At 35.8% G+C, this 65,000-nt stretch overlaps 2 protein-coding genes across 2 annotated transcripts in view; both read left to right on the top strand.

Annotated features, from left to right (window-relative positions):
• The first annotated feature begins 12,860 nt into the window (after positions 1-12,860).
• Positions 12,861-29,998, top strand: LOC144965620 (GTP-binding protein Rit2-like). Its single transcript, XM_078901163.1, has 5 exons — positions 12,861-13,110; positions 18,618-18,674; positions 21,125-21,198; positions 22,612-22,803; positions 25,714-29,998. The coding sequence occupies exons 1-5, from the start codon at positions 13,041-13,043 to the stop codon at positions 25,957-25,959; spliced, it is 639 nt and encodes a 212-aa protein (XP_078757289.1). The 5' UTR covers positions 12,861-13,040; the 3' UTR covers positions 25,960-29,998.
• A 28,713-nt stretch (positions 29,999-58,711) lies between these two features.
• The window catches only part of LOC144965621 (citrate synthase, mitochondrial-like), a 21,796-nt gene continuing 15,507 nt past the window's right edge, over positions 58,712-65,000 (top strand). The window contains 1 exon segment of the mRNA XM_078901164.1: positions 58,712-58,879. Coding sequence (XP_078757290.1) covers positions 58,826-58,879 — 54 coding nt within the window. The 5' untranslated portion in view covers positions 58,712-58,825.

A 65,000-nucleotide genomic window follows, 5' to 3' on the forward strand; every position in this document is an offset into this window, starting at 1 on the left:
CCTCTCTCACTATCCCACCCCTTCCACCAACCCCCATCCCTAATCCTGTTAATCCCCCCCCCCCCCCACCCTAACCTCACCCAACACAGCCCCTCCGCATCATTCACCCGTCAAGGAAGCATTTTTCTGTATTTTCCATTATCAATGAGTCATCTAATTTATTTATTCAACCCCCATGAACACATTTGTTATTAACGTGCGTCGGAACTGCCTTTCGCATTCGATGTGTTTCAAGGTTTAAACCAGTTAACTGCCGTAGTCTGGAATGACACGTATTTTTTAAAATTGGTCAGAAAACGTATCCTTCAAATACCGATCGATTTAAATGACCCTTATCTTGGCAAAAACTCTCAAACCTGGGACATCGCGAAGTCTTTCTCTCAAGAGATTGGCAGTTAACAGGTTAAATTAAATTTTCTTTTCAGTGTATTAACTTTCAATAAAATGTGCCACATTGTTGACACTTCTTACAGCTGCAAGAGAAAGTATAGGATTTGAGGCAAACCTCATAAACCCTATGGATCAATATTTTTCTTTCTTCTAATCACTTAAACCCTATTTCTCTTGCTGGGGTCCAAATAGACCCCAGCACGAGGTTTTTTCGCCCTAAAATTGTCATTTTTTAAGTCACGAAACTGAAATTTCATGACTTTTCCTAAAATTACCCATTCTATAATGCATTGTTTACTCACCACGAAACACCACCCCTGGAATTTGAGATTCCCTGTTTATGGGGTCCGGTTGGACCCCTGACAGTTATAGAGATAAAAACTGGAAACCTCCTATTTTAGGCTTTGGGGTCCAAATGCTATGGCTTTATTTATACACAAATTACCGTTCTTTGTATACTGTACCAATATCTAATGTTGTAGCTGTAATTCTAGTGATGATGATGTGGTGGTGGTTGTAGTGGTAGTGAAGATGATGTGGTGGTGGTGGTTGTAGTAGTGGTTTTAGATGATGTGGTGGTGGTGGTGTAGTAGTAGCGGTAGTGATAATGATATGGTGTCGGTGGTTGTAGTAGTAAAGGTAGTGATGATGATGTGGTGGTGGTGGATGTAGTAGTAGTAGTAGTAGTAGTAGTAGTAGTAGTAGTAGTAGTAGTAGTAGTTCAGCGGCGTAGCCTGGTCATTTAGGAGCATGGGGCTGGATTTGAGATGGGTTGTCGCATATATATATATATATATATATATATATATATATATATATATATATATATATATATATATATATATATAGAGAGAGAGAGAGAGAGAGAGAGAGAGAGAGAGAGAGAGAGAGAGAGAGAGAGAATTTGATGCACTCAATTATTTTACCAAAATTTGTATGTTCTTTGTAACCTGTTCATAATGCCTGGCTAAGGATAAGCGATAGCCACTGTCAATCTGTGCACCTATGTGAAGAGTACCAACGGTTTTCAATCTAGTGGTGATATTTAAATGTAAGTTAGACTTCTGATGGTTCAATGCTCTCTGTGTTAAATTTTTCAAACAGGTAAATCCACTTCTTGTCCAAGACAATTCTGTATTGCTGTTATCGCCAAACAAAATACAATTAAAAGAAAATAAACTCTTATTTTCTATTCTCACCGATAGCCAAGGAAAACGACTATACCAATCTTTATCAAATTAAATGACCGATTCTGTTTCCCGTCTTTAATAGTGAGTACAAAATCGTTTGGTTGATGGGGACCGAGACTTTTAATCAAAAGTTTATTCTCCCTATTCAAAGAACTGATATTGATAGTCAACAGGTAATCAACGTGATTCATCACACTTAATAGCAATTAATTAAAATTTAAAAAACAAACACTGCACACATCAGATTAACACACTCAAGTTAAAAGGGGCAATGGGGAATTCAATATCACATGCCTGACACGCCTCGAAGAGGGATGGGTAACAGGTACAACAACACGATTGCCATCAATGGAACAATTAGGTCATGGTGTGTGGCTGCGAGTAAGAAAGCCACAATGACTCAGTTCAACGTCAAGATGCCTCTCGATGCCCATAGTCAACAAGATATGAAGTGAATAGAAAAGTGCCAGAAGACAATAGAGAATAAAAATTATTCGCGGCGGTGGTGGGGTTTGAACCTGCGACCTTATTGGTACGACAACTCCGCCTGGCAGGTGAGAGCGTGGCTCTACCGTGTGAGCTATCCACGAACACAAAAATATTCGTTTCAAACTCAAAGTCATTACTAGATCCCTCTCTCACCCACTTCTTGAGACCGCCGATTCGTTCGTACACCACCATCGCGAATAATTTTGACCAGCAGTTAAGCTTAATAGCCAATATTCTCAACACAAACATATAACATAGAAACGATTGAGACATTGAGTATGCTCCGGTGTATGGGGTGAATTTTTAATTCAGAAAAGTGAGTGGAGCAGGCACTTATGTTGGTAACAACAAGATATGAAGTGAATAGAAAAGTGCCAGAAGACAATAGAGAATAAATTTTTTTTTTTTAATTTTTATTCTCTATTGTCTTCTGGCACTTTTCTATTCACTTCATATCTTGTTGTTACCAACATAAGTGCCTGCTCCACTCACTTTTCTGAATTAAAAATGATGCCCATAGTCATAGCACACGGCAAGCGTGAAATGCATCGCCTGGTTGTACCGTGGGAATATGGCTGGAAGCCTTCTCAACCTTTAAAGCCACACGCTGTACTGATTGGTCAGGGCACGAGTACGACTCGAGCTGTAGTAAATTCAAAGCTGTGTGATTGGTTCAAGTTTTGAGGCTCTGTAAGGGATTTTTAAACACCGGGTCAACAATGAATTTAATTGTTTGTGAAACAGAAAATTAAAAGTGTGACTTTTTATTGTTAAATTCTTACATATTTTCAAGACAATGACGACCTATGGCTTAGCCTTAATAGCCATTAAGGCCCTACGCCACTGGTAGTAGTAGTAGTAGTAGTAGTAGTAGTAGTAGTAGTAGTAGTAGTAGTAGTAGTAGTAGTAGTAGTAGTAGTAGTAGTAGCAGTAGTAGTAGTGATGGTGATGTGGTGGGGGTGGTTGTAGTAGTAGTAGTGATGATGATGTGTTGTGGTAGCAGTAGTAATGAGGTGGTGGTTGTAGTAGTAGTGGTGGTAGTGATGATGATGTGGTACTTATGGTTGTAGTGATGATGATGTGGTTGATGTAGTGTTAGTTCAGATGATGTGGCAGTATTGGATGTAGTAGTGGGAGTGGTGGTAGTGATGATTATGTGGTGGTGGTGGTTGTAGTAGTAGTGATAGTGATGATGATGTGGTGGTGGTTGTTGCTGTAGATGTAGTGATGATGATGAGGTGGTGGTGGTTGTAGTAGTGTTAGTTCAGATTATGTGGCAGTATTGGATGTAGTAGTGGTAGTGGTGGTAGTGATGGTTATGTAGTTCTGGTGGTGGTTGTTAGTGATAATGATGTGGTGGTGGTGGTTGTAATAGTAGTGGTAGTGATAATGATGTGGTGTTGGTGGTTGTAGTAGTAGAGATAGTGATGATGGTGTGGTGGTGGTAGTGGTGGTGGTGTAGTAATAGTAGTGGTAATGATAATAATGTGGTGTTGGTGGTTGTAGTAGTAGAGATAGTGATGATGATGTGGTGGTGGTGGTGGTTGCAGTAGTAGTGGTTGATGATGTGATGGTTGGAGGGGGGGGGGGGGATATCCTTGGCACAAATTGACCTCACCGGAATTTGACGGAAGTTGCCTGGAACCCGGGATTTTCTGCTCCAGGCCGGAGTTTTTTTCCGGTGAAACCGAAGTTTTGGCATCACTGTTAAAAAAGATTAGAGCCAAACAATAGAATAATTTATTTTCCAATGAAAAATACATGGGGTCCAAATGGACCCCAAACCAATATAAAGGAAATTTCCGTAAATTCCTTCTCTGGAGTTAGGGAGTCCGCTCGGACCCCATAAACTAGAAATAGGGTGTTTCCATAAATTCCTTCTTTGGCATTAGGGAGATGTCAGAAATAGGATGATTCTTCAGCCCTGGAAATAGGGTTATATGCCTTCACCTAGATTCGAACTTGTAAACGCCTGAGGTGAAGAAAAAAGGCTTGATTAATGATATTGTATTATTGTTTCAACTGTTTAGGTGGTACTTTGCCTCGTCTTGAAACGAAGTCAAGGTAGGTGTGTGTGATAAGGGATTGGGTAGGTGACAAGGTGATTACGTACTCTGGCCTCGACTTGTCCTAGTTCAATAAATTTACGCATATTTTTTTTTTAATTTTTAATATTTAAATAATGACAAATAATCTAATTGCGATAAAGTTGAAAACCACATTACTGGAATCATCTTGAAAATGGAGAAAATTTGTCTTTGTCTCATAAAATTACTACACGATCTAGATGAGTCGTCACATAATATTGAGATACCCCTACAGTGTTCCTTCCAGAATAGAGCCAATACACATTTTTAATATCTCCGATCCTAGCTGAAACCTTATTAATACTCGCGTGTAAAGTTGCAAAAGTAACTATTGTTGACTCAAAATAAACGATCTTCTGTGCAGAACCTTCTCGAATTATTATTAAATCCATTAGCCTCGATCATTATCTTCTATAAAGTCGGTGGTCTATCCACTCCCGATTCATTGGATGAAAAAAAAAACAGGTTATTCGTCTAAACATTAAAAGCGTTAAATGAATGGCCTGACATCTGACAGGTATTATACAGATCTATGCAGGTTTTGAATAAAGTCTTCATACCTCCTTGAGATGCAACTTATGAGACATTATATTATTATATCATTAGTATATATATTATTATTATCATTATCGTCATCATCATCATCATCATCATCATCATCATCATCATCATCATCATCATCATCCTCATTATTATTATTATTATTATTATTATTATTTTTATAATTATCATCATCATCATCATCATCATCATCATCACCATCATCATCATCATCATCATCATCATCATCATCATATTATCATTATTCAATTTCTATTGACAACGCCTATAATAAACCTGCTTCAACTCTGATCATAATCATAAAAGATGCCAATACTAATACACTTACATACTTGAAAATATTACCCAACCTAAGATAAATCCCATGTTTAAAAACCAACCAGAAGGTGATACAATATAAAAACATTAATCTCAATAATAGGGAGCCGTAGGCGTACGCACGATCGGTGAGCGAATAAGTATCTAGTGACATGATTCTCTGTCACTATCATAAACGCCTAATTTAACCAGTAAATTATTGACCAATCATAATGCGAGATTAGTGGCACACCCTCCGCCCGCTCGGAGAAACATTGCTTATCTATTTAAAAACAATAGAATGAAGGAACTTCCTCTTGTTATTGTTTTAGACCGCTTGTTGTATGATTAAGCTTAAAACATATTTTTAAAAATTGATAAAACTAATAAATATCAGAGCGACTAGATCATATAGTAACTGTAGAATACCTATCAATTATATATGCAAACGTAATATAGATGGGAAACGGTAATGCTGGTATAATCATAGTAAAGGGTATTAAATTAGGCAACTTACTCTCCTTCTTCAACATGATTTTGCATACAAAATTAAACCAATGTAACAAATGATTTAAAACAGGATAAACAATAATCCATCGGAATAAACTCAAGCCACAAACACATCAATAACTTAATAATAAACAAAGAAAGAAGTATGAACTTCCCAACAATAGCTGGGTAGTATTTTAATTCCGCGTCACCAAACCGAGAGAGACCAAAATGCTCGTGACCAGTTAGACTGAAATGGTCCAAAGCGATCGGTGAAAGTTCATCACTCATATGATTTCACATTGCGACCAATTGTGTTGAAGAATAATATTTATTGACGTGGCTGAGAGAGGCGAGTACCTAGTAATGTACCTGTTTTCTTTAAAAAAAATTAATTTAAGATATTTAAACTTCGCTCTTTCAACTACAGCCCAGATGACACCGCTGCACCATTATATTATTTCAATTATTTTATTTAGATTCATTATTGATCAAGTCCAGTTCTTAACAGACTTTCAAGGGACATAATTGTATTCATTCTTAACACCATTAATATTTTAATAAATTTACCTCCCTTTGATCAAATATGAATAAATTGTGGCCTACGAGGGGGCATAAAGTTAGAATTTTTTTTTTTACTTTGGTTTATTTATTTATTTATTCATTTCTTTTGTTTATTGTTTTTAGTTCGTTACACAAACGTTATAAAAGCTAATAATCGTATGATATGTGAAGCGTCTCTCCAAGCGTCGAGCATCGCTGTCCGTTCAATGAACGATGCACAACATGCAATGAACGTGATGATAAGGCGACCTAAATTACGATATGAACTGTGAAAACATATCAAAAACTCTATGTGATACATGTGACGTTTTTAACTTAGTAAATATTGTATGTAAACCAACATCCTTTCTTTAAAAAATATAGCTTTGTGGAGAACATTGTGCTTATTTGAGTCAATAAAAAAATGATACGGCGCACAACTCTACTGAAAGATTTTAAAATTATAAATGTATTTTTTACAGATAGATAAACAGATAACTTCATTTCCTTTTATAATCTAAAGTCAGTTTGAAAGTTCGTTGAGTCAAACAGATATCATAAAATACGTACCGACGACACTAACACTCTCAAAAATAACCAATTTCGACACTGTAAAAAGTTGTCAGTTGTCGTTTTTACGCAAATCGTTGCCTTCGAAATAATGTATTCACTGTAAATGTTGCTGCTCAAAGCTCGAAGAAATAAATAATAATGTGAAATTTAATGTAAGCTTCAATTTAATTACAAAAACAGATCAAATGAACGTTCAGGGTTTCCCCTTTATCAACAAAACAGGATGAATGAAACACCACAGATGAATGAGATAATGTGGTAGTGGCGTAGTAAAGATGAATAAACAAAACATTGGTTGGCAGAAAATAGTATGCTCCTTTGTAAGGAAGCACGAATTAAAATAGAATACTAGATATTTATAAAAGGTGCGCAATTAATTAAGTGAAAAGAGGGGAGGAACTGTGTAATGCAGTTTAGAAAGTGAAATATAAAAACGTGTAACCTGTTGTTGTAAAATAAATACAATGGGATTGAAAATAAATACCAAAAAAAATAATAAATAAGGGATGTCGGTATAAGTATAAATCATTAGTGACAGCAGCAGGAAGTCATCTGTGATTTCCTTTTATAATTTAAAGTCAGTTTGAAAGTTCGTTGAGTCAAACAGATATCATAAAATATGTACCGACGACACTAACACTCTCAAAAACAATCAATTTCGACACTGTAAAAAGTTGTCAGTTTGGCGTTTTTGCGCAAATCGTTGCATTCGAAATAATGTATTCACTTAATTACTTTACGGATTTCAGATCTACTAAGTTTTCAACAGTTTTCATCTATTTATGACATCAAGTATTATTATTGCCCATTTGATGCTTTCACTGTGATGGTTTCGGGTGGATAATACTCAGGTTTAACTTCTTTGGTAATAAATTAATAAATAATAATAATAATCTTAAAAAAACGAAATTTAAAACCAGAAAAAAGAAGTTGCATTGAAGGTAAAATACGGTTTTAGAGAGACCTTATTAAAAGTTATGAGCAGTCAGCTGGCTCCGTAGGGCAGTGGATAAGCTGTCAGACTCTAACCTTAAAAGTACTTTGTTCGATCCCATTGTGGACCTTTTTTTAAAAGTTTACTTTATTGAGAGAGACATCATTTTCGTTGTTATAGTTACTGGACATACACATTTAAAACCTTAAATTAATCTATTATTATTATTATTTATTATTATATTTTTTTTAAAACAACATCTGTACCATTCAATGTTATCGACTTGCATTTATATGTAAACGTCGATTGTTATCATTTTATAATATTTTATCATTATCATCCGTGTATCGTTTACCGCGTCTTTGTCATTTTTATTGGGCTTTTTTTTCTTCTTCTTCTTTGTTGTTGTTGTTTTTCAAAAACTTCCTGTCCCATCATTGTTTATATCTATTTACCTTATCGACGCCATTCACAGTTCACATCTCTCATTCGTCCTTAGTGTCTTATTCGTCGTGTTTTGTTGATAAAGGGGAAATCAGAAACGTTCACAGTTTGTCTTCGTCTATTAAATTGAGGCTTACAATTCAACACTTATCGTTATTTTTTCCTTCGAGCTTCAAGCAGCAACATTTTCATTAATCAACCAGCACCGCCAACGGAGGTGTATGAAAACGGTGCATTTTTGTACACCTCCAGTGGATGTGCATTAAAACGCCACCAAACATGATCACCCTGTTCAAGAGTACTTTAATACTGTAAGGTAAGTTCTCGATCCCAGGATCGTCTTTCAGCTCTGCACACGTCTGCTACTTCATGTTTATTTTCGCAATTGATTTTCTTACCACAAACTGTTTTCACACACGGACAACTGTATGTTGCTGTGTCACGGGTCAGAGGCTATAATGGCTTACACTTCATGTTGGGCCAAACAGAAAAATCAACAGAGGATGTATCAAGTTACACGGACAACGTTGTTTACCAATCTGATCATTAAATGATGGTGGGTACAATATCGAATGAAAATAGTTCTTTCCCCGCGAAATTGCGGGCTTTTTACTAGTGTTTTAAAAAGAACTGCAAACCGTCTTCAATTGATGTTCTGCTCACCAACAATCCCCATTTAATTTCTAAACCTCTAAATTTTTCAACAGGCGTCAGTGACTGTCATAATATGATTTCAGCTTATATTAAACATAATGTTCCACAAATTAAGAAAAACAAAATATGTTATAGAAGCTTTAGGACCTTTTGCAAGAAAAGTTATCAGGAAGATTTGCATGTTTTAACCAAAACCAGTACTTCAGAAAACGACGTAAATACTGAATATGGAGAATGTATCAATAAAGTAATTTAATCTCAAATAAACATGCCCCTTTCAAAACTAGATACCCACTAAGGAAGCCAGTACCATACATGAACAATGAATTAAGAAAAGCTATATATAGAAAAGAATGCTTCATAACAAATACTTGAAAGAAAAAACAAAAATATCATGGGAAAGTTATAAAGAACAACGAAATTATGTGGTAAAGTTAAAAAGAAGTTCAATTAAACGTTACTTCTTAGAAAGGTGCACCGGAGGACAGAAGTCAAAAGATTTCTGGCCAACGGTCAAACCATTCTTATCGAAGAAGCACAACAAAGATCAACAAAAGATTGTACTTCAAGATGGTGATAAGATATTTAATAATGTTGGTGATATCTGTAAAAGTTTTAACTTTTCTTTGTAAATGTTGCAAATGACATTGGTAAAGACGTTGTTTTTTTATCAGGAAACTCGCCCAAACATCAAATCCATCAAATAAAACTTACCTGACCTTCCGAAATTTGAATTCAAAGAAACTGATTCACACACTGTCCAGAAAGTTATAAACAATATCAATATTAAGAATGCAACTGGTTTTGACAATTTTCCGGAAAGACTTCTTAAAGCTGGCTCCCCCGTGCTGGCTAAACCAATAACGAATCTAATTAACAAATCAATTTCTTTTGGTGTGTTTCCTGATCAATTGAAATTAGCACAAGTCACGCCTTTATATAAAAAACAAAATCCTCTAAATGTGAAAAACTATCGTCCCTCTACCTGTTGTTTCCAACGTATTTGAAAAAAATATATTTCAGCAATTATCAGTATATTTCGATGACATTTTTAATGACCTCTTTTGTGCTTTTCGTAAAGGCCGTGGTTGCCAAACAACACTTTTGCGTTTAATTGAAGATTGGAAAGAGGCATTAGATAATAACAAATATGTCGCTGCAATCCTCATGGACATTTCGAAGGCTTTTGACTGCTTACCTCACAACATTCTTATTGCTAAACTAGCTGCCTATGGGCTAGAACAAAAGGCTCTTTATGTAATTGAAAATTACTTGAGCAGAAGAAAACAACAAATAAAATTAGAGGATGCTGTGAGCGAGTGGGCAGGCATTAAAAAAGGCGTTCCACAGGGATCAATTCTTGGACCATTACTTTTTAACATTTTTATAAATGATATATTTTACTTTATCAAAGAGGGAAAATTATATAATTATGCTGACGATAATACCCTGTCATATGCTCATTCAAATTTCATATGCTTTTAAAAACTATTGAAAATGAAAGCGAAATTCTTATCAAGTGGTTCGAAATAAATTGTATGCAAGCAAATCCGGACAAATTCCAGGCAATTGCAGTAGGTACAAAAACACACACAAAGAAACCCACGTTCAATATTGGAACTGCAAGTACTACATGCGAAGAAGTTGTAAAATTACTAGGGATCGACATAGACTACCAACTAAAATTTGACTTACACATTAAAACCATCTGCCGTAAATCTTCTCAGCAATTAAATGTCTTAAAAAGGCTTGGAAAATACCTTTCAAAATTGAACGTTAACAATATTTCACTCTTTTGTATTGTCAAATTTCAATAATTTCTGTCCACTAGCTTGGCATTTCTGTTCTAAAACTAATTGTGATAAACTTGAAAAGACACAAGAAAGAGCACTGCGTTTTATTTATGAAGATGACAAAAAATCCTACCACCAATTACTTTCAAAGGCCAAAGTCCCCTCCCTACAAATAAGACGAATGAGAACAATTGCTTTGGAAACGTTTACAATTTTATACAAAATTTCTCCTCCTTGTCTACCTGTTATGGTCATTTTGAAAAATAACAGATACAAGTTTAGATATTCAAACCTCCTTGATATTCCAAGGGTCAGAACAACGTCTTATGGCGAAAGATCTTTCAGATATTCTACTGCTGTAATTCTGGAATGAACTTCCCGAGCACATAAGGAAAATTTCAAATCTTAATGTTTTCAAAAATCATATCCTCTCATGGAATGGCCAGCCATGCAAATGTAATATTTGTAATTAATCTAACCGCACACACACACACACACACACACACACACACACACACACACACACACATGCTGGCCTATGACTATAATGTGTTAAAACCTATGTCGGTCAAAGGCTTTTCTATTAGCCTGACTACATTATCTACGAAACATAATATTATTTTAAATGCCGACAATAAATAAATATTTGAATTGAATTGAATTGAAAATCATCTCAACATTATGATTCAAGTGATGAATACAATTTGAACTTGATTTCTGTTGTTGTTAATAGAGCTATCTATATGCTATCGCCCCCAACACATGACTGATTAGACCCTTAAGCATGTCATGCGGATCTAACCAAACCTTTGTTTATACATTGCTTAGCAGGAGACTGTCAATTATCAACGATGCTACAAGGGATTGAGTGGGATACTTTCGCTTTATAAAAATCTCCCTACCCCCATCCCCGCTCCTCTCATCCTTTCACCCGTTCCTTTACCTCTTATCCCCCCCCCCCCCCCCACCCCCTGCCTTAGTAAAAACAAAAACAAAAAGTCCCATCGCCTCTTTGCTATTTATACAAATGACTGTACCAGTGACCTGGTCCCAATTTTAAAATTTGCTGATGACGCTACCCTTCGAGGGTTAATATTTAAAGTTGATGAAACGTCGTAAAGGTCAAAGATCGACAGATTTGTTGGTTGTTGTGAAGTTCTCTGTAATTATATGTATAGAAAACCAAAGAAATGATTTTTATTTTATAAAGAACACAAATTCCATTAGTCCACTCAAAATTAGCAATCAAACTGTTGAGCAAGTTTACTAATATATTTGGGTATTTTAATTGACATCAAATTGTTGTGTTGCTGCTGCTGTTGTTGTTAATGTGGATCTAGCAGTAGTAGTAGTAGTAGTAGTAGTAGTAGTAGTAGTAGTAGTAGTAGTAGTAGTAGTAGTAGTAGTAGTAGTAGTAGTAGTAGTAGTAGTAGTAGTAGTAATAGTAGTAGTCGCAGCAGTAGTAGTAGTAGTAGTAGTAGTAGTAGTAGTAGTAGTAGTAGTAGTAGTAGTAGTAGTAGCAGCAGCAGCAGCAGTAGTAGCAGTAGCAGTAGTAGTAGTAGTAGTAGTAGTAGTAGTAGTAGTAGTAGTAGTAGTAGTAGTAGTAGTAGCAATAGTCGTGTAGTAGTAGTAGTAGTAGTAGTAGTAGTAGTAGTAGTAGTAGTAGTAGTAGTAGTAGTAGTAGTAGTAGTAGTAGTAGCAGTAGCAGTAGTAGTAGTAGGAGGAGGAGGAGGAGGAGGAGGAGGGAGGAGGAGGAGGAGGAGGAGGTGAAGGAGGAGGAGGAAGATAATATTAATATACGAATGCTCGTTTCACTAGCCATTTTTCTTTCATCATGATCTAAAAGTAGAAACTTCCTTGAAAACAACAAAAAAGAGAGGAAAAAAATATTTCGTACAAATAGAGCAGGAAAGTTAGGTGCCCCAAACGTAAACAAAGGTCGAGAAGCACGTGGCAAACCACATGTTCCTGTCTTGACAGCTCACGTTCCAATGTAAATAATAGAAAAAAATAACCTTTAAAATTTGGCTGTTAGGTGGCAAAAGAAACAAATATTCATAAATACTCGATCATGCATCAAATAATGTCTAGATATGGATATTTTATGGAACAAAAGGTAAAATTTTCTAAAATTTATCAAAAGTTACAGTCTATCTATTTTTAGACCAGAGCAAATTATTGCGCTGGTGTGAACAAAACGAGAATTATTCGGAGCCTGATTTTCAGAATAATTTAGCCTTATATTATTATTTCTGCAACTGTTAGATTTTATGTAAACATATTTTCAATACTGAAAGTGTATTGCCTACAACTCAAACTACAAAATTGGGAGACCTATATTGTGCGTAAATTATTCCGGTCCCTAACGGAAATCACTAGCAACTTGTTATTGTTTACGTTTGGGGCACCTAACTTTACTGCTCTATAAATCGATTTGATACTTGTTTGTTTTGTCGGTCAGCCGTAAACTTGCAGAGCTCTGCTAAGAAAATAAATGGCGTCCACTTTAATCGAGTTAACTTGTTTAAGTTTTTATTTCTAATGTTATTCTGATCTTGAATTTTTAAAAGACAAAACTATGGATTAGCACGTCAGAATGTCTGTTAACAGAGGGAGAAGGAAGTATAAACTTGTCATTTTAGGCGATGGGGGAGTTGGAAAAAGTGGTAAGTCAGTACCATCCACTCACCACTGCCTCTCTTCTCACTGACGTTCATCAACCCTCCATAAATAAACTTTTGCTTTTGTAAAAACTCAATTTTCGAAACGATGAACACCTAAGGTCTTTGAACATGAAAATATTAAACCAGCTCCATAAAGTTGAAATACTTCTAGCTTCTTGGTCTCCATCTCATCATAATCGCAGTAGATAGAAGTAGGGCAGGGTGGGGCTAACTTTGATTTTGACTTTATTTATAGGCCTATAGAGACCGTATTTGAATGCAGTCAAAATAAGAGGCAAAACCTGAGTAAGCATTCCAGTAAAAGCGCCGAATGGTGGGTTATTTTATATTTGAGTCATTTGACTTTGTTGACATTACATAAATCGGCATAAAATCAATCGCTGTGAGTGAGTGACCTTGACCTACCAGTCTGTCAATAACGATGAACAATTATTGCCGGACACTGCTATAGCAATAGATTATCTGGGAGGAAAAATCAGTGTCACTGTACTGTTAAGAAGGGTAAAATGGCACAAAACACACTCCTTTGATCTACGTCATCAGCCAACCCATTGTTTCTTTCACCTTCTCCCATGCCTCCCCCCCCCCCCCCCCCCCCCCCCCCCACTTCATAGTGTCATCCCTTCCCTTTCCCATCCCATGGTAAAATGAAAACAATCTGCTAAGTTTGCAAAAGTGCATGTAGAATTTGTCTCTCACAGGGCTAATCATTAGCCTAATGGATTGAAAACCAAGACACTGGGTAATCGGTGTCTAATGCTCTCTGTTTGGTTTTAATTTAGTACGCATGTAGCCGTCTGGCAGGCCAGATTATGCTTATGTTCTGCCTATTAAAGGGGGAGGGGGTGGGAAAGAAATCAAGGTCATAAGTTACTGTGCACCAAGCTCAAGGCCCCCTTCGTCTCTCCCTCCCAAAGCACGATACAAGGTTACCGTCTGGGGCTAGGTACCCAGTCAACGTGTACGCAGACACGCCAAAGTTAATAAATACCAATAAAAGTATAACCTGACAATAAATCAGTCGACGGATAGTAGGTTACTATGCATACACAAGATGATGCATCGACATTCATGTGGATGTTGTGGCCGAATGTGTGAGTCTTAGAAGGCTTGTTGCAGACCTGCCAACCGGTACGATTAATCATATTTTAGTACGATTTTTGGACTCAAATACGTGGATGCGTTTCCTTTAGTACGATTTATGTTGTAATATTTGGATTTATTTTTTTTCTCAAGCATGAATGATGTTCAAAATGACATGTCATAAATCAATTGTTGACTGGTTTCTGAATGATACATCACAGTTAGTACTGTTATCATTTCAGTTTGTTATATATGTTGCCGGTTTTCACCAATATTTTTCTCATAACTTTTTGAGGATTTGCATAGAATTATGCATTTAAGTTTAAGCTTATTTTATACTTTTAATGGCCTCAGGCCACATTTAAGCTTTTACTACTTGTTAAATAGAAAATTTAAAGTGAAAATTAAATTTAACTAACATCTTTGGCAATGAAGCTTTCAATTAAAAACTGTATTGCTCTGTCATCTGCATTTTATGCGGCCGCAAATATCAGGGCGATCCGCAAATTTTGGCAAATTTCCCAAAATTGGCAAATCGTGGCAAATTTTGGGAAAATTGGCAAATCGCGTGGCAAATTTTGGGAAAAAAGAGAAGTGAAAACAAAATAACGAAGAAAAAAAGTGCGAAACTTGAGAAATGTTGCAGCTTTGCCTGGCCCCAAACTAATGGAAGCTACTCTCTACGGATAATGATCCTTTAAAATCTTTGTAACAACTTTGTAATAAATGTAGCCTCCTTAAATGTAATAAATTGTCTTTTATATATTTTTTTTTTCTGTATTGCGTGTTAATTTGTACTGAAACGCTTAGTACTCCTCGGCAAATTTTTTGGCAAATTTTGGTCTTTTTGACAAATTTCTTGGCAAATTTTGGCAAATTTTAGGTCCCAATTTGGCAAAAAATGCAGATGACAGATTGCTGTTGAGCTTGAACATAAATGGATTATTTCCCTTTATAACTACTAAAATTACTCTATTTTGTTTTTTAAAATTTAATGATCTTTTTTTAAGATTTATTATTTTGTATGAGTGATTTTTTTTTTTCATTACCTACTGGGCAGCTTTAGGAACAAAATGGTTCAAAATGAATCCTCTAGAAGTATTTAACTTGTCTGTGATATGTGTGAATTTCCCATCATTTGACCAACAGTAATAGTATTAGTATAGTAGTAATAGTGGTAGGAGTAGAAATAGTAGTGGTAGTAGTAATAGTACTAGTCTAGTAGTGGTTGTAGGAATTGTTGAAGTTGTAGTAGGAGGAGGGGTAGTAAATGCTATAAAAAGGGAGAGAGAGAGAGACATGGATCATTTGATAACATAATGGAAATTATCTTGTCACTGCGACTGCAAATTGTCATCTCTATTAGATTGAAGACCACTCTCACAAATATTTTATCTCAAAACCTTCAACTGATTTACTGGGCTGGCTGATGTATATCACCATCACAACATTTGGGACATCAGCATCAGCATCTCATCATACCATCACCACGGTTACAACCACCATCACAGCATTGTCACTGCCACAACCACCACCACCACATCACTTCTTCCATCACCACCACCACTAGAGCACCATCGCTACAACCACCACTTCCTCTTCTTCAGGCACTAGTATCAATACTACCAACATATTTGGGGTCTTTTGGTCATTTCTTTGAGTGTTTCGAAAGCAATATCCTTAGATATTGCAATTTCTGAGCCTTATACTGATTTAAAATGGTCATTAAGCTTTAGTTTCTCGATAAACCGATAATTTTGTAATTACTAGTGATTGCTGCAAACAAATGTTTGAATGATGAAGATCTGAGTTTATTTTTGATTTGGGTTTAATATAGCTTTTATATAAATTTTTGTATTTTGCGCACTTTTATTTTCCACACATGCGGACAAAATACACTTTTTTGCTAAAAAATACACTTTTTAGGATCATGGAATACACTTTTCATTCTGGGAAGGTTGGCAGGTCTGTTGTCGAGATCAATGCTGTGTGTTGAATGCTGACTCCGCCACTTTTTTTTTTTTTAGTTGTCTTCTTTCAAGTTCTACAGAGCGTTGCAAATCAAATGATAAATGTTCCCCTAAAATAATCTTTTTCTCTCTCTTTTGGCCACGACTGCCCCAATCAGCCCGAGGAAAAGCTCCCAGAGGAGCCTGGAGGATCTTCAGAGGACAGCAGCTTATTTGGTTGAGAGTAAACTTACCAGCGAATGCGAAGAAGAATAAAAGCATCCCAGTGGTCCCTTTCCCCCCTCCACTCCTCTTTTTTAAAAACAAATTTTCTCACGCACACGCATGTTACTGCTTTGTAGTTGTGTCAGTCATCAGCTACAGCAGCACCAGTCAGTCATCTCTGTTGTATCAGAGATGTTATTGTATTGGGATGAATTATCATGAGAGTGAGCTAAGAAATATGTTGATGTACTATTGTATTACTTTAATAATCGTTAAAGGGGCAATTATTTGAATTTGTACCCAAAAAGCTTCATGATTATTTAGGCAGTTTGGCTCAAATACCCAAAATACTATTTTGACAGCGTTGGCAAATAATGTGCGATATCTAGTGTTATGTTGGATGTTGCTCAAATAAGGTGACACCCAGTCACTTCCGAACAAGATATCCAGATTATTGTCACAGGGAGTTGATGGACCGTTATTTCCCACTGCAACTTACTGTAATGCAGCCATAATGTATTCACTTTTGTTGGGAAGGGGGATGTACTTAATTAGTATTGCAGCATTTGATAGGCATAGCAATAAAAATGTGCCGTTTTCTTACTATGACACAGCTGTGTTTCTCAATAAAAGCTAATTTTTGGACATTGATGGATACAAGGTACTAGCAGTTGCAGTTCTTCATCTGTCCAAGTTAAATCAATCCCTCCCCAACCCCCACCCACACCATTCCACTACCACTATATGTCATCTCTCTCTCTCTCTCCTCCTCTCTCTCTCTCTCTCTCTCTCTCTCTCTCTCTCTCTCTCTCTCTCTCCTCTCTCCTCTCTCTCTCTCTCTCTCTCTCTCTCTCCTCTCTCTCTCTCTCTCTCTCTCTCTCTCTCTCTCTCTCTCTCCTCTCTCTCTCTCTCTCTCTCTCTCTCTCTCTCTCTCTCTCTCTCTCTCTCTCTCTCTCTCTCTCTCTCTCTCTCTCTCTCTCTCTCTCTCCTCTCCTCTCTCTCTCTCTCTCTCTCTCTCTCTCTCTCTCCTCTCTCTCTCTCTCTCTCTCTCTCTCTCTCTCTCTCTCTCTCTCTCTCTCTCTCTCTCTCTCTCTCTCTCTCTCTCTCTCTCTCTCTCTCTCTCTCTCTCTCTCTCTCTCTCTCTCTCTCTCTCTCTCTCTCTCTCTCTCTCTCTCTCTCTCTCTCTTTTTTTTTTATTTTTTTCTGCTGCTGCTGCTGCTGGAAATCTTGTCCAAAAGAAATTGTAATGCTTATCTCAAGGCAAAACAATCATGTGCAAAACATATTAACTCGACTTACCTTCTTCCCATCATTCCTGTTGGCATTGTCGGGCTGTGTTGTGCAAAATGGGTTTTGACAGAAAACATCAATACGTCAATTTTTACATCAAAACAGTTTTCAATTATTTTATTTTAAATCATTCTTTTTTAGTAATAAAAAGAAGAAAAAAACAACAAAAACAATCATGGATATATGCAAGATCAATATGTATATAATATTAGCTAGATATTTTTTCTTTTTATATTACAGAAAAAAAACATGTATGAAATTGATATTTTCAATTTGTGTATGTTCCAAATAAGGTTAATGTTCCAAAAAAAGGTTATTCTGGGATTTTTCATAGTTTTGTATTTGGGCCAATTCCATTTTTCTCATGGAAGTTTTGAAAAAAAAAGTGCTTATTTTTTGGAGGTAATTTTTTTTGTTTTTAGAAAAGTCAGGTGATTAAGCATTAACTTAATTTGATTGAGCTTTTATATAGTGCAATATCCACTAAACATGCTCAAAGCGCTTTACAAGGGGTCCCTGGCCAACAGCAACATTTATCATGTAGGATGGGACATGACATCTTTTGGGCGATAATACGAAAAAAAAATTTCCAGAGACAACGCTGTTAATGGCCAGGTACTCATTTTACACCTGAGTACGGTAAGAGAATGTGAGTAAAGAGCCTTCTCCAAGGACTCAACTATGCGCAGAGCGAGGCTCGAACCCAGGACCTTCCGATCTGAAAGCGAGTGTCATACCACAAGACCACATAGCCGCAACTTACAGGATCTAACTTGACAATAATTGCCTATTTGGACAATCTCAATTTTAATTCAACTGATTGTATCACTTACTTTGAAAGCATCTCACTCATCCCTTTTTCCCCAGATTATTTATCCAAATCTTTATGTCCTTGCAAGCCTGAGGAATATAAGTTGAATCTTTGTTTTCCTTTCTTTACAGCTCTAGTCATACAATTTGTGTATCACAGATTTCAAGAATATCATGATCCGACAATTGGTAAGTTAAGCTTTTTTTTTTTAATTGATAGAAATACAATAGTGCTTTAAGTTTAACGGCATCAGAAATAACGAGAGCTTGGCAATAACAATACTTTTTCAGTACCCGTTTTATTTCTCTCCACTTCTTCTAATGTAGATAGATGTGTTATAACAAGAAAGAGCAATTCGGAGACCCGGAATAACAAGATCTTGATCTAAAATAAAAAGCAAAAATGCACATTTCGCAATTACACACATGCAAAGCGAAGCAATCAGTATAGACTGCTACAATAGCAATCGGATAGCTACTACCAGACCTGTCTAGTACTTAGAAAACTTTGTAGAAATACAAATGTTTGGCTCCAGCCACAGAATTGTATTCGCCTCTTTTCACTCAATAAATCTTGTTGAAAAGGAATGTTTAGTTACTTAGAACCTATATTCAGGTCTTTGGAGCATTTTTGGATTATGCTGAGGACAAATTGTTTATTTTTAAACCTATTTAAAGTGAACTTTTCTTTTCTCCTTGGAAGCCATTACTTTTTTGAGATTTCAAGTTGGCAGCATTGTATTACTGTCAGTTCGGCTGATATTGGTGTAGAGTGTTGCTAGATAAGGGACTTTGATTATCTCCCCTCCAAATTAGATTACCCACCTTACCAATTGGGGGAGTTCAAGTGTCACATCCATACACCTACATCTTAGTGCATCGGTTCCTGCTGTCAACTTGTCTGTCTATTTCAATCAAAGTTTTTACCACACTTTTTGTCAAAATCATTTCATCAATCATCATCATACCTAATTCTAACTTTATAACATGGACAACATTATGGATTCTCAAAATCAAAAAAGAAAGAGACTATTGACACTAATGTTCCATTCCTAAAAGCGAAGAAGAATGAGACAATTGCCGAGATATGTTGTCGCTTTAATATGAAGTCCAGCACCGTGAACACTATTTTGAAGGATTATCGATGGATTTAAAGAGTCAAAATAAGATTATGTGGTTCTTTCCTCTGATAATCAGTTCTCACAAGGGCTCGGGAATAACAAGAATATGCTTGAAATGGAGGTTCTTGTTATAACCGAGCTCCACTGTATCAGAATGTTTTCATGGGAGTGGAGTAATAGGCTTTGAGGTTTATGTATTTTAATTCTCAAGCCCAATATATTATACAGCAATATAATGAAACACTTAGATAGATCTAACATATTGATTGACGCCCATGTTGGTTTCCATCACAAAAGGCAGGTCATCCAATCAAGCAGAAAGGTCTTTGACAAAGTCCTCCATATAAGTCTCCTGACAAAATTATTACATCTAGAATTTCAAAGAACGAACACTCATAGGGTAGCCTCATCATTGTCAAATATATATATATATATATATATATCTATATATATATCTGTCTCTCTCACTCACTCACTCAGTCTAAGTAGTCCTTCAGAGCCATTAGGCCCATGGAGCCCGAGTTTATCCCGATTTCTGTAACCTGAAACTGACAGTAGTAATTACTTGCTACTCTTTGGATAAGATGCCAGTCTATCACAAAGTATTTACCACAAGATCAAACAGACCTAGTTACCCAATCACTGCTGGGTAGACAGCCATCTCGGTCCCTTTGCTTTTTAAGTGTGTGCTCTACCATGTGAGCTAATTGGAATCCCTTCCTTATCAATCGCTCACAGAGAACTATGATTGAGAATGAGATGTCCACCTCTCTACCAGTCCTGTCAGGAATCGCAGTTTACCTTGGCCACTCGTGTTCCTAATATAGATGAATGACATGCTAGATCGAGCCTCAGAAGCTTTTTGTTGACAGAGTACACAGATAGATAAAGACATTAAAACATGCTGATATCCTACAAAATGACCTCAACAAACTGCAGGAATGGAAGGTGGAATTCCACCAAAAAAAATTCAAAGTCATCAGCATTACAAACAAACTGAGACAAGTTAAGTTTGATTAGCTGATTACTAACTCACTTGATTCTCATTGAGCCATGCAGCATATAAAGATCTACTAAAGACTTCCAGTTCTGTCTGTTGGTTGCATTGACACCGATGGTGTTCCAGATTAGGCCAGCCTCTTTGAACTCTTAATCCATGGATCTTCTCCAGGTTTCTTTGGGTCTGCTTCTTCGTCTTTTGCCATCACCTATCCAGCGGAATGCTATTCTTGGCAGAGCAGCTACCTCTTTTCTGGCAACATGTCCTAGCCATCTATATCTACGTCTCTTTATAGTTGTAGCTGTGCTCACTGTATCAGTCTTTTTTCTTAGAGTTTCATTTCTAATTTTGCGAGTCCATAATATTCCTAAAATTATTCAGGGGCATTATTTATCAACTAGCTGATTGCCTAGGAGTAACTTTAGACCTCGTGATGTCATTAAATCGCCATGTTCTTATTTCTTGAGAAGCCAGTGAAAGAAAAGTGTTACAATGTCTTTGTTATATTTATGTTCCAGAGGATTCCTTTGAGCAACAATGTCGTATTGATGATGAACCAGCACACTTGGATATTTTGGACACTGCAGGACAGGTAAATAATTATGATGGATAGGGAATTATTGGTCTCTTATGCAAAAGTTCCAGTTTGTCCTGGTTAAGTTACATAATATTGTCAAGACATCAAGATATTATGTTGTAATAAGAATCAAAGTTAAATGAGTGAATATGTTTAATGTCATATTTGAATTCCTAAATTTACCAACAGTTTGGCTCAAAATTTATCAATGGTAATACAGTTCACCTTGGATTCAACAATGTTTTCTCCTATTTGACACAACTAAAGCCACCTAGTATTCAACTAGTTCATAACCACATACCTCTGCTACAATGAAGTAATCAGTAATCAAATCTGTGAAGTGTGTTCCCAGTGAAGACAAGACTGGCATAGAAAGAAAAAATCTTCCATCGCTTTCCAAACTCAGTGATCTTTATTATGCTTGCCATTCTCTGGTTGACCACTTTCACATTATATAATATACTGACAATCAGAGTGTTTGGGCAGGGGGCATTGCATGTGTGTGTAATGCAAGCGTGGAGTTACTTAGTGTCAGTGGCAGCAACACTCACTGTCACATGGGATGATTTTGTTCCTCTTTGTGCGGCAGTTTGAGTGTGCTAGGTTCGGTGCCAAAACATACCATTGCGAATGGAGATATGTGGTGATGTGTTGAGAAGAATGGGACTCATGAGTGTGAGAAGATTACATTTCTGAGATGGTGGCCGTGAGGGGGGTGAGATGAGGTAAAGGTTGGAAGATGACTCACTAATCTTAACCCATTAATCCAGACAATCAGGCATAAGGGCTCAAGTCTACGAGTGTAATGGTGCTTGCAGGGGTGAGGGAGGGAGGTTAATCCATTTATTTCTACCAACTTAAAGTGCTTACAAGGTTTATATTCTTAATATATTGATATGTAAAGTGACACCACAGATTCGCTCAAACCTCGGTTATAACGAATATTGAGTCCATCAACTTCCATATTAACTGAGGTGCACTCGGTAATTTTATATAACACAATGATGTTAATGGAGAAATGGTCTTTATTGAGTCATTGTGATTTGTCAATGATAAATTGTAAGAAGCTTACAAGACATGCCATTGACATTGTATACAAATGGTCTCAGTGCCTTGACTCAGAAAATGAAGCAGCTGTTTATAATGCAATATCAATGGTTTCACAAATCGCCATAACCTTTCATTGTTGATGTTTTTTGTTTTGTTTTTTTCTCTCTCTCTATCTCTCTCTCTCTCTCTCTCTCTCTCTCTCTCTCTCTCTCTCTCTCTCTCTCTCTCTCTCTCTCTCTCTCTCTCTCTCTCTCTCTCTCTCTCTCTCATCTCATCTCATCTCATCTATTTTTGTTTTCCCCTAAGCATTTGCATCCATTTTTTTGGGAGCTTTTTGTTAAAACTACAATATGTTATTTCTCTATGATACAATTTCAGACTGAGTTCACTGCAATGAGAGAACAGTACATGAGGAATGGAGAAGGATTCATCTTATGCTTCTCAATAACAGATCGAAGGAGCTTTGAAGAACTTCTGACGTACAGAAAACTTATCAACAGAGTCCGAGCATGTGACGATATTCCAGTCATAATCGTTGGCAATAAATGTGATCTAGAACAGAAAAGAATGGTTAGCATATTGCTATAATAACAGTTGATCTATTACATACAGTGCAGCACGGAAATCTCCAACAAGTTGGGGCCGAGCCTATTTGTTCGTGTAGAGGGGTGGGGGGAAAGTAGGTGGTTTTGGCAAGTCTCATTATAACGATATGCAGTGTTTTTTGCATCTTGTTTCGTTACATGACAGGTAGAATAATGTTCCCCTTTTGCTGTCACATATAATATGAGGACAAGCCAGCACATCATATTGTTGATTACACACTAGGCACTCGACCTCTTTATGTATGAATCCAGTACCTAATCACTCACACTCCTTGCGCCTCTCTTCTGACTCCATCCCTATTCACTTTTTCAAATTTTAATATATAACAACCTATGTCTTCACTGCTTCGCTAGCCTTTCACTGGTACTGGTATACATTGATGAGGTGAAGCCTCCCATGCATAAGATACTGATCAAAAATACTTCACCACACAATCCCTCACCCCACTCACACATTCACACACATGCACACATATGCTTCACAAAAGCACCCGAAAACACATTAACTAACACAGTGAAGAGTGATGGTAGCTTTCGTCTTCGTTCATTAGAGACAGAGACAGAATAATTTTATCAAAGAACTCGAAAGTGAAGGTTCAATTTGTTCGAAATTTCTGTGTTTGTCTCCGATGGGGTTCAAGATTTTCATGTTGCCAGCACTAAGAAAATAGAGGGATTAAAACGAGTAATTGAGATTTGTTCGAGATTTGCGTCTGCAAGATTTTCTTGCTGCACTGTAGTCATATTTATTTGTCATTGTTATATAACAGGAGATTAACATTTCTTGGTTAATCACTACTGGTTTTATAGACACTTGGGAGCTATTATCTTCTTGCTTATCTGGTGTCTCTTTCTCTATGGCTTTCTTTTCTTGTTCTTGACGTGGTTTTGCCCATATCTGGATTCACTCACTGTGAGGGAGACAGTCAGATGTGAGAGTTTGTGAGATTATTCTTTTTCCTGGAAATCAAATTTCTGTAAATTTCCAAGATAAGAAACTGAGTGTCCCCTTTCTGATCAGGATCCTATGTCGATGTGAGTGTAAAATTTTAGGTGGCCCTAGGGTAATGTTCGTAAAACTCTATTCAACTCCTTCACAGTTAAATGGATGATTAATTCTAAAATGGAGGTGCTGCATCCTATATTAGTGGGCACATCATAAAACTCGTTTTTATACTTTTTTTTTTTAATATGATGGACATACAACAGCTAATGTTTCACACACAGACAGCTTGAGCAAGAATGTTCTTCATAGTAAAAAACAATCTTAATTTGAAATTAAGCGGAGAATTTGGGTTGGAAATCCAGAAACGAAAACCTGAGTCTAAGACTGATTTAATTTTTCATTCTCATATTTGGTCTTAAATGGTACTACTAATAGTTATTTATAACAGTTTTAAATTTGGCTGTTTCTTCGCATCATTACAATGAAGTGACTGAAAAATTGGTAACCTACATTACATGTTGTATCACAATATGGCTCATTGTATTATTTCTCAGAGTTTTTAAGTATAAATTATAAATCTTCTATAAATATTCAGTTGTGAAATAAACTACAGATTACATCATAAGGGTCTTATGTGAAGAAAATGTCACAAAGAATTTAGATGTCATAGTGAAAGAAAAATATGAGGCAACTAGTTTTAAGTCCTCATATTATATAATTTAAGATTTCACATTAGAAGCTCCATGATACCTCAGGTCTTATTCAAGGTGTGGTTTTAATGAAATGAATTATGATTAGTTGTGAGTTCTTGACCTTTAATTGTGATATAATGCCAATAAACACTTTAATTCTATCAGTAGCTGGGAAAATGAAATTTAACATATGTTTTAGTGTCACTGCATTAAGCAATGTATTCGTTAAGCTCTTGTTAATCTCCAGATGAGTTTTTGAAGACAAAATATAGAGTATTTATGTCAGTCATAGGATGTAAAATTTCAATGTGAGAAGCACCTTGACTTGAGCTCTCTGGACTCTTTAGCAGGTAAACTTATACAGATACAGTGTGAACAAATTTATGTATGCTCTCAAAGGTTTAAAACAAAAGTTGACAAAATTGCATGCTTCACTTGTTGTATAACTTGATTCTACAAATCCAGTTAGATGTTCATAATATTTATATATGCAAGGAATAAGTAAATTTTGTGTCAATTTGGAAAATATATTGCCTCTGTCAAGGACATTTGTTATATCCCGCTTAGGATCACTAACAGGTATTCTGCTGGCCAAATGTTTATTTCTCCCATAGGGAGGTACATACTGTGTCTCCTATCCCTTTATATCTGTTTTCCAACATGCTTTCTGTCTTTGTCTCGGAATGAGATTACTTGGTCTTGTCCTGGCACTGGCCGGAGTCCTAGCTGGGAGGGAAACAGTCAAATGCATAGTTATTGTTTTGGGAGATGATATGTTTTTCCTTGTAAATCATCTCTCTGTCATGTATTATTTTTATTTTGAATGTATAATGTAGGCATTTGAGTGTGTTCCTATTTGTTGGGATTTGTGCTTGTGTCTGGATGAGACTTGTAGTTGTAGGTGATTTCAAACTAAGTACATTGGTGGTGTGCTCTTGGAATCTACATCTGATCCCTATTTGTTCTCAGTTCCCCTTTGTCTTGCTTTTTCTTGGGTGCTTTAATTGTAATTCTATAACTTTTTACTATCCCATTTTCTTCCTTTTTACTGGCGCTGATATATCCTAAATGTGTTGCAAGCGCCGTAAAATCCTTAAAAACAAACAAAAACAAATGTTTATTGTGCAAGATTTTATGATAATCAAAGGATCTTGCTTCAAATTCATTAGATCTGTGGGATGACTCTTTTGCCTGGATTGAATCATTTTTGTTTTGTTTTTAAAAATTTATCTTGCAGGTCAAGTACGAGGAAGGACAGTCAATGGCTCGTCAGCTAGGATGTCGATATTATGAGACATCATCTTATTTGAGAAAGTGTATTGATGATGTCTTTCATGGAATGGTACGAGCAATCAAAGAGAGAGAGAAGGAGAGATTTGATCAGGAAATGCAACCAAAGAAAAAAGGAGGAAAAGTAAAGAGGTTATTATCCAACCTTCAACCAAGTCATTTGTTTAAACGTGGTTCTAAGGGTGACTCTTAAACTGAACCATTCTTAATACTTAAGTGCAAGTCGACCATTTGGTACAGCATTGGTACACCTCTTTGTTTCAATTATTCAGTGCTCTGTGTAATCTTAAATAATTTCAACAGCAATCAGTAGATAAGAGGCCATAGCAAATGATAGTTTTATGTCAAATGTGATAGCTAGGGTATTCTTTCCACACAATCAAATAGAGCTTTCGTCTATTTGCTAAATTTAGCCCTTGATGGTTTTGTGTATTGTGATATATCCAGACCTGCTAACTTGAACATTTAAACATTTGTATATTTTAGGAGAGAGAAATTTTAGTCGCTGTAGTTAACTTTGAAAATTTTACCATCACAAGAAGAGTTAAATTACACTTCAAAATCCTTAAAATTATGTAGTCTGGCATCAACTTTCATTTTCAATAAGTTTTAATGATAATTAAATATGGTTTTTTTTTTTTTTTGTATAGCACTTTACAGTAACGTGACAACTTTCACTCAAACATACAAACATGCAGTATGAAACAAAGCAATATAATTCTACAGTATTACATATTAAAAACAAACGTTTTAAGATGTTTTTTAAAGAATTCTGCATCATTACTGTCTCTGATATATCTTGAAGGGAGTTCCAGATAGGGGGTGCTGAATATTCAAACACATGCTCGCCAATTTTTCAAGTCATTTTTGGCTTCACAGGAATGTGATTATCAGACTTTGATCTCAGGTTTCTGGCTGGGAAGTAGAATTTAAACGTGTCATTTATGTATCCAGGACTTTCCAGGACAATCAGAGTGCAGTGATTTAAAAACAATAGTACAGCTCTTATATTCTTTATGTTTCTCAACGGGAAGCCAGTGGAATTCTCTTAGCAAACCCAATGCAGATTGATTTCTCCTCTTTCTATAAATGAGCCTTGCAGCATCATTATGGGCTACCTGAAAGGATTTTATTTTTACTATGTACATTATGATATGATTTACTTAGCTGGTAAAAGACAATTCTGAATCAATAAATACACCCAAATTTCGAACAACCTTAGCAGTTTCAATTACACTATTTCCTAATTCGATTGATTCACACTCTACATTTTAACATTGCTACTATTTCAGTTTTACTACTATTAATTTTTAGTCTGTTCAGTTCCATCCAAGTTTTCGATTTCTTTTAATGACTTAGAGATGCTCATGAAGTTGTGAAATTGGAGCCAAAAATTTCGTAATTCTACAAATTTTTCATAATAGTATGCAGGTCTGTATATCCCATCACATTAAGAGACTCTTGGCTTCTCTAATGTCAGATTCTTTAAACTATTTGATTGGGTTTTGTACAAATGCAATTTAACTCTTTTGTTTGTGTGTGTCCAGTATTCATGACATGATGTTGGATTGTAGGTTTTTAGTCAAGTCCTCAGCCTTCCTGTTGCAGTCTAAGTTGCGCACGTTCTATGCAAACAAATAAATTATTCATAAAAAAACTATGCTTCTCAATGATCTTTCAAATTGTCGGTTTGCACTTTTTATAATGTTTTAATTGAACTTAACTCAATGCAATTTTTATTAAATTTTGGAACATATCTATTTATATGAATGAAGAATCATTCATAAATGAATTACTATTTTTATAGTTTATATTTATTACTTTTATAGTTTTATTAATGTCCGTGATTACAAACATTTATTGATGATGTTAATACACATTATTTGTTTGCCAAATTTAAATCTTGATAAAAATTTAAGATGCAGCACAGGCAATCCATAAATTAAGGACAGTGGTCACTGCCCAATAAAACGCCTCACTGGTGACAGCATAACATGTTTAATTGCTGGAATTTGTTATTAAATGAATCAGTGAGTTGTGCAAGACTGAGAAAGTTATGACCATTAATTTCTGGATAAGATATCCCAGCTACATTTTAACAGTGTGTTGTAAAATAAGAAGCAGGATCTTAGTGGGGTGCTTTTAATCATAAAAATGCTGTCAAACCCCAAGTGGAATGTTACCATTCTAATAAGATATGAGTGTTATTAAAGCCTATTTATAAATGGCATATATTTCAAATTTTCGACGCTTTTTGCTTATTTAAAATGAGTGCAAATTTCTTTTTATTTTAGATTTTTACTATAGTAAAAAATGTGCATCTTTGCATGATTTTCCCATGCTGTATCATTTTCATGAAATATATCTAGTGTCTTTGTTTCTCAAACAAGCAGATAGGTCGCCCATACAGCTTGTTAATCTAGAAGGTCAGTACTGTCGGTAGTTAAATAATAATTTATATCATTCAAGCACAGCCTGCGTTATTCATTTCTGAAGTAAAGGTTTTCAGCACATTGGTTGAAAAATCGGTTGGAACGATCAACTGTTTATGATTAATGTGTGTATATATATATATAATATATCACAGCCGTTTGAATAGGGCCCAAACTTTCAGTTTAGTTACTTCTTCCCTCACTGGCTACGGTCAAGTAATGTAAACAATCCACCGTCAGCCACAGTGATAACAGCTGTCAAGACGGGGTGCACTGGCAATAAATTATGTCTGCAGGTAAATCTCATCGCTTTGAATTTCTCTCAGGCAGAGAGTAGTAGAAATTTCATCAAAATACTCAATTTTCTCAGCCCGTTGTGGACGCAGCATCTTTTTCATAATTTTCAATCATATATGGATACAAAGGCCAGCTTTTCCTCTACAAGACGCAATTATTTTTGTTTACATCATTAAATCATAAGTTTGTGTTTTGCTCTTTTGAATAATCAGAGTTTTTTATGAAATAAATATTAAAATTAAAAATTTTTAGAAATATTTAAAAATTCAAAATATCAAACCAACACTTTTTACCATCAAGTGTGAGGGATCAGAGAAAAGTAGATAAAATTATCTTTCATATGATATATACTTTATTATGTAGATTCAGGGATTTAAGCGGGTGATTGGATGGGAGCATCACCCTTGAATCATATACCTATGATGTTCGCATGGGTGTACGATCCGATAGTGATGTCGTTTCTTTTTCTCTTTACTAGCCTATCCTGCTTCTTTGGTTTGTGATTGTATTTTTGACAGGGGATATTTTTTTCCTGTAAATCCTCTGCCTGTTTGTTCTTGGTTATTTATAATTTAGCTTATGATATCTTTAGGTTATGATTTTGATTGACATTTGTACTATTTTTGTTAGATTGCTTGTTTTTTTGTTTCAGCGGTCTCTCATATAACCTCAATTGTGTTGGAAGAGACCTAAAGCAACAAACAAACAAAAAAGGGATTTAAGAATAGAGGGTGTGGAAAGGAATCTCAATAATTATTTTTGTTACCAACAAAGAGGAGAATATTTCATGATATTTTAAAAACCCAATAATAAAACTAGATAGTGATGATAAGAGACATTTATTTAATTTGATTTCATTGAATTTAAGCGGAAATTTTAGATATTTCTTAAATTTACTTATTTAAGTTCGGTTCAGGTCATGGAGAGACACACTGAAGACGGTCATCACACCAGTACAAATGAAATATGTCGAATTTGTTGTGAAAGAGTACAGAGCCGTGCTGAGAGGATTAAAAAACTCGAGACGTTATCAACAATTGACTATAAATATAAATGAGAAATTCTGACATATTTAAATATTTCAATTTGCGAGAAATGTATCTCACTGATACATAATTTAAAGAAATGCGATGCAGGTATTGATACCTTTGGTTCAATGAGAAAACTCTGAACAAGAAACACAACTTAATGAGGTGAATATGATCCTAATCTTTCACCAGTGATGTGCTATAATATGCAGTCTATATGGCACACAAATTAAAAGAGGTGCAAGTCAAGTACACGAAAAAAAAGTAATGGGCATGGATATCTCAAAAATAAGGTTATGAAAATTATAAGAACTCTTTAAGGTTTCCTTAGTGGTTTTGATTGTCTTTAAATGAATGTCCTTATATAACAATTTTTAATGGAATTATTATAATTCGTTGATTCTGGGATAAATATAAGTGAATCACATTTGACTATGTTTCTGGTTTATTAAAAAATTTCTATTAAGACAATGCTGTGATTGGATTTCAGTTTTACTTTACTCAAAATCCTTACTTTTACGGACAGGTGAACTGATATCTCAAAAACGCCTCAATCTACTGGTATAAAATTCATATGTCTACATTCTACAGATATTCAACATCATTTCCATTACTTTTGTTTAAAAATCTAAAGTGTTGAACATGTTTAAATATTAAAAATTTCAATTCACTTAAATTTATGTATCAATTTCATGGGTTATCCCTCTTGCTTTTTAACACCATCATAATTATGATTATATAATCAATGAAAACTCTGTTAATAAGCTGTTTGGTAGTATAAAAATATTTTTGCTACACTTAATAACGGTAATACTACATTAGTTTGAAATTCCGAAAAAATCGATCAAAACGGCGAAAAAATGGTCTCCCTCTCTCAGTGTAAAGCTATGACTCATCATCACTAGACTGGCTAGATTTACCTGGCGAACTAAACTGAAAGCAATAAACGCCTGTGATATATATATATATATATATATATATATATATATATATATATATATATATATTATATATATATGTGTGTGTGTGCACGTACATTATGTCATTTTTTTTTTAATTCTAATTTTTTAATGTATACGTCTGTATTTTGATTTGTTTTGTTTTGTTTTGTCTTTAATTGTTTTTGTTTTTTTGTGTTGCTGTAAAAACTGATTGTGTACTTATTTTTCTGGATCATTTACCATCAAAGAGTAATTTTACAATGATTTTTAAGAATTTTCAATTATTGTTTTACTGGAAATTTATTGAGACAAAAACATTATTTTATTATTTTGACATTTATAAAAGATATTTATCTGTGATTTGAATGTCTCTGATAACCAAATATTTGATTGTGCTTTACTTTTTAAACTTTAAAAATATATTTCACAATTTTGAATTGAGTATATGATAAATATTTGGAATATTCCAAATTTGACAGAATACTTATAAAATATACACATCCTATGAAAAGAAAATAATTGTCGGTCCATCTTTTTTTTTTTTAATTTATTGATTCAATTGACTTTAATATTATGTTGCTTGAGTACCAGTTAAGCAGAATATTTTCGATAAGCAGTTATTTTTATTCTGAAGATAGAATAGTTTTGACAGATATAACCTTTAAAGAGCAGAACAGTAATTAATGATTAATTTGAATAAAGATTTTCAATTTCATTAGGTTTTTGTTTTTAGCCTTCTTTTTCTATGTGAAGCAGTTTATGACAGATCACGTATGGTTTATGCAAGTTGTCAAATATTCATAAGCAATATTTTTCATGCTTTGGATCACAAAATAGTAAATGTCTTGGCGGTTTTATTTTTCACATCAATACTTTATAAGTATTCCGTTTTGATTTTCATGTAATTTCGATTCAATGATATATATGTATGTTTAATTACATGAATTAGAAGACTTTGTTAGTACTCAATTGGTATGGTGCTTTTATTGTCATATTAGATTTGTACATAAGTTATAAATGCTCTCGTGGCTTAATTTATTTAAATTGTTAAGTAAAATTCAATTATGCTTAATGGTTTTTATGATTATTTCGTTTTAAAGGCTGTTGATAAATAAATGGGTTTGATTTCTTTTCTTTTTTCTTTTTGGGGCGGGGGGGGGGGGGGGGGTATTTAATTTTCAATTTGTGATATTACTTTATTACTTTAAGGGGAGGGGCGACACCTGAAATATCGATTTTTGGGTCAAAATATAAAATTTCAGTTTTTTATTTATTATCAAAGAACAATCATTTTTTCACATATTTTCAGCACTTAGATGGTGATTTGGATAATATAAAGTTTGTAAATCGTCTTTCATAACCATGGAAGTCGACATGAAAATACCAAACTTTTCAATTTTTTGTAAGAATTCAACTGAAAATAATAGGACTGAAAAGCATTATAATACATATCGATGTTGTAAATTTTGATATCGATAGTTTAGTCTACTCTTTGCCCGTCTATTTGACACGGTTTCAGTCTCATAAATATCAGAATATGGGCAGGGGAGGAGTTTAGAAACTGTTAGTCGCGAACAAAGATTGTGTGTCAAACAGCTGATAAGAGGTCAAGTTGTCAGGTAAATACAACGTGATCACGAATGGTGCGATCTGATTGGCTGACCTTGTTCTAGACCTCTGACTCCGCGCCAGGGATTGGATGTTGAGTCAGGGTGAAAGTTCGCCTCTCTTACTATTATATTTTACTACGATTTGTTTACCTTTCGATTGATCAGTTGTTTTATCAAATTTTGACACGTATTCACGTTAATTATCTCTAAATATTTCCAATTTTTACTGGATTATTATAAATATACCTAAAGTGACAAAAAAATCCAAACGTTGGCAACAGTTATTTGCTACAAAAGCCAAGAAAGCAAGAAAGTTATGATGGCTCGTGGTTGACCCGTGACTACAAATCTTTGATTGGAATTTGGTGTGTGATAGTAGTATTATGATAAAGCGATTCCAAGCAATGCCACAGCGGAAAGAAATGAAATGGGCTATTCTTGCTGGTCTTTACCACGGTTATTACACCAATGACTTCCCTCAACATAGGTATTGTCCTCCTGAACCGGACTCCAGATGCTTTTATAAAAAAAATATATTACTGCCCATGTGTATCCTGTTGACACAAGCAGCGTGTAAATACACCTTTGAATTTTGATTTAATTCATGAGCACTTGAAGCCTGTAAATGCTTTGTTGAAGTGTTGTGAGATGAAGACAACACAAAATCCAAACGAAAGGTTTCATAATTCTGTTTGGTCAAGATGCCATAAAACATACTTCCATTCCCTAAAAAAAGTTGAGTTTGGTGCAGAGTATAATTTTGGTCCAATAGAAATAACATCCCTGAAAGTGTCTTTGGGCATCGGTGGACTGGGAGAACACTCCCAGATGTTGAGTCAGCAAGCAGAGTCAAAAAGACTTGACCAGAGCATAAGGGTTGCTCAACACAAAGAGAAAAAAAAGACGCAAAATGAAAGCTCAGACCCGTGAAAAAGCCCAGAGGGAGGCAGAAAAAGAACACGGGGGACCCTCATACGGTGCTGATATGTTTTGAGCTGGTTGTACCGTTTTGTCTTATTATTTTCATTCATTGTTATCTTTGATCTCGTTTTTCTCAAAATGACATTTTTTAACACTATTTTTTATCTTATTTTGTCATTTATCAATCAATTTGTTTAAAACTTTGCATGTCTAGAGCTATAGTGATTATCTAAAATCATACAGAAGGAATTTTAAATATCTTTATTATTTTTTGAAAAATTGACATTTTTATGTCAAAAAACATGATTTTTATCATACCGAAAAAAATATAATTTTTAAAAATTTGTAAATAAAAATCTTTTAAAAATATTTAAAAAATGCTCTGTATTTTTTAAAATAATATACAAATATACAACCATGCCAAATTTCAAGAAAATTCCATGGAAACTTATTGAGAAAGTAACTTTTTAAAATAGCACCCAGAGAAGAGTAAAATCCAAGATGGCGGCCGTCACCATGGCAACCGGACACGCCCACCGAAATAAATCACATGGTTCGAATCCATTGGTCATAGGCAATGTCCCAATATAAAAAGATATTGGATATAATCATTATTCTTGAAAATAGTTTCAGGTGTCGCCCCTCCCCTTAAATTTCTATTTATTTATTTATTTAGTGTCATAATAAGTGAAATGGTTTGTGAATAACATTTCAACATCGTGAACTGGGTGGGGATCCTGACCTCCCATAGCGGGCAGGGAGGTACATACTGTGTCTTCTATACCCTTATATCTGTTTTCCAACATGTTTTCTGCCCTTGTCTTGGAATGAGATTACTTGGTTTTTTCCTGGCCCTGGTCGGAGTCCTGGCTGGGAGGGAAACAGTCAAATGCATAGTTATTGTTTTGGGAGATGATATTTTTTTCCTTGTAAATCATCTCTCTGTTATGTATTATTATTTTTATTTTGAATGTATAATGTAAGCATTTGAGTGTGTTCCTCTTTGTTGGATTTTGTGCTTGTGTCTGGATGAGACTTATAGGTGATCTCAAACTAAGTACATTGGTGGTATGCTCTTGGAATCTAAATCTCATCCCTATTTGTTCTGAGTTCCCCTTTGTCTTTCTTTTTTCTTGGGTGCTTTAACTGTAATTCTAGAACTTTTTACTATCCCATTTTCTTCCTATTTACTGGCGCTGATATAACCTAAATGTGTTGCAAGCGCCGTAAAACCCTTAAAAACAAAACAACAAAACAAACAACATCGTGAAATGTGATTATGTTTTTCACCATATGAAATAATATTTATGAATTTTCTGCCTTTAGAACAAATAGAATGGCATGATAAAAATAACAAAGCTATTTAAGATATCAGTATGTTTGTTTTTTGTTGTTGTTTTTTTTGCTTTTTCATTTGTTTTACTTCGATAGTATTTCATTTATGTATAACCTTTTTTTTTTTGTAGGATGTCATCATAAATTGCTATTAATGCAATTTATGTTTAGTTTACATTGAAAAATTACTTCAGTGTATTAATTTTGATTTCATTATTCTTGAATTGAGTTTATCAGTTCCCAAGTTGGATTTTGTTGTCTTTTTTTTTTTTAATAATATTATTTGTTTGTTGATATAGACAAATAAAAGAAAATAATTGGCTAATAATGATAAAGTAAAGTAAAGACCTCCCTCTCATTAACAGGTTTTGTAAATTTGTTTTTAAAATAGAGAGAAAAATCCCACTGACGTTTTTTCAAGCATTTGGGTAATTATAAAGTGTTAGTTTGTGCCTACTAATGAAATTCGAAACAGTCTGACAATTGATTTTCCTGGTTGGGGTTCCCGACCTCCCATAATGGGCAGGGAGGTACTTGCTGCGTCTTCTATACCCCTCTGGGTGGGGATCCTGACCTCCCATAGTGGGGAGGGAGATACATACTGTGTCTTCTATCCCCTTGTAACTGTTTTCCAACATGCTTTCTGTCTTTGTCTTGGAATGAGATTACTTGGTTTTATCTGGCCCTGGCCGGAGTTCTGGCTCGGAGGGTACCGGTCACATGCATAGTTATTGTTTTGGGAGATGATATTTTTTTCCTTGTAAATCATCATTCTGTTATGTATTATTATATTTATTATTTTCATTGTATAATGTAAGCATTTGAGTGTATTCCTCTTTGTTGGATTTTGTGCTTGTGTCCGGATGAGACTTATAGTTTAGGTGATCTCAAACTAAGTACATTGGTGGTATGCTCTTGGAATCTACATCTGATCCCTATTTGTTCCTAGTTCCCCTATGTCTTACTTTTTCTTGGGTGCTTTAATTGTGATTCTAGAACTTTTTACTATCCCATTTTCTTCCTTTTTACTGGCGCTGATATGACCTTAATGTGTTGCAAGCGCCATAAAACCCTTAAAAACAAATAAAAACAAACAAAACATTCTATACCCCTGAATCTGTTATCCAATTGCTATCTGTCTTTGTCTTGGAATGTGATTACTTAGTTTTGTCCTGACCCTGGCTGGAGTCCTTGGCTGTGAAGGAAACAGTCGAATGTATAGTTATATTTTTGGGAGATGATTTTTTTTTCCTTGTAAATCATCTCTCTGGGATGTACTGTTATTTTTTTTATTCTTAACATATGATTTGTAAACATTTGATTGTGTTCCTCTTAGGGGACTTGTGCTGGTGTCTGGGTGAGACTTGTAGGTGATCTCAAACTAACCACACTAATAGTGTGCTCTTGGAATCTACATCTGTTCCCTATTTGAATAATTTTCCCTTGTCTTACTTTTTTCTCAAGTCTTTTTAATTGGTTGTCTAGAATGTCTTTACTATCCAATTTTTTTTTTCCTTTTGACTGGCGCTAATATGACCTAAATGTGTTGCAAGGACCGTAAAACCCTTAAAAACAACAAACAAAAACAAACAATTAATTTTCACTAAGAGAAATAAAAGCTGATTTTCGTTTTTGTTATTTGTGTATTTATATATTTTTTAAAGATTCTTCTTACTATAATTTTGGAAACAAAATTTCCTTTTTAGTGAGGGGAAAGCACATTGTTTATATTGGCAGTCGCTAGCATCTAGCTCTGAATCCCTTTTATCCTGTTTTTTTTTGTTTTTTATATACATGAATTCAGTGGAAGCATTTATGAGAATTAATGTTAAATTAATATTTTGCTGATCGCTCTATCAAGCATTATTTTTTCCTCAGGTTTATAAAATTCTTTTAGCTCTTTACTTCAGAGCGTAACTGTATTATCATTGCCTTTTTATGTTTTTGATGAAAAACTTTGCTGGAATGAAAGCTTCAAAAATCAAACATACAGATCATATCAGTAGACTCTCCCATCCTTTTCCCACATTCACCGACCAATAGTTACTTATTGTGTTCCTTTGAAATGGCAGCCTGTTTCTGGAACTTCTTAATCATCAGGAGGACAACTTTCACTGGCTCTTTTGCCCCATTTTTTTTCTTTTCTTGTTTTAGAATGAAACAGCTTTCTGGGTGGCGTTCCTTTCGTCCCATAGTAGGCAGGGATTCACATACTATGTCACTGTGTCTTCTATCCCCTATATCTGTTTTCCAACATGCTTTCTGTTTTTGACTTGGAATGAGATTACTTTGTTTTGTTCTGGCCTTGTCCGGATACCCTAGCTGAGAGGGAAACAGTCAAATGTATTAGTTAGTTTTGGGAGATGATATTTTTCTGTCTTGTAAATCATCTCTCTATTGTGCACTGTATTATTTTTTGTTTTACATACATATTATATGTAAACATTTGAGTGTGTTCCTCTTAGTGTGGGGACTTGTGCTTGTTTCAGGATGAGACATTTAGGTGATATCAAACATACTACACTGATAGTGTGCTCTTGAATCTAACACCTGTTCCCTGTTTGAACCAATTCTCCTTTGTCTTACTTTTTCATGGGTGCTTCAATTGCAATTCTGGAACTTTTTACTATCTCATTTTCTTTCTTTTTTTATCGGCACTGATATGACCTAAATGTGCTGCAAGCACCGTTAAACTCTTAAAAACAAACAAACAAACAAACAATGAGACAGCTTTGTTACTGTTAGGAGTCTGTGTATCTTGATTTTTATTTTTATTTTTTCTGTAGCAGATAATATTTGTGTGTGTGTGTGTGAATCATCTCCCTTTGTGAGTATATTTATGAGTTGGAAATCATAGGAGTGAGTATTTTTACTGGTGTTTGTGAAAGACTTTGAATTGGGTGATGGGAATTTTTTTTGGAAAGTGTTACACTCAGATGTAGGCTGTATGTGGGAGATATTATTTTTTTCTTGTCAGGCATCTCTCATGTTAGAATGCTACTGTTAGGATTAGGTTATTGGCATCATTTGTGGAAATCTTATGCCTTGCCTGGGTGTAAATTCGAGCTGTCTAGACGACACAGTGTAGCCATCATGATACAGAAAGTCTGCTTCTTCCCAAAAAGAAAGTTTACAGCTAGATGTTTCAGCAGAGAAATCGGATGAAAATAATCTTTGATGTTACCTTGGGATACCGGTATAAGTATAAACAATTCCCTTCTCACTTTTTTCTTCCCCTCTCCTCTAATGGTGATCGTGATCATACTCTGCTTATTTTTTTAATGAGAAGCAGGCATGCAAATTAAAAACGCTTCATACACAGATAGTCACCTTGTCTTTTTTTTCTCAAGCATTGTCCTACCTTTCTTTTCCCCATGCTTTTACATCATCTTCAAGTGTTGTAAATGTTGTTTAACCACTTTAAAATGACCACACAAAAAAAAGAATGCTGTATCCTTACCCTAATCTGGTATTACATGAAATTATTTTACCTAAGCTCTGGTATTACATGAAATTGTTTAAAGCACAGTTGAACTCTTTTTTTTTTTTTTTTAATGATCAATCAAGTGACTATACGAATTTAGAGAGCAATCAATCTTTGGCCTGAATTCAAAATTCTCTAGGTTTTTTTTTTGTTTTGTTTTTTAATCACCTTGATAGCTATATCAACAGAAAGTTTTTACGATTAAAAGAAAGAGGGAGTATCCTGAGACATTCCATGAAGTTATTCATTCATTTTTCACACCAAACTCCCTTTCTTTCCATTTTTTTTTTTTATCATTGAAAGGACAATTTAGCAATCAAATGATTTTGCACAATGATCTACCTAATTTTCTCATCATTTTTCTGACTAACATGGTGATTCATTGTCTAATTCTTGTTTTAAATATGCTTTCTCCTATGAGTTTCTTTTCTTTCCTGATTATGAACACACGTGGATTCAATCAAAGTTCTGTGAATTTTACTCCATTTAAAAAAAAATAATGTGTAGCAAAATTTGAGTTTTCATTAATTTTGACAAATAAATAATTAATTTGAATTGAGAACTGTATCGTATGAGGTGCACAGCTTCGGATTGTTTCCTTTAAACATAAGTGGAAGACAGGCATTGCTTTATTATTTACTTGTAGATTTCTTCTTTGCTCCCATGGCATTATTACGATCATCAAGTGGTTGTTGCATTTGTGGCAGACATTGGCCATCATGGCTGTCCAATTCTCCCTGTCTTCTGATCATCTCAGAAAGTCAATATATGTGTTTCATTTATCTCCACAGTTAATATATCCTGAGACTGCTGGCATAGCTTGTCCATTGTCCACCTCTGCTTCCTTTCCCATCAATGGTGTTAGTAGGCATTTCAACATCTGCTGTCAAATGTGATACGGATTGAAGTAAATGATAAGACTTCGAATTCTTTAGAAATTTCTTTCCTTCTCATTCAGTTTATGGAATTTTATTTTAGGCTCTTTTATTACAAAATGATGTAAGCATGTGTTTGTGTGTCATTTGTTTTTTTATTTTAAAGATTTAGAACAGACATTGTTGATTGGTTTCATTTCTCTATTTCGAAGTTATTTTGTGCCTTTGAAATTACTTCTTTTTTTTATCTCCCTTTTCAAAGTAATATACTCAAAAGAAGATTTAGCAAAGAGTGTTAAAAAGTAAAAAGATATCTAGTAAGGCAATTTTTATTTTTCAGCAATGCGTTAGAAGTTTCAGATTTCTGTCTTATTTCAATATGAGATATCATTGTAAAAACAACAACACAAAGAAGGAAATAAAATCCTCCATGCTGGTTGTATTAATATTTCCCTTTTCAAAATTCCCATATCTTATATATATGGCGGGAATGGCCAATGAAAGTCTTTACCCCATGCAAATAGCTTTTATATAAAAAAATAAATATCAAAACCAATGCAAAGAGATTTTAAAATACATACTTACAGGTTTTATTGATAAATAATCGATTCTTTTCTTATAAGTTTGAAACCTCAATATTATCATCGACTGCAAGATTGTTTATCCTCAGTGTTAACCTCAGGTTTTATACCATGATCACCCCCCTTGTGCCATTTTCGTACTTATATCATAATTATTATAAAATTACCTCTCACAAATGAAGTGCTTATAATTTGGTTATTTATTGTTTGTTTTGTTTTATCCAGTTGAGCATTGACATAGTCTTAGATTCAGCTATTATTTGTGAAGTGATGCGATCAAAGGTTGTTCTCAATTCTACATAATATTCATCATGAAACATTTTGACTCAGCAAGTCTTATGCTCCCAACATAGATTTTAAAAGCCAATCTGGGTGGGGTTCCTGATCTCCCATAGAGATTATGTTTTATAACCCATTTTCTTCCTTTTTACTGGCGCTGATATGACCTTAATGTGTTGCAAGCGCCGTAAAACCCTTAAAAACAAACATATAAAGCCAATGATGGGCACTAGGTGGGGTTCCTACCTCCCACAGTGGGCAGGGAGGTACTTATTGTGTCTTCTATCCCCCTATATCTGTTTTCCAACTTGCATTCTGTCTTTGTCTTGGAATGAGATTACTTGGTTTTGTCCTGGCCCTGGTCGGGGTCCTGGCTGGGAGGGAAACAGTCAAATGCATAGTTATTGAATTATTGTTTTGGTAGATGATATGTTTTTCCTTGTAAATCATCTCTCTGTTATGTATTACTATATTTGTTATAATTTATAATGTAAGCATTTGAGTGTATTCCTCTTAGTGGGGGGCCGTGCTTGCGTCCAGATGAGACTTATTGGTGATCTCAAACTAAGTACATTGATGGTATGCTCTTGGAATCTACCTCTGATCCCTATTTGTTCCCAGCTCCCCTTTGTCTTACTTTTTCTTGGATGCTTTAATTGTAATTATAGAACTTTTTACTATCCCATTTTCTTCCTTTTTACTGGTGCTGATATAACCTAAATGTGTTGCAAGCGCTGTAAAACCCTTAAAAACAAAAAACAATGATGGGCAGGTAGATCACCTTCGCTGTCTTATAACCTGCTATATCCAATTTTCTTGTCCATGTTCCTTTCTATTTCTATATTTGCCTTGGAATGATTGTTTTGTCTTGGCTGTGACCAGAGTCTTGGTTGAGAGGGAAACAGTTGAATTATGTTATTAGTTCTGGAGGATGACATGTTTTTCCTTGTAAATCATCTCTCTTTATGTACTGATAGTTTATATATATATATATATATATATATATATATATATATATATATATATATATATATATATATATATATATATATATATATATATATATATATATATAAATAATAAATAAAATAAAAATAAAATTCCCTTTATTCATCCCCAATTTGTCTTTAGGGTCTATTCCAAGGGAAGACTGGAATAACCCAGGCATCAGCCGTAGAGCAGTGCCGCAAAATGAGCTAGGGGGAGGTGACTTGCTCAAGGCCACACAGCGCAGCGGCGGGTGATTGAACTCGGTACCTTTCGGATAGGAAGCAAAGACCGTACCAAAAAGTGTCTCTTCACTGGTATTGCCTATTTGCACTCATAATAGATTGATGTCAATGATTTAAAATACAGGGTCAAATTAGTGTAGAATGTAATTTTTATGACATTGGATGTCAAATTAATAGTGATAGACTACACCCAGACCTGCCTTATATTACCTAAAATTTCGTAGTGCTACTAATTTTGGGCTCCAACCCGAGAACAATAATAAAAAGATCTTTAATTCAATAAAACTGTGAAAACGAAGTTTTGGTGCCAGAGCTAGTGCTAAAGCGGTTTAAAGCATTACTATATCAAAGACAATTTGCTGGGTGGGGTTCCTGATCTCCAAAAGTGGGCAGGGAGGCACTTACTATGTCTTCCATCCCCCTATATCTTTCCCAACTAGCTTTCTGCCTTTGTCTTGGAATGAGACTACTTGGTTTTGTCTTGGCCCTGGCCGGATACCCTGGCTGAGAGGAAAACAGTCAAATATATCGTTAGTTTTGGAATATTATATTTTTTCCTTGTAAATCATCTCTCTGTTATGCACTGTATTATGTTTTATATATATATTATATATGATTTGTAAACATTTGAATGTATTCCTCTTAGTGGGTACCTGTGCTTGTGTCTGCTTTAGACTTTTAGGTAATCTCAAACTAAGTAATTTGATAGTGTGCTCTTGGAATCTACATCTATTTCCTATTTGAAACAATTCCCCTTTGTCTTACCTTTTCTTGGGTACTTAAATTGTAATTCTAGAACTTTTTACTATCCCATTTTCTTCCTTTTTACTGGCGTTGATATGACTTTAATGTGTTGCAAGCGCCGTAAAACCCTTACAAACAAACAAAACAAAAGACAATGTGGTAATCTTTAAAGGTAGTCATAATCATAATGTCTACTATGTTTTTACCCTTGGAGACTACGATTTTATTTTTCATTTTCAAGTAGGCAGGTCTGCTACACTCCAACATAATCAAATCACCATAGAATATCAATTCTGGGTGGGGTCTTTTGACGTCCCGTTGTGGGCAGGAAAACCCTTAAAAAACAAAGACATAGAATATTAATTGGAATTTGTCAGTTTTAAGGACAAATGGTCTATATTGTGTTGTAAATTAATGGTTTTGACAAATTTACCCCATATATTTAAAGATCACTTTTTCCTTAAGATTGAAAGCGTTAATATTAAACACTGACATTGTGTGCTGAATGAATCTTGGCTTGGACATTATTTTTTTTATGTGAGAAAAAGTGACCGTATGAATTTTGAAAAATTATGGGACGGCCCACATGTTCTTAATTACCGTCCTATTATTCTAATCATTTTCTAATTATTTTCATAGTAAGTATTGATATGGTATGAATCTTCTTCTTTGTGTTTGTGTGCGTCAGTTATTGAAGTGATTCCATTATGTTTCCCCCGTTAGAGAATAGAATGGCCTGAAACTTACACTTCCAGTCAAAAATAATGTACTCTAATTCAGATGATTTAGTAGTAACATTGTGTATTCCTGTATTATTTGGTGCCTATTTTCTGATTATTTGATTCACCCTCTACAATTTAATGCAGTTTTCTATTTTTTTCGATTTTGGTCTTCAAGACTGAGACCCAAGTTGCATCTCTAAATATTTAACAACTGACTTTAGAACAAATACACACTATTGTATTGACACTGCAACTAAAAAGAAAAGTAAAAATCTCTTTGATCCAGGTTATAAAAAGGGAGGGATATTATTATCATACTATAAAACACACTTCTGAAGTAATATTTTTGCTTCTTAAAAATGTTGCTATGACTGAATTAAATATTGTTTGCAACAAGAATTATATGCATTTTATCACAGTGATCATGAAATGATGTGAATTTTGATAATGCTATGTTATTGTACTTTTTGTACTTCAAACAATCAAGACTATGTGGGATCTCAATTTGCACCAAAAACTGTTAAATGTATTCTTTTTGTTATGGGTGGTCATAATTTGACAACAGAAAGAAATGTATTTCATTGCATAGATCATGTAAAACTGTGAAATTTGGTATGTATAACAATATGCTGTCGTACTTCAACTTATGGGAGTTCCATTTGCTTTGAATACCTACTCGTAGTGATAAAAATCAGCAGGCTTCAATAATATATATATAAATATATATTTATATATGTACACAGTACAACTGGGATCCATGTGCACATTAACATTTTTAGGCAATAGATGGCATGTATCTTTTGTGTGCGTGTTTGTGTGTATTTGTGTATTTAGTGGTTTGTTTGTTATGTTTTGATTGTTTTTTTGTTTGTTTGTTTTTTGGGTTTCTTTTTTTTTTTTTTTGGGGGGGGGGGGGGGGGGGGACGTTTCTTTTTATGCGATACGCCTGAATATCCAAAGAAGTTTAAAAAATGCAAAATATGCGATGGAAGACGAAAAATGCAGCCGCATGGTCCGGATTTTTCTGGATGGGCCAGTCTAATGCTTTGCCTCTTTTTAACATTGTTTTGTATCTTATTCATTTTTTAGAAGTTTGGTTTTTAAAAAAGTTGTGATCCCAGTTACCTCTGACGATTTCAATTTTTAGTTCTTTCGAACACAAATGTTTTCTTATATATATAAATAAGGTTGTTCTGACAGAATAAGACTCGCCTTTTGAAGATTTAAAGAGCAATATGCATGTGCGGATAAATTAATGCAGCACAATGCTCATGTAACATGCAGAACTTTCATCTCAAATTGTGAAGACTAGTTTTTATTTATATTTTGGAACTATTTATTATATTAGGATTTTTTTTTTTGGGAGCTTTCACTTTCAATTTTTATTTCTTTGTTTTTACTTTTAAAAACATATTTTTCTCCAAAATTAAAAGGTGTTATTTTTTTATGAGTAGGAGTGTGTGTTTGTGTGTGTGTGTGTGTGTGTGTGGGTGTGTGTGTGTGTGTGTGTGTGTGTGCGTGTGTGTGAAAGAGAGATCAAGAGAAAGAGAAGTAAACCAGGATACTTATTTTATACTTTTGGGTATGTCTGTTAATTGTTTTATTGTTATATTTTCATGGTGGATATATTGATTTCTCCAGCTATTGAATAATTTGTGTGATTTGTCTACTTTCGTTTGTTTTTTGTTTTTATTTAAACTCACCATTGTGCTTTATCAACATTAAAAACCGTCAGATAACTTTTCATGACACTTGTTAGGTTGAATTCATTACTCCACCATCATGGTAGACCAGGGAAGTCACTCTTGGGTTTATTTTCTATCTTCTAACTAATACGTGACCCTGTATTGTGCTGGGGTGATTTAGATACAGAGGAACCCTAATAAAATCAGCTCTGCTGGACTAGCAAGACTGGGTGACTTTATCTATTATCATTGGAACACACTTATATAATTTAAAAAACCCAGAAAATTTGGGACCAACAAGTGGTGTTTACTTTAAACAGAAGTTGACTTTAAGAGTGTCGACTTGATGCGGATTCCACTTTACTGTAAAAACTGAATTTATAGTCAAAATGTTGAAACTACGATCAACTTTAATGTGTTTTATTTAGAAGATTAAATAAAATAAATGCGAAAGACTAAAATTTCATATTTCTTATTATTTTACCTTTTGGTACCTGGTTCTTGGGAGGGGCCTTAATTTATCTCCCCTGGTGCTCGGTGAGGTCACTGTTGCTGTGTCTTCTATCCCCCTGGATCTGTTTTATTTTTCCAGAATGCTTACGGTCTTGGAATTGAGTTTACTTGGGCCTTGTCCTGGCCCTAACCGCAGTCCGGATACGAGGGAAACAGTCAAATGTATAGTATAGTTTAAGGAGATGATGTATTTCTCCTTGTATATCATCTTTCTGTTGTGTTCTGGTATAGTTATATTTTTGAATATATTTTGTAAACATTTGAGTGTATTCCTTTTAGGTGACATCAAACTTAGTACGCAGACTGTGCTCTTAGAATCATCTGTTCTTCTGTATCTTATTTAAACGAGAACCCTTATTCTTTCTTTTTCTTCGGTGCTGTAAATTGTAAATCTTTAATTGTTTGACTATCCCATTTGCTTCATTTCGAAAGCGCTGCAAAACCCTTAACACGAAAACAAGAGATTATTTCCTCATCTGCTTTTACTGCATCGGGTGTAAATTGATTATATGGCCGGTACCTAACACTAACAGCGATGTCTCTGTCGAAAAATTATAGCGCATGATAGGCGTCAAGTCTCGTCCAATAAGTTGAATGTTGCTGTTGGCGTCAGACCGCTTATAAAGCGCTTTGAATACTTTGGTTGGATATTACGCCACATCTAAATCGATTGACTCTCCATCATCCCCCTTTTTACTGGCATTTAGAAGACCTAAAAAATGTTATAAGTGGCATAAAACCAGTACCAGCAAATTTTAAAATGGAGGGAGTGTGGGGAGGGGGTTAAGAGATTTCAGATTATACACAAGGATATAATAATATAGTATTACTCTTGAATATACTTCTGGATTCTTGTAACTCTTTTTACTTTAATTCTTGATTGCTAAACATATCTTTCTACGGGGCCTCTGGGTGGGGATCCTGACCTCCCATAGCGGGCAGGGAGGTACATACTGTGTCTTCTATCCCCTTATATCTGTTTTACAACATGCTTTCTGTCTTTGTCTTGGAATGAGATTACTTTGTTTTGTCCTGGCCCTGGCTGTTTATGCATAGTTATTGTTTTGGGAGATGATATTTTTTTCCTTGTAAATCATCTCTCTGATATGTATTATTATATTTGTTATCTTCAATGTTTAATGTAAGCATTTGAGTGTATTCCTCTTTGTTGGATTTTGTGTGTGTGTCCGGATGAGACTTATAGGTGATCTCAAACTAGGTACATTGGTGGTATGCTCTTGGAATCTACATCTGATCCCTATTTGTTCCTAGTTCTCCTGTGTTACTTTTTCTTGGAATGTAATTACTTTTAATTGTGATTCTAGAACTTTTTACTATCCCATTTTCTTCCTTTTTACTGGCGCTGATATAACCTAAATGTGTTGCAAGCGCCGTAAAACCCTCAAAAATCTACGGAGCCTAGTGATCTAGAGATTAAACGGTCTAAAAGTTGTCTATTTGATCTTAATTCCATTCTATAGAAACCATGGTATTTCTTTTCTTGTGTCATCATGCGTTAACCTAAACCCTTTTTAAAAAAATCTCTGTCAGAAAGTAAACCTGACGACTCTCGCCCGCGTGTAATTCTTTTTACTAATAAAAAATGCTGACACGAAGAAACTCGCAAAAATATGACACTAGATATATACTATACGGTATCCAACTGTCACAGTTTAACGCTCGAATGCCCATATATCAAACTTATACCATGAAAGAATTCTCAGATTGGAAAGAAAATACCGGGTGACCTAAATTGAACGAAGATTTTGAATTTCCTTTTATTCAAATTCAAATGGATAAGCTCTCTCTCTCTCTCTCTCTCTCTCTCTCTCTCTCTCTCTCTCTCTCTCTCTCTCTCTCTCTCTCTCTCTCTCTCTCTCTCTCTCTCTCTCTCTCTCTCTCAAAAAAAACAACATAATATATATATATATATATATATATATATATATATATATATATATATATATATATATATAAATATATAGATAATATATATATAATATATATATATATATATATATATATATATATATATATATATATATATATATATATATATATATATATATATATATATACTAGTAAAAAGCCCGCAATTTCGCGGGGAAAGAACTATTTCCATTCGATATTGTCCCCACCATCATTTAATGAGAGCAGATTGGTAAACAACGTTGTCTGTGTTACTTGGTACATCCTCTGTTGATTTTTCTGTGTGGCCCAACATTAAGTGTAAGCCAATATAGCATCTGACCCGTGACATAGCAACATACAGTTGTCCGTGTCAGAAAACAGGTTGTGGTAAGAAAACCAACTGCGAAAATAAACCTGAAGTAGCAGACGTGAGCAGAGTTGAAAGACGATCCTGGGATCGAGAACTTACCTTACAGTACAGTTCTCTGGTGATCATGTTTGGTGACATTTTTATGCACCTCCGTTGGAGGTGTACAAAAACGACGCACCGTTTTTATGCACCTCCGTTGGCGCTGCTGGTTGATTAATGACAATCTTGCTGCTTGAAGCTCGAAGGAAAAAATAACGATAAGTGTTGAATTGTAAGCCTCAACTTAATAGACGAAGACATACTGTGGACGTTTCTGATTTCCCCTTTATCAACAAAACAAGAGGAATAAGGCACTAAGGACGAATGAGAGATGTGTAGTGTGAATGGCGTAGATAGACATAAACAATGATGGGACAGAAAGTTTTTGAAAAACCACAACAAAACAAAAAAAAAGAAAAAAAAAACAACAACAAAAAGCCCGCAATAAAATCACAAAGACACGGTAAACAAATACACTGATGATAATGATAAAATATTATAAAATTTCGATTTTTTAGATTATTATTATTTTTTTTAATTTATTACCAAAGAAGTTAAACCTGGGTATTATCCACCCGAAACCATCACATTGAAAGCATCAAAGGGGCAATAATATTACTTGATGTCATAAATAGATGAAAAATGTTGAAAACTTCGTGTAGATATGAAATCCTTAAAGTAATTAAGTGAATACGTTATTTCGAATGCAACGATTTGCGTAAAAAAGCCAAATTGACAACTTTTTACAGTGTCCATATTGGTTGTTTTTGAGAGAGTTAGTCTCGTCGGTACATAATTTATATCTGTTTGACTCAACGAACTTTTAAATTGACTTTAAATTATAAAAGGAAATCAAGTTATCTTTTTATCTATCTGTAAAATAAATACATTTCTAATTTTCAAATCTTTCAGTACAGTTGTGCGCCGTATAATTTTTTTTATTGACTCAAATGGCACAATGTTTTCCATAAGGCTATATTTTTTAAAGAAAGGCCTATATATATATATATATATATATATATATATATATATATATATATATATATAAAGGATGTATCATGTATCACTATCTATCTTCATAACTAAAGGAGGTGTCCCAAAAGTATCGATAAGGCACTTGCCTCTCAAGCAAAAGGGCCGGTTTCAAAGTTTGTTTTGTTTTTTGTTTGTTTTTTGTTTTGTTTGTTTGTTTGTTGTTATTTTTTAAATTTTCTTATTCCTCTGTCCACCTATGATAGCTAAGTTCAGCTATATCATCATCATTATCATAGCTTGTCTCTCCAACACCGAATCCACTCCACAGCATCTGTGGAGCAGACTTTTAGGTCATGATCAGTGCAGCTGGGCCCGTCCTGGCACTCTAAGGATGTGCTCCATCGTCTGCTCTGGGCATCCACATGTACACAAGCTGGTCTTTTTTTTTTTCATGCTTCCAGATGTCCTCCTAAGTTTTGCCCGTGCTCTGTTCTGTGTTACCTTTTCATTCCTGGAGAGCTCAGTTCCGTAGGGCAGTTCATTTGCGTGGTTGTCCCTCTCCCTCCACGTGGAAAGTGTATACAGCTGAATGGTCGGGGTTGATTCTTTCTTTCGTCATGAAGCTCTTTTTCGACTTCAGTCTACTTGTTGGGTTTTGGTCATGGATAGGGTGACTTGGTTCATTTCCTGTTTATATGTCTGGGCTTTGGAAGCAGTGGCTCTTCGAATGTGGGGAGGTGCAATGCCAGCCTGCCGATGGAGGACTGGAACTGCAGTTGGTTTCAAGTTACCAGTAATGATCCGGCAGGTATTGTGTGGCTCAGGATCAATATTTTAGGCATGGCAGGATCTTGCCCAGAATGGTGAGGCGTATTCGGCCGACCAATAACAGAAGGCTAGTTCGGTCGTCCTGACTGTTTTTGGATCTGCTCTCCATGTAGTGTTTAACACTTGTTTCTTGTGGCCACCTTTGCTTTTGTCTTCTTTGTGTGCTGTTAGAAGGACAGTGTGCGGTCTAAGGTGACACCGAGGTACACGGAAATGTGTTGTTCTCCAATATGTTCCCATTCCAGGTGATGTTCAGTTTCCTGTTGGCTTGGCGGTTTTTTTAAATGGAAGGCACACACTTGAGTTTTTCATGGGTTGGCATTTGGTGAGTTCTTCAATTAATACTCAGAGAGTGTATTCGGGTCATCTGTTAGTCTCTCCTCAATGATCTTGAAATTAGAGTCATGGGACGCAAGACACAGATTATCAGCATATAGAAACCTCCGGATGTTCTCGAACTCAGGCTGGTCGTTGGTATAAACGTTGAAAAGGATAGGTGCAAGTACCGATCCTTGAGGGAGTCCTGTTCTTTTGTGATCTCCATCTGCTTTTCCACACAAAAAACGATGGTTTCTCATAACGGGTTTTATTATTGCAACTACTTTTGTGTTACGAGTTACCCATACAACCTTTAGGAGCAGTTTCCTGTGAATTCCTGTGTCGTAGGCAACTGTCAGCTCCACGAATACAGCTCTTGTAATTTGTTTGTTCTCGTAGCCATCTTCAATGTATTGTGTCAAGTTCAGGAGTTGGTCACAGCATGATCTTCCAGTGCGAAAACCAGCTTAGTCATGAGACAGATATTCTTATACCGTTTCTGCAGTGATGCCTCCTAGACCAACCGCTTTACCAGGTTTGGAGTGTTCAATGGCTGATTCCAATTCTTCGATGCAGAAAGGGTCTACTTCTTGTTCAATTCCTTGGGCAATCTTTTCCATTTCCCTTTGATTTCCTTAAGTTTGCCCTTTTCTCTGTGTGTTGGTTTTCCATTTTTGATAAGTTGGTTTGCCACATCGTTTGGTGTCACCACTGCAACCCTGGTTTGTTTGTTATTTTCTGTTTTAGTTTTTTTCATAGTTGACCAGGCTTTCTTGCTGTTGTTGGTCATGTTTGTGCTGGTTATCATTTCCTTCCATATTTCTGATTTTGTTTTGGCAATGAAGTCATTAAGGTCACACCAAGTTGGACAGTTACTTCAGCAAATGGCTATGTTTCGTAAGCCTCCACATAATGTTCATAAAGTAACTTGCTGTCTTGCTGTAGGCATGGTGTATAGGATTTCCTGCAGCTTCTGGGTATGTGGGTTTGTTTTGTTTTTTGGTGTTTTTTTTTTTTTGGCAATTCTCCATACAAGCTTCTGGAACTGGCGTAGTTTTTAAGAACTGGATCGATGGTTTTGATGCTGTCATTTATGTCTGACAAGATTTTTTCCCAGTTTGCCTTACGGAAATTGAATCTGGGTAGAGGTTTGCTCTCGCGGGGTCTAATGACTAGCCCTACCTCAATGGTAATAGGTCTATGTCGTGATTTTGGTATTTATGGGGTTGCCGAAAGATTTCTGAAAGCTTTAGAGATGACTGGAAGACACAAATACAAGGTCTAGATTGAAGCCTCTTCTCCAGCGAGCGCTTGAAAATGATGGTTTGTCTTTTACGTCATGGAGGAGTGTCAGTTATATTGGTTAGCCCATTCCTCAACAGTACCTCCGTCTTCGTTGTTATTATTGTATCCCCAATAGGTGATGTGTCTGTTAAAGTCACCTATCACAGTCACTGGTTTCTCACTGGTAATGGATGTAACTGGCCACTTGAATGGCGTTGGTGGAGGTTTGTAGACAGATATCACATTGAAGTGTGTGCTTTCAATTCTAAGAATGTCCACCTCACCTACTGTCATGTCCTGGATGTATGTCACTATTTCTTAACAGTAGCTCCATCTTCGTTGTTATTATTGTAGCCCCACTTGGTGCTGTGGTCTGTTAAAGTCACCTATCACAATCTTGAATGCCGTTGGTGGAGGTCTGTAGTAGACAAATATCACATCGAAGTGTATGCTTTCAATTCTGAGAATTCCCACCCGAGTTACTGTCATGTTCTGGCTGTATGTATGTCACTATCACTATTGTTTTGTCTTTGGCGTAGATAGCGCTGCCGTGAATACCCAATGTCATGTTATAAGACTAGGCGCATGCCAGGGATGTTTGGTGTTTGTTATATAATATGACAAAGGGTTGCAGGCAGTTCTTATTGTCCATTTAACGCTACAGAAATCTGAATAAATTTTGGCTTTATGGCTCCGAATGCTAATTTCGATTAACCAGTTAACTGCCATACTCTGGAAATTCACGTATTTAAAAACGCCCAAAAAACTCGTCCTTCAAATATCGAACGATTTAAAAATACCCAAGATGAAGGTGATTTAAATCGATCGATATTTGAAAGACGAGTTTTCTGGCCAAAAATTTAAATACGTGTTTTGTTTTGTTTTCAGATAACGGCAATTAACTGGTTAATATGAGTCGCGTGTGAGTGTTAATGGTATTAATTTATAGAAGGGTGAGGCGTTTGTTCAAACAGTGCTCTTTGGCAGAGAGAGAGAGAGTGTGTGTGTTTCACCGGTGTATATGATGCTAGGCAGTCGATGTATCAACATTAATTATATTGAACAACAACGTGAAATATTGAGAGATAGACTTCTTTTTTATTGTCTTCTTTGTTCCTATTATTATACGGATCCGATGAATGGTGGCATCTGACGCATTAATGATGTGGTGCGCAAACAAATAATTTATGAAATTATCTTCCATTCAATTTTAAATGTTCTTAAATATGAGAATGCTGTGTTATAAAACGATTTTAAATCGAAATTGTCATTTTTTTTTAATCTCGAGGAAAGACCTTGCATACTTGTTTTTTTTTTTTTTTTTGTTTTTTGTTTTTTTTTCGGATCCCGGGTCAGTATGATCCATTTGTTTCCGGCTCCATTGGTCTCGTGGCTCTGGATTACGTTCAATCATAAAAATGGAAAGAAATAAATACGTATTGCGTTATCACATGATTTACTTGATTTTGAATAATTTATTATTTTCCATTGTAGCCAACATGCAAAAAGATGCTCGTCAAACATATTGTATTAAATTTATCTCTGGATATCTTCGTTACAGAATTACAGATAACGCGTCAAAACCCAATGACGCAATTCATAGGTTTATCACACCACTTATCTTGAGTGGGCTTGCTGCTGAGTCCTTATCAGATAAGGTTGAATAGTGATCACATGCATAGATGATAGGCCTATGTTTGCGGCCTTAGATACAATCAGCCGTCAATCCTTGTTATAGATCACCGGGGTGTACAATCCAATTTTTGGAGACGACTAATCCTAATAACTAAAATCTGGACTAACGATTTCAGAAACTATTATTATTAGTGTCATAGATTAGAGGGCATTTTAAGGCAAAATAAAGAACTGAAAAAGTGTGTATGAAACGTGCCAGACAAAGCAAGAAAGAAAAATACAAGACCTCGAGATCGACTGATTTTTGAGGATGTTTTTTGTTCTTATATTTTTATTTCTTGCTTTGTCTGGCACCTTTCATTATCACCTGTTCAGGTCTTTATCTTAAACCGGTGCCTGCTCCTTAATTTATTATTTTGACATTTTAAAGCAACATTAGACAAGGGGTACAAGTTAAGTCATGTCTTGTTTACAATCTACACAGATGAGTCATTCGAAGATGTGCATACATTATCTGCATCCCTTCAGCCCAGTCATATTTTGAAAGCAAACTCCAATTACGATATTATGTTGCTGAATGTATAATATGTAATATTACCGGTCGTTCAAAAGTCGATATAATAAGCCATGCCCGTACCCAAGAAGTCTAACGGAAAAATCAACTGCTCGAGAACGTAAACTTAATACGTGACTTCACTGCCAAGGAAAAAAGAATGCTGGAGGCAGGATCTCTCTCTCTCTCTGAAGTCAATGTGGACATAAAGAAGAAAATTGCTATTGATGTTTGCACTAAACAGATGCACATAAAGATCAGAGACAAACAAGTGCAATAAATAACTCCAAAATCAAGTTATACATAATGCTCATAAAGCAAGCCTTTATGTAAATGAAAATGTTATACTTTTGCGCAAGGGACTCTGGCGGGTCCTGAAGACTAAGTTAAAACTTATTTCACAAAGGAAAAGTCACAACTGTTGGCTACCCTTATAAAAATAAGAAACAAAATGTATTATTTTAAAAAGTGAACTAGTTATCTAATTAGTGAGTAAAATTTTCCTAAGGGGCGGAACTCTGACCGCCCTGAATGTTGGTGGATTTGACCTTCCAATGTTGCTGGATGTGACAATTTGGTTTTGAATGGACACTGCTTAAAAAGTTATCCAGAAAGATGGTCCCTTGTTCGGCTTTATGGTCTTGACACTCGCCTTTGGATTGGTAGATCCCTGGTTCGAGTCACGCTGTGAACAATACAAAGGAGTTCCTGGAAAAGGCTCTTTATTCACATTCTCTCAACTACTCAAGTGTAAACTGAGTATCTGTCCGTTTACTGGGTTGTCTCTGTTAAAAAAAAAATGTAATGATGTCTGGCTGTGCCATGGAGGAATGGGCTGGACTTTCATGTCAGGGGAGGCCTTCCGAAAGCTCCTCGGTCACACTCTCTTTCAGTTTGCATTTTCACCCCGGATCTTTTGTCATGCGTTTATTTATTCATTATTTTGCTAACAAAACGGCATGAATCTGAATCTACGAGATCAGGATGCGCAGACATTGAGATCATGTAGAAGGAACGAAATTGACGCCACTCGGCTTTGTTTTTGAGAGAGAGAGAGAGAGAGAGAGAGAGAGAGAGAGAGAGAGAGAGAGAGAGAGAGAGAGAGAGAGAGAGTTGCGTTGGACTGTGGCCTTCGTGAGCTTAAAGCCAGAAACTGACATTTTTTTTTAAAATCTAGTCTTAAAAGTAGACCACGATCCGAAAAAAAAAGTTGATGACCGTGAGTTATATTCATGAGCTCAACCGATGTAATCATTTATTTCATTGAGCACCACTAACAACTCACTATATTTTGTTTATTAAACTGGCAATCACCGTCTTGTTATGTGACAAATATTTTGGTCAGTCTCACCCATAGCTATGTTAAGTGCTTGCCTGACCTAAAAACAATCGGACCGTAGCCATCGTTTACTTATAGATAGTATGCAGATGACGTCACTCAGGCCTCTGTTATTGTTTTTGCCATCCGCGTTTGTGAGTTGTTCTCACTAAACTCTTTTAACCCGACTATAAAAGTTCATGGTTACACAGAGTTTGTGTGTTGGTCCGTTATACTTCCGGATGGCAATGTTGTGAACTCCTTGGCCAAGCGCATTCTATATATAGCCTGACACTGACCAAAAAAAAAAAAAAAATGACGTCTAAAACAAGTCTGTGGCCACAAAAGAAAACAAATAGTGAGTTGTGTTGATTAGTTCAACCAATGAAATAAATTGTTTCCTTCAGCTCTACTAAGGACAACCGTAGCAATTGTTAACTTATAGATAGTATGCAGATGACGTCACTCAGGTCTTTGTTATTGTTTTTGCCATCCGCGTTTGTGAGTTGTTCTCACTAAACTGTATTAACCAGACTATAAAAGTTCATGGTTACACAGAGTTTGTGTGTTGGTCCGTTATACTTCCGGATGGCAATGCTGTGAACTCCTTGGCCAAGCGCATTCTATCTATAGTTATAGCCTGACACTGACCAAAAAAAATGACGTCAAAATGCCAGAAATGAAAACAAATCGTGAGTTGTATTCAATAGTTCAACCAATGGGACCACATGTTTCCATGAGCACTACTAACGACAACTCACTAGGCGGTGCAAAAACCAAATAATGACGTCAAAAGGCCAGTCTTTTTGGGTTTCAGTGTCAGGCTATAAATTAACGATGGCTACGGGATAACTCACGAGAAGGTTCAAAAACCTAACAAATTACGTCAAACTATAAGTCCTAGTGGGTTCTAGCGTGGCCTTCGTAAAGTTATGGCCTGATACTGACCAAAATATGACGTCAAAATGCCAGTCTTTTGCCACAAAAGAAAACAAAATCGTGAGTTGTATTCAATAGTTCAACCAATGAAATAACTTGTTTCCATGAGCTCTACTAACGACAACTCACTAGGCGGTGCAAAAAACAAATAATGACGTCAAAATGCCAGTCCTTTTGGATTTCAGTATCAGGCTATAACATAACGATGGCTACGGTTCTAGTGTCAAGCTATAGATAGTATGCAGATGACGTCACTCAGGCCTTTGTTATTGTTTTTGCCATCCGCGTTTGTGAGTTGTTCTCACTAAACTGTATTAACCAGACTATAAAAGTTCATGGTTACACAGAGTTTGTGTGTTGGTCCGTTATACTTCCGGATGGCAATGTTGTGAACTCCTTGGCCAAGCGCATTCTATCTATAAGTTAACGATGGCTACGATCAGACCCACAATGTGTGAATATTTATCACAATAATGTATGTTGACACACAAATGAAAGAATTGCATAGCGACAAATGGCAACGCCATGCTTATTATTCAATCGCCTGTGATAAGCACCGGATAATAGCGTTGACACGGACCTAAAAATGATATCAAAATGCCAGTCTTTGGCCACAAAACAAAACAAATCGTGAGTTGTATTCAATAGTTCAACCAATGAAATAACTTGTTTCCATGAGCACTACTAACGACAACTCACTGGGCGGTTCAAAAACTAAATAATGACGCCAAAATGTCCGTCTTTTTGGGTTTCAGTGTCAGGCTATAACTTAACGATGGCTACGATAATAGCCAGAGACTCCCCCCCCCCCCCCCCCCCCCCCCCACACACACACACACCCTACCATGTTATCCCGCTTGCCTGTGTTGAATAGCGTGATGCTGTGTGTGTGTGTGTGTGTGTGTGTGTGTATGTGTGTGTGTTTGTTTGTTTGTTTGTTTATGTTTAGGGAGTACTCAGGAGTAAATGAATTCATTATTTTGTCAACAAAAAGGCATGAATAAAAATCTAGAAGACCAGAATGCTCAAACGTGAGATCATATAGATAGTGTGCGCTTGACAAAGAAACTCACAACATTGCCATCCGGAAATATAAGAGAAATTATGTCATAAACTTGAACGTTAAAAGTCTGGTCTAAACAGTTTAGTGAGAATTGGATTCAATAGTCTGATGTTACGTCGCCCAGCAACGGCGGCCATCGTGGTTCTAAACAAAGAAAACCGGTACTTTTTATTCTTCATGCTGACTAGAACTTTTCATATGTCTTGTGATCAGAATGTGTAAAAGTCAAAACATGATCAGATTTATGTTTTTTTTTCCCCTCTGGATACGCTTTTATGCTCGTCGGAGAAATATTTCATTAGGGCATCCGCCATTGTTCCGATAGTTTAGAGCCAGTTACTAAGTTACCATGCGTCATTACGAGGGAAGTGACGTTACGACTGTTGAAGCGTATTACTCATACTAGTTGAGATGTATGGCAAAAAACAATAACAAAAACCGGAGTGACGTCAACTACTTGGAACGAAATTGACGTCACTCAGCTCTTTGTGTTTTTAACCAGCCATTTTTATGAGAAATTCTCACTAAATGGTATCAATTAGACTATACTATAAACGTTTAAAGTTACACATTGTTGTGTGTGTGTTGGTAAGTTATACCCGCCAGGCGGTGTTTAAGATTATTTTATCTAAGCGCATAGCTTCAATACTTGTGCAGTTGGCTACATCACAGTTTGCCTCTCTTGTCTTACAGCCAGCCGTGTTCACGTATTCGTATAGATAGAATGCGCTTGGCCAAGGAGTTCACAACATTACCATCCGGAAGTATAACGGACCAACACACAAACTCTGTGTAACCATGAACTTTTATAGTCGGGTTAATACAGTTTAGTGAGAACAACTCACAAACGCGGATGGCAAAAACAATAACAAAGGCCTGAGTGACGTCATCTTCGAAGTATCTATAGATAGTATGCAGATGACGTCACTCAGGCCTTTGTTATTGTTTTTGCCATCCGCGTCTGTGAGTTGTTCTCACTAAAATGTATTAACCAGACTATAAAAGTTCATGGTTACACAGAGTTTGTGTGTTGGTCCGTTATACTTCCGGATGGCAATGTTGTGAACTCCTTGGCCAAGCGCATTCTATCTATTGGCTAAGAAGCTCATAACATTGCCATCCGGAAGTATAACGGACCCACACACAAAACTGTGTGTATCCATCAACTTTTATAGTCGGGTTAATACAGTTCAGTGAGCATTACTCATAAACGCAGATGGCAAAAACAATAACAAAGGCCAGAATGACGTCATCTTCGAACTATCTATAGATAGTATGCGCTTGGCTAAGAAGCTCATAATATTGCCATCCGGAAGTATAACGGACCAAAACACAAAACTGTGTGTATCCATGAACGTTTATAGTCGGGTTAAAACAGTTCAGTGAGCATTACTCATAAACGCAGATGGCAAAAAAACAATAACAAAGGCAAGAATGACGTCATCTTCGAACTATCTATAGATAGTTCGAAGATGACGTCACTCAGGCCTTTGTTATTGTTTTTGCCATCCGCGTTTGTGAGTTGTTCTCACTAAACTGTATTAACCAGACTATAAAAGTTCATGGTTACACAGAGTTTGTGTGTTGGTGCGTTATACTTCCGGATGGCAATGTTGTGAAATCCTTGGCCAAGCGCATTCTATCTATAAACAGGGATTCGACGCACTTTTCTGGCTGTCCCTTGTAGTTCGGGTTCGTGGAATGCGTGCAGCTAGTTTTAAAAAAGGATAAGTTAATTTTTAAAAATTTAAAAAGCGAAAATTAACATTGAATTGCTGGATTGCAGATAATTTTCACAGTTATTTTAGAGTAGAGTCGACTCTGAATAACCGCAGCCTTATCTTCCGTGATAAGTGAATGTTGCAGTTGTCCATTTTAAACGAGGCTGCCCAGATTGTCACAGGCTCTTAGATGTTCTTTGCCTTCCTTTGTTTGACTGTAAATCTGATGTACAAAATGATGTACAATTATATCTATAAGTTGTATGTTGTCCTGTATATAAGAAATTAAGATACCAGATTATTTGTTTTCTCGAATATTTGTGTATGCTTACATTAATTTCAGCCCTTCAATTTACTTTTCTCATAACTTCCAGTTGCAATGATTATATTTTTCACACAATCTGAGTTGATCTGTATGCAAACTTTTAAAAATAATAATATAATTTATGTCTTACCCTTAAAAGAAGACATATGAATAAAATCGATTTGTTATTTCATTTAAGTATATGAGTATTGATGGCAGTATTCATTACAGCACTTAACTCTGTAGTTGTAACTTAAGCTTTTCATTCTCCATCTTCAAGTTCAAGCTGGTCTCTTAAATGTCAATTCAGCTTGTTTCATTTTGTATGCGAATAAAAGCAAATTACTCTATAAATTTTAAACAATGAATGTTCTTTCGTGAAAACAATTGAAAAATAAAATTCAATTCGTACAATCAATCAATCATTCATTTACTCTTTTTGAGAATGTCAATGATAGCTTCCATCGTGCACTGGGCACAGTCGAGGCAGGGCCGGCCTGTGACAAGCTGTGAGTCTGTGACAAACTGGACCTGTGACAAACTAGACCTCAGACAAACTGGCATGCTTTCCCACGGTGGGCTGTGACAAACTGGGCCTGTGACATACTGGTTATGCTTCCATTTTAAAATATAATACATTAAATGAAAAAGCATATAATAATATTATAGAACATGAAAGTATAGATAGTTCGAAGATGACGTCACTCAGGTCTTTGTTATCATTTTTTGCCATCCGCGTTTATGAGTAATGCTCACTGAACTGTATTAACCTGACTATAAACGTTCACGGATACACACAGTTTTGTGTGTTGGTCCGTTTTACTTCCGGATGATAATGTTATGAGCTTCTTAGCCAAGCGCATACTATCTATACTGTTGAGCCAAACATCTGTAAAATTATCATTGTCCAGTGCTGTTTTAATACTTACGCTATCATTTGCCAAACACCAATCTGGTAATCTGAAAGGGGAGTAACTAAGAAACCGGATGTTCTATGATGACGTCGGTCTTAGAAGTGGAAGTTGGTTGGAGGTCGCCGTCAGGTCGGATCTAGACAGGTCAATCAGAGCAGAGGAAGGAAAATTCACCGGTTCTCTCATTCTAATTCTACATCATTCAAAAATGTCATCATCAGCACTTCGAAATTTTTGTCCCAAACTCTTACGAGTTAATCAGGTAGAGGTCATGTAATCAGAATCAATTCCTGCGTTATTGTTATCTTTTGTTCTTTACAATTTACAGTGACAGTCTCAGGTCTGTTTCTTTTTTTTTTTGCATTCTTTGTGACGGAGTGACTGTCACTGTCTGTGATTTACAGTCCAAGGATCACGAGAGGTTGAGTATGAGACACGCTTACCATATTTTCAGAGGAAATACTGATAATCACCGACTAGAATATCGGCATCGGGTTTTGTTTCAATGTTTGTTGAACTTTAGCCCCGACTTTGTGACTTTGACTTGGGCTTTTGCTTTTTCTGCCATGGGCCATTGTCAGTCTCAGTGTGTAGGCACTTGCAAGAATTTTTCAAAATAGTGATATCGGTATTAATTTAGCGTAGAAAAATAAAGGGGAGTGAAACATTTACTAAAGTGAAAAAATTATCGCTCTATCTCAACTAGTTAAAAAGTTATGACCTTTTATGTGGTGAAAAATCTCTATAGAAGCTTAATAGAAACGCAGTTGCTATTTTTATTTTTACAGTCCCGTAAAGATGGTTCTCGGGGCTATTTTTACAGTCCCGTAAAGATGGTTCTCGGGGCTATTTTTACAGTCCCGAAAAGATGGTTCTCGTGGCTATTTTTACGGCTTGCGGTAATAGATTTATAAATAGTAACAGATAGGCTGAGTAGACGCTAATTTAGCTCTAAAACTCATTTACTTCGTTCAGGTGCGGCGAGTTAGCAGTCTCCCCTCTCTCTCTCTCTCTCTCTCTCTCTCTCTCTCTCTCTCTCTCTCTCTCTCTCTCTCTCCCTCTCTCTCTCTCTCTCACACACACACACACACTCTCTTTCTCTCTCTCTCTCTCTCTCTCTCTCTCTCTCTCTCTCCCTTTTTCTTTTATTCTTTCTCTATGTCTTTCTTTCTTTCTCTTTCTCTCTTCTCTCTTTTTTTTTACATTCTCTTTTTTCTATCTCTGTCCCTCTTTCTTTCTTTCTCCCCCCTCTCTCTCACTCTTTCTTTCATTCTTTCTCTATCCCTTTCTTTATTTCTTTCTTTCTTTGTTTCTCTCCCTCTCTCTCTCTCTCTCTCTCTCTCTCTCTCTCACACACACACACACACTTTATTTCATTCTTTCTCTATCCCGTTCTTTCTATATCTCTCTTTTTCTCTCTCCTTCTCGCTTTCTTTCATTCCTTCCCAATCCCTTTCTTTCTCTCTCTCTCTCTCTCTCTCTCTCTCTCTCTCTCTCTCTCTCTCTCTCTCTCTCTCTCTCTCTCTCTCTCTCTCTCTCTCTCTCTCTCTCTCTCTCTCTTTCTTTCTTTGTTTCTCTCTCCCTCTTTCTTTCTTTCATTCTTTCTCTATCCCTCTCTTTCTTTCCCCATCTTTCTTTCCCTATCTCTCTTTCTTCTCTCTCTCTCTCTCTCTCTCTCTCTCTCTCCCCTCTCTTTCTTTCATTCGTTCCCAATCTCTTTCTGTCTCTATCTCTCTCTCCCCCCCCCACTCTCTCTCTTTCTCTCTCTCTCTCTCTCTCTCTCTCTCTCTCTCTCTCTCTCTCTCTCTCTCTCTCTCTCTCTCTCTCTCTCTCTCTCTCTCTCTCTCTCTCTCTCTTTTTCCTTTCTCTTTTTCTCAATCTATCTCTTTCCCTAGTAGTACCTCAAAGCCTAGGCAGAGGAGTCTGACCACAAGGTGAGCACCGCTTTGGCGGAACAATAAAACAACCTCCTAACTGGGAAGGGAGGAGCAATACAGCGACCACTCTTGTCTGGTCGGAACAAACACTGGGTCAATCGGTAAAGGAGTAGGAGCAACGCGATGGTGGGACCAAAGTAAAATGCCCTCTTCACCTCGGCGCCCTAATGAGGATCAGTCTTGGGCAACTCTATTCTTTTGGATCATGACCGCCCATGGTAGAGAATCATCATCATTATTTACTTTCTTTTTAAAAATTATTATTCAAGAGAACAATATGGGGTGTTTCGCAATGTGCATTTTTACTATCCACATGGGAGGGGGGGGGGGGGGGGGGGGGGGGTTCTAAAATGGTCAAAATGTGTCCAATTGGTTTGTGAACGGCCTCTTTTCTGAAAGGGGATTCGAACCCACTCTCACATGAGAAGACTACACCCTGAATGTTACGTCTTTTAAAATTGTATAAACCGTTAGTCCTTCCTGGCTGGTTAATACTGGTAAAGTATCAACAAAAGCCAAACCTGTAAAGTATTATATCTTGAGGGGTGTCTACTTCAAGCAGGAACTAAACACTTTCAGTGTTTAATAAACTACTACTAGATCTATATTATGTCTGTTTGACAGAAAAAAAAATCAAGACATACAACCTAACCTGCCCACTGATGATAGAAAACGGGCTGTTCTGTACTGTAAACATAACTTATGCAAAAACACAAATTATATGTCATAAAAATGATAGTGCCGTAAAAATCGCTACGGGACTGTAAAAATAGCCCCGAGAACCATCTTTACGGGACTGTAAAAATAGCCCAGAGAACCATCTTTACGGGACTGTAAAAATAGCCACTGCGTAATAGAAAATATGTGACCAAAACACAGCAACCCAATGGATAATCAAGTATAATTCAGAAACGGCTTCAGATACAACTTTGAAATTTTTACATGTGGTAATTCAACATCTCTGTAATACATTGCAAACAGAAAAATAATTATTTAATGAGAGAGAAAGGTATAGTTTAGAGCTGAAACAACTGAAATCAAGGAAAAATAGATCACGACATGCAAATGAATGACCTATTGGAATTTTGGAAAAGTCGACAATTAAATATTTATTCATATGTAGATATACCAAATACACCACTGAATCGGCGTCATTTAGTTGTTCACTTTGAACTTTTCAAAATGAAAATAGACCTCATAAAAGCAAAGATATGGACTGATAAATGTTTGAGGTGGTGTATCAGTGTTTAAAATGGTCGAAAATAGGTGATTTTAAAAACTTCCGCTCCCCCGTTCCGCTAAATTGGACAGACGTCCGTCAAAGGATGAAAAACGTCAAAATCAACAGTGAAAAATCAATCGTAAAAAAAAGGAAGAGAATTGTAAATTATAAAATGAATGCATGGACATGAAAACGCCAATTAATTGAATAATTTAAAACAAAAATAACTTCCATAAATGGAATATTTTGTAAGATATAAAGATGTAAAGTTTTGATGTGGATTGACGAAGTTATCTCTCAAACCCAGCAGACGACAGGAAGTGAATCAGTATAAGAAAATGGCAGCTTCTGTAAACAATCGAGGCCAATTACTGTTTTTTGGGGAGCTCTAACTTTTGAGTGCAAACATATTTTGCTCTGAAATTTTTAGAGAAGCTACTTTAATATGTATCTCAGAAGGACTTTTTTTTATTAAGAAGGACCATTTCTGGTTTAAAAGTTATAAGCGTTTAAACACATATACTCTCTTTACGCAAAGATTTCTCAAAATCATGATATAGGAAGATAATAATATTAGCATCATTGTATGCAGAATTTTATGCCCTTTCCAATGATATATAATACATGCCATTTCATTCCACTGAGAAAGAAGAATGAGCATTTTAAAATCACTCCTAAATTTTTTCCCCTCAAAAACGGAAACAGAAATCCTCGCCTGTTTTCAACTCGCGAGAGCTACTTCTTGCAAGTGCCTACAGTGTGGTTACCCACTTCATTCTCTTCCTAGAATGTTATATGGCAAGCATTTTGAAACGGACGTAAATTTTTTTTTAAATAAGTGAATCGGATGAAAATTCATTAACAAGAGAAATTGACAAAATGATGTCAAAAGGTTGGGCACTCCTAGGATGAATAATAAATTTGTTAGATATAGAGAGGTGGGCCTTTGGCCTACCAACCTCCGCTGCACGTCCAACTCGCCTTGAGCATGCATTCACGTAAAATATAAAGATTTTTTTAAAAAACCTACATCTGTTTCAAAAACTAGCATCTTTCAACTTTCTAAGAAACATTTTGATTTTTCAGAACTTTAGTTCGTTTAAAAAATACCGGCCAATCTAACCCGTTGAGTCGAATGAAAACGAAATTTTGTTGTTTACACGGTTCAAAGGAAATGCCGTAAATAAGCTTTCATGGACTTCCTGTGTTGTTTTTACAGTGTCACGTGACCGTTTTGAGAAATTTGACGTCTGCTACAAATAATTAGACTGGTGGGGGTAGATATTTTCGTTGGAGCAGAAAAAAAGTGAGTATTATTTCTTGTACTTGTAGAGAGGCCTAGGGTCCACCAGCAGACCAGTTGATTGAATGAAAGAGAAAAAGGCCTTTTTTATCCGCCGCCACCACCACCTTGAAAGAGTGGAGGGGGTGGGGGGGCATGCCGACGAAAGTGTCGCTTGGTGACCTTGGTGACGTAGAGCATCTCAAGGATACTGGCAGTTGCAGGTGTTCTTAACCCCTTAACAGCGAAGCTAATTTTTTGCTTTAGATAATAGTTTGCTTTTATCTTTATTATCGTTTCCACCAAGAGAGCAGTCAGACTATCGCAACTCGGACTTCAATTGTCTATAATCGTTTTGCCGTTACTTGTCTTTTGATGATAGAAGATTTGGTGTTAGGTCAAAGATCGAATTTCGCCGCTAAAAGGTTGCATTGCTACTGGGTTTGCTCCCCCCCCCCCCCACCTTTTTTTTTCTTCTTTTTTTTTTCACCTTAGTATTGTTGGTTGCTGCTATTTCCCTTTTTATGATTAGCAAGTGCCGTAGCAGTCTCACAGGATGCAGGAGTACTGCAATTAACCCTTTGCCAGTGACACTGATTTTTTTGTTTTCAAATAATAGTCTTCATTTATATTATTTTTTAACGCAGAAAAACAAAAACGTTTCCACCATAAGAGCAGTAAGAATATTGATAAAAAGCGCTTTGAGCACGTTGGGTGGATATTGCCCTATATAAAAGCTTATGTTTTTAAATTGTATTTTGTTTTTTGTCTTTTGATGAAAACGGTAAGATTTTATTTTTGGTCCAAGTAAGATTGATATTCGCCTTTAAAATGTTAAGTTGTTTTTTTTGTTTTTTTCAGGTTTTTGTTTTTTTTCAAATGCCTAGTGAGAGAGAAAAAACAAAACAATCATACATGTATCTGCACACAGCAGAACGTTTTCATTTTACAATGCGATGGGAAGGGGAAGGGATAACACTATGACAAGAGAGAGAGAGATTGGCGGGGGAATGGGGGGGGGGGGGGGGGGGTAGTAAGGGGAATGGGAAAAGATGAAAGAAACAATGGGTTGCCTGATGACGTAGATCAAAGGATTGTTACAGCGGTGTTCACGGTGCGTACTTCGTGAAATTTTAACCTTTTACAGTGACACTGATTTTTTTCTCCAGATTGCTTATGCAGAATAAATCGTTTCCACCAAGAGAGCAGTAGTAAGAGTATATTTCGACTCGGGCTTCAATTAAACTATAAATCGCAAAGCTTGTCTTTTAATGATAACATTAAGACTAAGATCTGGAGTTTGGGAGTGTAAGATGGAATCTCACCATTAATGGTTAAAATTGTTTTGATTTTTTAAAAAATAACACACACACACACGAGCGCGCGCGGTCACGACAGCGAGGACCATCTATTGCTTGTGTTGCAAGCGCGTAAACCAGTTTACGTGTACGTAGATCCTGAGGCTCCCCAGATGCCCCCGTTACCTACTCACTCCCCCCCCCCCCCCCCCCCCCCCCCAAAAAAGAAAGAGACACACACACACACACTCACACATACACGCACACACACACACACACACACAAGTCTCGCATCCGCTACGAACTAATTTTGAGCACCAATTTTTACTGCACTAATGCACCAAATTGCATACCTATCTAGGGACACTTTTTTCCGTATCTTTTTCTCAATAAACTTTTTAAAAAACCTTTGTTTTGCTTGCACGGCACCGGCACCAGACGTAGTAACAGACGGAAACCCACACGATTTAGCGAGGAATGAATCATGAAAATATTTAGGATATAATTTCAAACACAACTTTTGATATTCATCAAGGATTGTCTAGTACCGAATGTTTTTTGATAGAAAACAAATGTATCTTCAAATCTTAACTGCTTTTGACGGTAAGCGGTAAGTTTTTTATTTATTTTTCTGTCCAAACGAA

This window comes from Berghia stephanieae, chromosome 2, assembly GCF_034508935.2.
Source record: "Berghia stephanieae isolate SIO BIC M18660-M18661 chromosome 2, UCSD_Bste_1.3, whole genome shotgun sequence".
NCBI lineage: Eukaryota > Metazoa > Mollusca > Gastropoda > Nudibranchia > Aeolidiidae > Berghia > Berghia stephanieae.

Bases quoted from the DNA above. Each gene is read 5' to 3' on its own strand.
- LOC144965620 (XM_078901163.1), top strand. From the start codon at position 13,041: ATGTCTGTTAACAGAGGGAGAAGGAAGTATAAACTTGTCATTTTAGGC. The intron at 21,199-22,611 runs GTAAATAATTAT...ATACAATTTCAG, and splicing joins TTTTGGACACTGCAGGACAG to ACTGAGTTCACTGCAATGAG. The intron at 22,804-25,713 runs GTTAGCATATTG...TTTATCTTGCAG, and splicing joins ATCTAGAACAGAAAAGAATG to GTCAAGTACGAGGAAGGACA.